General features: G+C 39.6%; 5 protein-coding genes and 1 non-coding gene across 7 annotated transcripts in view; 4 read left to right on the forward strand and 2 right to left on the reverse strand.

Moving 5' to 3' along the window:
• Positions 1 to 12,472: 12,472 nt before the first annotated feature.
• trnaq-cug (transfer RNA glutamine (anticodon CUG)) lies at positions 12,473 to 12,544 on the reverse strand. Its single transcript has one exon. It is a non-coding gene; the product is annotated as a tRNA-Gln (tRNA).
• An 8,400-nt stretch (positions 12,545 to 20,944) lies between these two features.
• LOC137197311 (calcium and integrin-binding family member 2-like) lies at positions 20,945 to 34,292 on the reverse strand. The gene is made up of 6 exons (XM_067611040.1): positions 34,126 to 34,292; positions 33,736 to 33,770; positions 24,365 to 24,476; positions 23,545 to 23,692; positions 23,252 to 23,447; positions 20,945 to 21,764 (listed from the first exon to the last, which is right to left on the reverse strand). The coding sequence occupies exons 1-6, from the start codon at positions 34,174 to 34,176 to the stop codon at positions 21,743 to 21,745; spliced, it is 564 nt and encodes a 187-aa protein (XP_067467141.1). The 5' UTR covers positions 34,177 to 34,292; the 3' UTR covers positions 20,945 to 21,742.
• Positions 34,293 to 43,749: 9,457 nt separating this feature from the next.
• On the forward strand, positions 43,750 to 52,877 carry LOC137198099 (isocitrate dehydrogenase [NAD] subunit alpha, mitochondrial). Its single transcript, XM_067612101.1, has 11 exons — positions 43,750 to 43,867; positions 44,916 to 44,969; positions 46,415 to 46,498; positions 46,594 to 46,708; positions 46,784 to 46,971; positions 47,132 to 47,265; positions 48,499 to 48,601; positions 49,135 to 49,199; positions 49,281 to 49,365; positions 49,982 to 50,134; positions 52,122 to 52,877. The coding sequence occupies exons 1-11, from the start codon at positions 43,841 to 43,843 to the stop codon at positions 52,203 to 52,205; spliced, it is 1,092 nt and encodes a 363-aa protein (XP_067468202.1). The 5' UTR covers positions 43,750 to 43,840; the 3' UTR covers positions 52,206 to 52,877.
• Positions 52,878 to 54,940: 2,063 nt separating this feature from the next.
• LOC137199612 (NLR family CARD domain-containing protein 3-like) overlaps positions 54,941 to 67,500 on the forward strand; it is a 52,461-nt gene continuing 39,901 nt past the window's right edge. Inside the window, exons 1-5 of one of the 2 annotated variants that reach the window (XM_067615147.1) lie at positions 54,941 to 55,149; positions 55,722 to 55,848; positions 57,696 to 57,806; positions 57,935 to 58,013; positions 58,205 to 58,433. In XM_067615147.1, the coding sequence (XP_067471248.1) occupies positions 55,760 to 55,848; positions 57,696 to 57,806; positions 57,935 to 58,013; positions 58,205 to 58,433 (508 nt within the window). In that variant the 5' untranslated portion in view covers positions 54,941 to 55,149; positions 55,722 to 55,759. The remainder of the gene's footprint in view (positions 55,150 to 55,721; positions 55,849 to 57,695; positions 57,807 to 57,934; positions 58,014 to 58,204; positions 58,434 to 67,500) is intronic. The other variant, XM_067615776.1, reaches the window with a different exon arrangement.
• LOC137169585 (NLR family CARD domain-containing protein 3-like) lies at positions 58,448 to 62,469 on the forward strand. The gene is made up of 2 exons (XM_067573229.1): positions 58,448 to 60,988; positions 61,677 to 62,469. Exon 1 carries the CDS (start codon positions 58,473 to 58,475, stop codon positions 59,541 to 59,543), a length of 1,071 nt encoding a protein of 356 aa, XP_067429330.1. The 5' UTR covers positions 58,448 to 58,472; the 3' UTR covers positions 59,544 to 60,988; positions 61,677 to 62,469.
• The window catches only part of LOC137198862 (ras-related protein Rab-8B), a 19,846-nt gene continuing 18,245 nt past the window's right edge, over positions 65,900 to 67,500 (forward strand). The window contains exon 1 of the mRNA XM_067613237.1: positions 65,900 to 66,193. Within this exon, the coding sequence (XP_067469338.1) occupies positions 66,070 to 66,193 (124 nt within the window). The 5' untranslated portion in view covers positions 65,900 to 66,069. The remainder of the gene's footprint in view (positions 66,194 to 67,500) is intronic.

Below are 67,500 nucleotides of genomic sequence, written 5' to 3' on the forward strand. Positions count from 1 at the left end.
TCATTAATGTGAAGCACTTTACTTTTCTAACTTGTAGACTTCAGCCCCAACCCACGTCGACTCAAGTGACATCATGACACCAGGATAATGTGGCGGACGCCATCTGGTGGAACTGCACAAAGAAATAACAGACCATGCTTTGTCTATCAGTCCTGAATAAACCAAAGGTTTCAAACACGATGTGAACACCTGCAACCTGGAGACAGAAGCTAAAGGCTAACATGGCATCTCTGGAAGATCGCGAGTGCTGGTAAAGCCGGCTCTGAACCGGGAGGAGATGACGCCGTAGGTTTCCTTCAAAGAAGGAAAGTAGATCCCTCCCTCGGCCCTGATCCTTCAGATCGAGACGGCACGTTGAACCTATGTTGCCAGAATATGGAGTGGCCCAGGATGCTGGTCTTCAAGGTGCATCCAGGACTACGGAAAGAACCTGATGTTTCTGTCAGTGGCATCCCATCATTCCTGATCTAGCAGCAGAGGAGACCCACGTCTTCACCCAGCAGCTGATGGACGACAGCGAGGCGGGGCCAGCGGTTCAGTCCAGAGGCAGGTTCAGCTTTACAACGATGGAATCCACCGAGGAGGAGAATAATAATATAATATATATAATAATAATAGAAGGACTTTACACTTAAAAGTGAGGTTCAAGAGGTGTTTTTAACTAAACTACCTCCAAATTCATTCAGTTTGATTACTGGATGCAGACTGTTGCACAGGTTCTCCATAAAAAGTTACATTTGCACTTTATTTGTTTATGACCTGATCGGTGGGTTATTGTTAATGTTATCAGCTGGTTTAAGGTGAATGTTTCATTTGTTTTTCCAGTCGACGTTACTCTAGATTTGATATGTTTTTGGCTGGACGGGACACGCGGACCAACGATATAACGGCGGTTGTCCGTGAGTGATGACGTTACACCGTTGGTCTGCCGGCCGTATTGGAGTTTCCTGATTGGCCGTTGCTCTCGTCCGGCGTGATCGACTCTCCGGCTGGCGGCGCCGTCAGCAGCCAATCAGGAGAGACGCTCCGCACTGCGTTTGGATTTTATAACTGAACTCTGACGTTTTATGAACAGCAGCATTATAACACAAGTCCTGCAGGTAAAACACGAGACTCATGTAACTGTTACATCAGTTTAGTGCAGAGCTGCTGCTCTGCAGGTGCGCTTGATTCGACTGTAACTGCAGTAACCGGGTGGAGATATGCTGTTAAAACTTTCATTTACAGTTTCCACCACAGCCTCCATGATCATCGACCAGGTTCAAAGAGGCCTGAAGGAGTTAAAACACCCGAATAACATCACTGACAAAACACTCGGAGTGAAAAACATCTGCAGAGTGAAGCAGATGAAAGAGCAGCAGGACTCAACGGCTCATTAGAATAGTTGGAATTACAATTAATAATTAACATCTCCGTTAAAGGTCACAACTGTAATAAATACATGACAAAATACTCCTGCATTACTGTTGTCTTTATGTCTTTACTGCTTTTATTGTTACTCTGTAGTTTGTTGGTAATAAGGTCAATAAACCATATCAGATTTATTAAGTGCTGCTGGTAACTCTGAGTAATTACGTTGGGCTGTAAACTGAAGCACCACCTTATGGTTTTATTTGTTTGTATGTCTGAGCATTTCTTCCTGTGTCTATTTGTTTTTTAAAAAATGAAAATTTTCAATAAAAAGTTGTTAATAAATAAATAAATAAATAAATGTACAGAAATAACAAAAGGAAAAAAAACAAATATAAAAAAATCCTAACGAAAATAAATCTATAAAAAACAGATTAGAATTAATTATAAAAATGTGAATAATCACATTATATAGATTATACTTCCTGCAAACTCTGTCTGACAAGAGTCAGGGTTAGGAGCTCAAGAGGTCAAGAGGTCAGGAGGTCAGGAGGTCAGCGGGTCAGGAGGTCAAAGCTTCCAGAGGGAAGAGTTTCATTACTGTGAGTTAAACACACTCGAAGAACTCGAAGCAATTTTAACTAATTGGGTTTAAAGGACGAGTTCCCAGTGTTCCCAGTGTTCCCAGTGTGTTAAACCAGCAGTCAGGTGTCCATATAAACTCGCTGTAATCATTCCTCCTGTTCATACTGGATATTAAAACATCCTTCAAATGTGCTTTCAATGGGATGAAATGACATCAACAACAACAACAACAACAACAACAACAACAATAATAATAATAATAATGATAATAATAATAATAATAAAAATAATAATAGCAGGCGTTGGTGTCAAGCAGGCGTACGACCATGATGCACAGAACCAACGAGGAGAAGAAGAAGAAGAAGAACTGAAGGACTGTTGATGTCACTTTATTAAGTTTTGAAATATCAATAAATTAGGTCTCTACTGGTTTACTGTGTTGTAAAATGGCAGCAACTAATAAAAAACTGATGCTGTTTTACCACCAGTGAGCTGTGTGACGTTCTGATTGACAGCTGCTGTGTTTAGTTGTTACTCAGAGTTTGTTGTTCCTGATCTCTGTGCTGCAGAGAAACGTTGATGTTTGTCTGGATCAGGATTCTTACACACAGCGATGACTGAGATTAACGAGATCCGAGGAAACCAGACCGAGGTTTAAGATCCAGATTTGCTCACGTTTAACCTGCAGAGGAAGCAGCGTTTCATCTTAAAGCTGATACCCGACCTCTCTGCTGCTCTGGAGCTCAACCAGCAGCAGGTCCAGGATCAGGATCAGGATCAGGATCAGGTCTTCAGAGTTCATGAGAGCAGAGTTTGTGTTGGACACGGCTCCTTCCTGAGGAAACTGTGAGGAGACGTGAACATTGTTTGGGTCTAATTTTTCCTTCCTCTGGATGTGTGTGAGACCAGGCAGGAGATGATGGGATATCAGGTCTGATGAAGCAGATAAAGCTGCAGGATCAGATCGATAGAGACGTCCAAACGCTCGTTATCCACCTGGTTTATCATCTATAAGGAGCACCGATGACGTCGTTGCTCTAACTCATTATGTTACTTTTTTTCTGTGTTTGAATGAAATCTGTTCCAAGACTGCAAAAAGTTCTGGAACTACTTCCTCATAAGTTGCCCTTTATTAGGCGTTAATGGATCTATTAATAGTTAATATATAATTTATTAATACTTACTGGTCATTCATAACAGCAGTTTGGGGTTTCCAGGTGGGTAATTAATAAATGTTTAACAATTTACTAAAAGTGATAATCAGTCTATAAACAGTTAATAAAGGTTTATGACTCACTATAATGCAGCTTTAACTCCATATAGTAAAACACAGCTGTAATAATATAGAACGACACAGATGATCGACGTCTGGACGGCAGTTTGTGGTTCCGGCTGCACGCGGTGCGTTCAAGAAACGCCTGAAAACTCAGTTCTTCTTCCGTGAACACTTGAGCCCCCTTAACAGTTTAGCACTTTGTTGATTGTTGCTCTACTTTTTTTTTGTTGTTTATGGTGTTTTCTTATGTGCAACTTGTTTGTTATTTCAATAATTATATATATAAAACAGCTTCTGTCTCTTTCTCACTGCTCAGCTCTCTGAGTCTCTGTCCTCCAACGCTGGACTGTCTCAAACTAAAATACTGAACATTAATTAACACTTAAAATGTATATTATATCATTATATTATATTATTATTATTATATCTGCTTATAACTATATTATAATGTGCTATGAACAATGTATTCACTGTTTATATTCTGATTATTAATGATAAATAGGAACTTTTGATACTCTACGTACATTTAGCTGATAACACTTCTGTACTTTTACTTTTGATTTTAATTGCAGGACTTTTACTTGTAATGAAATATTAAAAAACAATTAAATTCAAATCAATTTTATTTATAAATCACCAAATCATATAGAGAAGAGAAGAGAAGTTATCTCAGGAGATTTTTCATGTAGAGCAGGTCTAGACTGAACTTTTTAATTTACCATTCATTCATATCATTTCTATTTATATGTGTATGCATGAACTGTATTGTATTTGAGCTGCACTGCACCAAATTTCAAAAAGCTTGTTATATTTTCCATTGTGTCAAATCTTCATCTGAAAAGTAACTAATTATATAATAAATAAATATAAAATGTAGCGGAGTGGAAGCATCACATGGAAATACTCAAGCGAAGTACAAGTACCTCAAAACTGAGTAACTCGAGTAAACGAGGTTTTGCACTGACGTTCCACCACAAATATGTTACCATGGGAACAGAAACAGTTTTTCATCATGTGCTTGTTTCTGGTGTTTTCAGGAATCCTTCTGGGTGAACTGGGCGTCTGTCCTCAGAGGAGGTCCAGCAGCAGGCGGGTCAGTGGGTTGAGCTGCTGGCAGCTTCCTGTGAGCTCTCCAGAGTCCACGTTTCCACTGTGATGGAACCAGCAGGACACTCCCAGAATGCACCGGGAGCGTGTGCGTGTGTGTGAGAGAGAGAGAGAGAGAGCGTTTACTCTGGCAGAGCGGCAGCTGAGGAAATCCGGCTCGTTTCCATCGGGACCGAGCGGAGACGAGTCCAAATGTCCCCCCTGGATTAAAATAAGTGGTCCGTTTGGAGGGCCAGGAGCCGGGCCTGGACCCCCCCAGCAGCCGCTCGGAGCCAAGTGATGGAAAAAACTCACATTGTTCAAAGCTCTGTGGGATACCAGCTGGCTGCGTCAGTGAGTCAACGAGTTTAATTCTCCCTCACACTCAGCAAGAAGCACACAAAATCCCCACAGAGCACTTTCATTTATAATCACCCCCCTCCACCCCAAATGATACCTACCCCCCCCCCAACACACAGCCTCTGCTCTCACCTCACTTGACCTGCTAGTGCTCCTTCAGCACTGAGCGTCCAGAAACAAATAAACTGACGACATTTAAAAGGAACAGTCTGACGTTTTTTGGTTGTTTGTGTTCAGCACATTTTACAGCCGACTGTCTGCTGAACGACACTCAGCTGCAGGATTTTCTACTGTTTCATCTTCAGTCTGTGATGAAGTTTTAAAACATGGTTTCTTTCTGTTCCTCAGCTAAAGGAACATAATATATCTGAGCTAAAGCTAAGCTAACGTTTGAAAAACAGACTTTGACTTTGTGAGGAAACTTGGACTCGATCTCACCGTCCTGAAACTTCCTGTTGAGTCTCAGCTGAGCAGCAGCAGCTTCATAGACGCTATATACTGTCTGCAGACATTACTGCAGGTAAACATGCTGCTGCTTTCATTAGGGCCTGTTCTGATTGGCTGGGGGTGAAGGTGGGGGCCGCACCTCCAGCCAATCAGAGCAGCAGCTCATTAATAATGCAGATTTGATGTAAATATCATCAGAAACAGTCTGCTGGAGGACAGAGAGGAATCTGGCTGGAAGAAAAGATGGATTTAGAGAATAATGAGTCAAAAAAGGCCAGAATACAGATCTTCAAAAAAAAAAACAGAAAAACAAAACAAAACAAAACAAAACAACTACTGTTTGTGAATGAAATGTCACAGATATGTTTAAAATAGACTCAGTTTTAATAAAAATGAGTCAAAGGCCAGAATACAGATCTTTAACTGAATTTGGTTTGGAATTGGGATTTCCATATTCAAGCTGATACACTCATTTTATAAACAAACGAAAAGGAAAGGTCAGGGCCATGGCGTGACTTTTCCACTAGGTGGGGCTTCAGCCCTAAGTAGCTCTGTGTATTTTGGCCGTTAGCATCATCAAGTCAAGTCAGTTTTATTTATACAGCACCAAATCACAACCGAAGTTATCTCAGGTCTCTTTCCACATAGAGCATCTAGACCGAACTCTTTAATCTACAGAGACCCAACATTCCTCCATGAGCAGCAGCAGGAAAAACTCCCCTTTTAGAACCGGACTCTAGGTGGCGCCATCTGCCTCGACCGGTTGGGTTGAGAGAGAAAGAAAGAGAGACACAGAGAAGCATAATAACAACGATAGTAATAATAGAAATATGACTAATAATAATAATGACAGACGTGGGCATCAAGCAGTATCACGTCAGCTCGGCATCCCTGCAGCCACAGTCCACAGAAGCCCACTGTCCTTAACTAGGGGGTCCGCGACCCTGATCCAAAGCAACCTGTGAGATGAGAAAGCACAAAAACTCAGAGGAAGAAGCAAAGTTAGTGACATGCATTGAGGTTACATGAAACCATACAGATGGAGAGGAGGAGAGAGGAGCTCAGTGCATCATGGGAAGTCCCCCAGCAGTCTAGGCCTATAGCAGCATAACTAAGGGCTGATCCAAGGCGAGCCTGGTCGGCCCTAACTATAAGCTTTATCAAAAAGGAAAGTTTTAAGCCTACTCTTAAACATAGAGAGGGTGTCTGCACCCTGGACCCAATCTGGTAGATGGTTCCACAGGAGAGGAGCCTGATAGCTGAAGACTCTGCCTCCCATTCTACTTTTAAAGACTGTAGGGACCACCAGTAAGCTGCATACTGGGAGCGCAGTGTTCTAGTGGGATAATACGGTACTATGATCTCTTCAAGATATGATGGTGTCTGACCATTAAGGGCTTTGTAAGTTAGGAGAAGGATTTTAAATTCTATTCTAGATTTTACAGGAAGCCAATGTAGTGAAGCTAAAATGGGAGAAATGTGATCTCTTTTTCTAGTTTTAGTCAGAACACGTGCAGCTGCGTTCTGGACCAGCTGGAGAGTCTTTAGAGACTTGTTAGAGCAGCCTGATAATAAGGAATTGCAATAATCCAGCCTAGAAGTAACAAATGCGTGAACTAGTTTTTCTGCATCTTTTAGGGACAGGATGTGCCTGATTTTTGTGATATTACATAAGTGAAAAAAGGCAGTCCTTGAGATTTGATTTATGTGGGAGTTAAAGGACATATCCTGATCAAAGATAACTCCCAGATTCCTTATGGTGGTGCTGGAGGCCAGGGTAATGCCATCCAGAGTAGCTATATCATTAGATAATGTGTTTTGTAAGGTGTTTAGGGCCAAACACAATAACTTCAGATTTATCTGAGTTTAGTAGCAGAAAATTGCAGGTCATCCAGGTCTTTATGTCGTTAAGGCATGTTTGGAGTTTGTTTAACTGATTGGGTTCATCAGGCTTCATTGATAAACATAATTGGGTATCATCTGCTTAGCAATGAAAATTAGTGGAGTGTTTCCTAATAATATTACCTAAAGGAAGCATATACAAGGTGAATAGAATTGGTCCAAGTACAGAACCTTGTGGAACTCCGTGTCTAACTTTTGCCTTCACGGAGGATTCATCATTCACATGTACAAACTGAAATCGGTCTGATAAATAGGACTTAAACCAGCTTAATGCAGTTCCTTTAATGCCAATTAAATGTTCCAGTCTCTGCAAAAGGATTTGATGGTCAATTGTGTCGAATGCAGCACTAAGATCTAACAGGACAAGTATAGAGACAAATCCTTTGTCCGATGCAGTTAGGAGGTCATTAGTGACTTTCACCAGTGCTGTCTCTGTGCTATGATGCCTCTAAATCCTGACTGAAAATCCTCAAATAAACTCTCAAGGATCTTGGATAGAAATGGAAGGTTAGATATAGGTCTATAATTGGCTAAAACACCTGAATCAAGAGTAGGCTTCTTAAGAAGAGGTTTAATTACAGCTACTTTAAAGGACTGTGGTACATAGCCTGTTACTAAAGACAGATTGATCATATCTAGTAAAGAAGTGCTCACTAAGGGTAAGGCTTCCTTAAGCAGCCTAGTTGGGATGGGGTCTAGAGACAGGTTGATGGTTTAGCTGAACAAATCATTGAAGTTAGTTCAGACAAGTCTACTGGAGAAAAACAGTCCAAATATATGTCAGGATTTACTGCTGTTACTAAGGTTCCTGTGTTTGGGGAGAGAACGGTGCCTGTTGAGGGCAGGAGGTGGTTAATTTTGTATCTAATCATTAGAATTTTATCATTGAAGAAGCTCATGAAGTCATTTCTACTGAGAGCCATTGGAATACATGGATCAATAGAGTTATGACTCTTTGTCAGCCAAAGTGCTGGAAAGGAACCTAGGGCAGTTTTTATTCTCTTCTGTTAATGCTGAGTAATAGGCGGCTCTGGCATTACAGAGGGCCTTCCTATATGTTTTAACACTATCTTGCCAGACTAAGTGAGATTCTTCTAGTTTGGTGGAACACCAAATCCTTTCCAATTTTCATGATGTTTGCTTTAATTTGTGGGTTTGGGAGTTAAACCATGGAGCTAACCTCTTATGTTTTATTATCTTCCTTTTTAAAGGGCCGATGGAGTCGAGTGTTATTCTCAGTGAGCCTGCAGCACTATCAACAAGATTATCAGTTTGGGAGGAACTAAAGTTAACATAAGAGTCCTCTGTAGTATTGAGACATGGCATTGAGTTCAATACTGAATTAAATGTTGAAGGAAGTAGTAACTTTAACCTAAACCATGATCTCTCCCTAAACCTAACCAGACCTGAACCACAGCATCATTATTGTTGAAACAGTGATGTGTGACGGTCCTGGAAAGCACAGACAGATGTTGTCCTGCTGATTACTGCCGATAGGGGCGCCAGATTAGAAAACACTCCTATGCATAAAGTAAAATGAATCTCGCAATAAGTATAGAAGTTGTGTCTGACTGAAAGTAAAGATTTATTGAAGCATTAATGAAATGTGACAGTTTAATAAAGTCAGCAGAGCGTCTCTGTGGTTCAGTCAGTTCAGAGCCGGAGTCGCTTCATTTCCTCATGTGTTGGCAGACAGTTTGTCTCGAACACTTGGCTCAGTGTGAACACAGGACGAGGTGCTCTGAGCTCATTCCTGCTCTTATTGAACATATTACATCACCTGCTGCTTTCCTCATAAATATAGAGATGATTGTTCAGAGGATGCAGGGACATTTATGGTCACCCTGAGGCCCCAAACACATGAATACATCATGCACGGGTCATCTGAGAGGCTCTTCAGATTTACTTTATTCTTCTTATTGCTGTTGTTATTATTTAGCAGGAGTTTAAAGTTCCTGTCAGTGTACTGTTAGACTCACAGATCATGATGACTTCAGAGTCCTGCAGCGTTGTATAAAAATGTATTTTGGCCACAAAGCTCTTAAATGTAGAAGGAATGACTCACATCTGTGTCACAAACAAGCCTTCCATATCCGGATCAGATTACACTCTGCTGTCACTGTGAACACAGAGGTGGAAGAAGCACTGACCTCTTTAACTTAAGTAAAAGTAGAAATATCACAGTATAAAATACTTGTGCGCATTCAAAATGTCACTTAAGTGAAAGTACAGAAGTATTATCAGCTAAATTTTCTTAAAGAGTGGAATTAAAAGTACTTATTATGCAGAATGTCCCCACCCAGTTTGACATTTCATGTGGATTTTTGACACAGATCAACAGAAACTCTTTAATGTCAAAGTAAAAGAAACAAATATATCTCTGCAAATTATATAAATAAATGGTCAAACTTAAAGTCCTCCAATTTATCATTAATAATCAGTTTAGGGTTAGGGGTTAGGGTCAGGGTTAGGGTTAGGGGTTAGGGTTAGGGTTAGGGTCAGGGTTAGGGGTTAGGGTCAGGGTTAGGGTCAGGGTTAGGGTTAGGGTCAGGGTTAGGGTTAGGGGTTAGGGTCAGGGTTAGGGTTAGGGTCAGGGTCAGGGTTAGGGGTTAGGGTCAGGGTTAGGGTTAGGGGTTAGGGTCAGGGTTAGGGGTTAGGGTCAGGGTTAGGGTCAGGGGTTAGGACACAGTTAACAGTTAATAAATTGTTTATAACTCACTATATAAGCAGATAAAAGTTGTGGTAAACAGTGGAAGAAGTATTGAGATCTTTAGAAATACCACAGTATAAAATACACGTTTACTTTTACAAGTAAAAGTCCTGCATTAAGACAGAATGAATGAATGAATGAATGAATGAATGAATGAAATGTTATTATTGTGTCGTGTATATAACTGCATGTCCAGCTCATGTCTCCATCTTATAGCTCTGTTCTGTGTGGAGTCTGTAGTCCTGCAGTGTAGTTCACGATGGAGGAAACATCATAGAGTTTGGTTTATGTAGAAGATCATTACACACTTTCAGTTTGTTAATAACTGATCCCAAAGCTCTCGCAGCAGAGTCAGCGAGGGACCCAAGTCCAACCTCACAGGTCATAAATTCATCCAGAAAGAAACCCAAGTATTTATCTGCACTAACATATTCCAAACCAACTGAGCCTAAACTAATTCTTTGTGTACTTCTTTGCATACTTTCCTTTCTGAAATGTTTTATTTGTGTTTTGCTCTGATTTATTGCTAATCTCCACTCATAACACCAGAGATGAACCGCAGTGATTCTACGCTGTAGGTCAGTGGTGAGCAAACAGCAGGAGGGTTCTGGGTTCGAACCCGCGGGCCTGTGTGGGTTCTCTCTGGTACTCCAGCTTCTTCCCACAGGTTAGGAAGCTAATTAGTGACTGTAAATTACCTGTAAGTGTGAATGATTGTGTGTTTGCCTTTGGTGATTCTAGTTCTAATAATAGTTGATACTGAACGTATATGATCAATACAGACTGAATCCATTCTGCTCATTGACAAGATACTGTGTAAGCCAGTTGTTCAGTAGTTTGTAAGCTGATGCCTCTATTGATGGGATTATATCAAGTTCAAAACACATCTGAAAAGATAAAATAAGACATGTAAGAGATGTTAAAGCTTCATTCAGTTCCAGACGCCTTATTTACTTTGTCTGCAGCTCTTTAAACTTCTTCCACAGTGATGTCGAGGTTCAGAGATGTATGTGGGTTATTTCCTGGTGTATTCACAGCCATCACTTTATAGCACAAATATCATTTAAGAACACATCAATCTGCAGAGTCTTTCTCCTGTTTACTGAGCGCTACCTGCCACTGTTATCTAGTATCATTTCCATCAGGGTTCTCTTTGATTTCTTAGTATTTATTTATATAAAACTGTTGTGGGATGTTTCTTTGTAATCGATCCAGCTGTGATGTTGCTCCTCGTCTGAACTGCCTTTTGTGGATCCGTATACTCTTACAGAAATAAACTGCTCAGTGGTTCCTCACATTATATTTCAGTTCTGCTCATTTCCCTACACATTATATCACCAATTATCAATATTAATTTGTGTTTCTCACATCCTTATAATTGACTAATAAGACAACAGACGACTTGGGTTGTCTGTAGTTATCTGTATTTTTTCTTCCAGGTTGGTACTTTCCTGAATTTCTTTAACTGACCTCCTGAGCTCAGCGTTCAGGGATCCGTACATGTTGTCCTTCTTTGTTTACAGTGTTGTCCTTCTTTGTTTACAGTGGCTTCATCTCCTTCAGCAACACGTTTGTTTCTTTTCCTTCATCCTCCGTGTTCATTGATTTTGCCACCATGGCAGCTATTTATCACGTCGCTTTGACGTTTGTTTAGTAAATTATTTATCTCGCTTTGTAAATGTTTATCCACCAGAATTCCATTTGAAACTTTCCTTCTTTGTTGTGGTTTATGAGTTTTGACTACATTTATTCACAGACACAAGCGCACACATGGTGCTGTGGTCTTGGTCAGTATTTATTATAACTTCTCCGATGAAGACACATTTTATATTATTACAGCTGTATATGCTATATTGTCATTGATTATCTGTTTGTACAGCAGCAAACACTTTAGTTATTGATTAATACATTAATACACACTAATATCTACTGACAGCTGCATTATAGAGTTAACCATGTATTAACTGTTTATAGACTGATAATTGATACATTACAGTGTGAACCAGTTATTATCTATACTGTTATAATTTATGTATAATTTAATCTTTAACCCTTTCCACTCAGCCCTGGTTCCCAACATTACCAGTGTTCATTTCAGTCCAATGTTTCAGTTCATCTGTTCATTTATCAGTGAAGTTACACAAATATTAGAAAAGAAAAGTTTAAGTTTGTGTTTCATGATGTTGTGTTTTGTTGCTTCAGTCCTGCTGTGTTTTCAGTGTGTGATGTTGGAGCAGATCGATCAGGTGTTCAGGTGTTCTGTAGGAAAGGTAAAACTGTTCTGTAGTAAATGATCTTCCGTTAAACTTGGTGTCCTCGTGGCTGATCAGAGATAAATTGTGTTTGTCAGCAGTAACACAGAAATTCTACATTAATGTTGTTCTGTGTGTCACCTGAGCAGGTGAGGCTGATGCAGCATTTATGTCATATGGGACGGATGGGAAAGATGAAAAAGATTTCCATGTTCACAACTTGCAAGCATTGAATGGGAGTTGTTCCCATAGTAACCCCGTTAAAAAGATGTTTCAGGTGTTTGTGTACCACGGATCAGTCTCTTCTGGTTTATGTCTTTATAGTTATTGATGTTTTTATAGAGATATATAGTGTATATGTCTCTCTCTATATATATATGTTTTTATAGATCTTCTGGTTTATATTTCGCTTCCTGCCGTGTCTTTACTTTACTTAGTTACAGGTTAACGTGTCTGTGTGAGTCGTTTATTTCTCTTCAGTTCAGCTGGGAGGAAAAGAAATTCAGGTTCCACCGAGATTTGAACTCGGATCGCTGGATTCAGAGTCCAGAGTGCTAACCATTACACCATGGAACCATGTGACTGTTGGGGGCGGGATTCATTATATTTAACTGTATACACTGATATATTTAGTGATGTTTTCAGTGGATTATAATATAAAATCCAACCGACACGAGCCATTTGGAGGATTAAATCCGCTTCCGGTAAGAACCGATTCTGTATTTGAAACCGGTTTGGTCTGACGTCACATCATCCCGAAGCTACAGTTACAGAAGAAAATAAAACGTTTAGTTCAGAAGTTAAACTAACGAGCTGTTTGATTAGGAACCATCTCCGCCATCTTCGTTAACGTCACACGGTATTAACGTTACGTAACGTAACGTTAGTATCACTAAAGAAACACGATCAACGTAAAGTTAACGTTCATTTAGTTAAAGTTCAGAGATTCTGAAAGGATCATTTTTATCATATGAAGGAAATTCTTTCGGCCTTCGGATAACAGCTGTTGTATGTTGTACAGCTTCAGTCACAGAGAAGAGTTCCTTCAGTACAGACTGCTGGGATTCCTCCAGTCCAGTGAACATTGTTTTACTGTAAGTTAACTTTCAGAAACATGTCCAGTACAACATGTTGATGGTTTACACTGAATGTCAGCTGTGAGTAATCAGATCCTTTACTCAAGTAAAAGTAAAAAGACTGCAATGTAAAAATACTATGTTACAAGTATTATCAGATAAATGTAGTTAAAGTATTAAAAGTAAAATAAATTCGTCCCTTGTGACTCACATAGTAAATTATTAAATAAAGTACATTGTTGATACTGATGCAGCATTTCACTGTTACAGATGGTTGAGGTGGAGCCAGTTTGAACCTCTGCAGCTGACGGTCCCGCCTCCCGCCACCAGGTGTCAGTGTAACACAACAAACAGTCACCTGACGGCAGACAGGTGTAAAACAAAAAACAGTTACCTGACGGCAGACAGGTGTAACAACAAACAGTTACCTGACGGCAGACAGGTGTAAAACAACAAACAGTCACCTGACGGCAGACAGGTGTAACAACAAACAGTTACCTGACAGCAGACAGGTGTAACACAACAAACAGTCACCTGAAGGCAGACAGGTGTAACAACAAACAGTTACCTGACAGCAGACAGGTGTAACACAACAAACAGTCACCTGACGGCAGACAGGTGTAAAACAACAAACAGTTACCTGACGGCAGACAGGTGTAAAACAACAAACAGTCACCTGACGGCAGACAGGTGTAACAACAAACAGTCACCTGACGGCAGACAGGTGTAAAACAACAAACAGTTACCTGACGGCAGACAGGTGTAAAACAACAAACAGTTACCTGACGGCAGACAGGTGTAAAACAACAAACAGTTACCTGACGGCAGACAGGTGTAAAACAACAAACAGTTACCTGACGGCAGACAGGTGTAACACAACAAACAGTCACCTGACGGCAGACAGGTGTAACAACAAACAGTTACCTGACGGCAGACAGGTGTAACAACAAACAGTTACCTGACGGCAGACAGGTGTAACAACAAACAGTTACCTGACGGCAGACAGGTGTAAAACAACAAACAGTCACCTGACGGCAGACAGGTGTAACAACAAACAGTTACCTGACGGCAGACAGGTGTAACAACAAACAGTTACCTGATGGCAGACAGGTGTAACAACAAACAGTTACCTGACGGCAGACAGGTGTAACACAACAAACAGTCACCTGACGGCAGACAGGTGTAACAACAAACAGTTACCTGACGGCAGACAGGTGTAACAACAAACAGTCACCTGACGGCAGACAGGTGTAACAACAAACAGTTACCTGACGGCAGACAGGTGTAACACAACAAACAGTCACCTGACGGCAGACAGGTGTAACAACAAACAGTCACCTGACGGCAGACAGGTGTAACACAACAAACAGTTACCTGACAGCAGACAGGTGTAACACAACAAACAGTTACCTGACGGCAGACAGGTGTAACAACAAACAGTTACCTGACAGCAGACAGGTGTAACAACAAACAGTTAACTGACGGCAGACAGGTGTAACAACAAACAGTTACCTGACAGCAGACAGGTGTAAAACAGCAAACAGTTACCTGACGGCAGACAGGTGTAACAACAAACAGTTACCTGACAGCAGACAGGTGTAACAACAAACAGTTAACTGACGGCAGACAGGTGTAACAACAAACAGTTACCTGACGGCAGACAGGTGTAAAACAGCAAACAGTTACCTGACGGCAGACAGGTGTAACAACAAACAGTTACCTGACGGCAGACAGGTGTAAAACAACAAACAGTTACCTGACAGCAGACAGGTGTAACAACAAACAGTTAACTGACGGCAGACAGGTGTAACAACAAACAGTTACCTGACGGCAGACAGGTGTAAAACAACAAACAGTTACCTGACGGCAGACAGGTGTAAAACAACAAACAGTCACCTGACGGCAGACAGGTGTAACAACAAACAGTCACCTGACGGCAGACAGGTGTAACAACAAACAGTTACCTGACGGCAGACAGGTGGATCGACCTGTTTGAAGGAACATTTTTATTACTGAAACATCGTCAAAAGGACAAACTAATCAGAAATGGAAGAGACGTTAAGACATAACAATTTTATGTTTTTAATTTTATTATGAAGCATTTATTTATTTATAACACAAATATGAATGTTAATATTAATAACAATGATTAAATTAGATAAAACAGCTTTATTAATCACCAATGGAGAAACTTATTTGCCATCAAATCAACATACAAACAACAAACAACACAGACTCTGTATCACACAACACAACTAATAAATAACAGGTTTGATAATCAGCTGAAAGCTGCTGTGGATCTGGACCACATCTAAAAGTCTTCATGAAAAAATCATAATAATGTTATTATGTGTTTTCTTTATATCTTATTTACTAAAAAATATATTTATGTATATATGTAATATTTATTATTTATTTATTCTAACATTTATTTTAATACTAGTATTGATATAATTGAACTACACATTTCTCATGTTGCTTCATCAGAGCGAATGTGATGAATCTGATGAAGCAACATGAGAAACACTAAGTTAAATCCTTTTGTTTTAATGAAATAATGTCAGTATGACGCACTGCTTCAGTTATTATTATTTATTTAATCTAACATTTATTTAAATACAAATATTTATATTACTATGTTTTTTCTTTTAATCTATTTAGCTAGAATATATGTATTTATTTATTTGCAGTTATTCTTATTTGTGTTCATTCACCACACGTTCTGTTTATGTTTCCTTTATGTTGAAACTTTCTGCTAATTCTATTTTTAATCTTAAATCTGCTGCTGCCGTTCTGTTTTCAAAGCATTCTTTCTGTGAATTGTTAAATATTACACACATTTCTGTCTTCTTTACCGTCTTCTGAATGTACTTTACATTAATGTATCTGAATCTTTTTCAATTTCAATTTGACATTTGGGGCACAAGAATTATTTAGAAGGCCGAAGAAAAGAAAAAGAAACTAAATCTAGTGAACTATCATCGTCTCCCTCATATTTTATGTCATTCTTTCCGATATTTAATGTGATGAATATAAAATCTTGCTCATTTTCCACAAAGGTGGGAAATAAAAGAAACCAACAACCAAAACCGCCACAACACTTGTGTGTGTCAGAGCTGAGATTAAAACCTGCAGCAGAAGAAACTCGCAGACTTCCGCCATGTTTTATATAAACACAGACGGCAGAAGAAAGTGGCTGATATTAGATTCATGTGTAACTGAAGCTGAGGATCCATGCAGGAAGCTTCCAGGTGACGATCCAGCAGACAGTAACGACATCGATCTGCCTGAAGTGACGGAAACATGAGAGGCAGAAGCACTTTAACAGGCGTCAGCTCTGCAGCTCAGACATCCATCAACAGTCAGTCAGAAAGACTTCTGTTTGTCTCTGAGACAACAGGTTTTATCTGAATCTTAATTTGAGCTTGATGTAGTTAAAGTATTGCAGTAAAAGTACATAAGTATTATGAGCTTGATGTAGTTAAAGTATTGCAGTAAAAGTACATAAGTATTATGAGCTTGATGTAGTTAAAGTATTGCAGTAAAAGTACATAAGTATTATGAGCTTGATGTAGTTAAAGTATTGCAGTAAAAGTAGTGGTTTGGTCCCTCTGACTGATATATTATTATATATGACATCATTAGATTATTAATAGTGAAGCATCAGTGTTAGAGCAGCATGTTACTGTTGTAGCTGCTGGAGGTGGAGCTAGTTTACACTACTTTATATACAGTTAGCTAGTTTAGTCCAGTGGTTCCCAACCTAGGGGTCGGGCCCCTCCAAAGGGTCAGCAGATAAATCTGAGGGGTGGTGAGATGATTAATGGGAGAGGAAAGAAGAAAAAACAAAGTTCTGATACACAAATCTGTTTTCAGTTTTTGGACTTTTTCTCTAATCTTTGATTTTTGCTGAAATATTGGATCATTTGAACATTTATTGAAATGAAAGCATGTGAGAAGTTTAGAGGGAAAAATCACTATTTGGTGGAGCTGTTAACAACTCATAGACATGTGAAATGTGACCCCGACTACACACTGCTTTTTGTAAGACGTCAAAAGCCAAAAAGGTTGGAAACCACTGGTTTCATCTTTAACAATGTGTTGTATTTTAAAAGCTTGTTATATTATCCATTGTGTCAAATCTTCATCTGAAAAGTAACTAAAGCTGTCAAATAAATGTAGTGGAGTAGAAAGTACAATATTTCCCTCTGAAATGTAGTGGAGTGAAAGTATAAAGTAAGGAGTTTTTAGTAAAATGTACCTTTATTATTATTAGAGAAGTGAAGTGATTTTTAGGACAGAAAATGTGGAATATGAGATAAATAATTTGGTTCATGATGTCCAGTTTATATAAAGATTTATGTTCTTTTGTGACACTGCAACTGTATATTTATTGTTTTATAATCCCAAAGCTGGATTGATCTCGTATTGGGCCCAAGCGGCAACCTCCAGGGCTGAAAAGTGAAGCCAATGCGGAAGCGCCAAAAACCTGCATTCCATCTAACGGCCAGCAGGGGGCGACTCCGCTGGCTGCAAAAAGAAGTCAGATTGTATTGAAGTCTATGAGAAAATGAGCCTACTTCTCTCTTGATTTATTACCTTAGTAAACTGTTTCCTAATGAGTTTATGATCTCAGTTGGTAGCTTCAAGTCTTCCTCAATACAGCATGATGTTCATTTTGTAAATTATGGTCCCATTTAATTTAAATTTGACAATAAAGCAGCGTATGCTTTAGGGCGTGGCTACATTGTAATTGAAGAGGCGCTACCACGGCGACAACATCGCTTATGTAACATAACCATAGGTCTAGCTGCTGCTATTCCACAGTGTGTTTTCAGTTCACTAAAGTTAATTGAACATTGTGAATTGCCTACAAAAAAGTCTTGTTCAGTGTTTGGTTTTAATAAAAGACCCATTAATGAGTCGGATGATCAGTTTTTCCAGTGAGTGCAAATTGTTTTAACGGTTTTAGGCCTGCATTAGCATTAGCATGCTCACTGTTAACCATAGATTGTAAATGCACTGTGCTAATAGAACTAGCAGCTAGCGCTACAGTCAGCGCAACCCTCCCGTCCAAATATGGTCACTTCTGGCTCCAAAAATCAAACATGGCGACAGCCAAATCCAAGATGGCGATCGTCAAATAGCTATACTCGAGGCTTCAAATCGACAGTTCGCAAACCATTGGGTGACGTCACGGTGACCACGTCCATATTTTTTACAGTCTATGATATTGACCCCCTACTATACACAGTAATACTCTATTACATGATTAATCAATTGACAAAAAATTACACAGCAACACTTTTCTCTTTGTTCCTTCAGTTGGATGTTGTTCTCTGTGCAGAGTTTGTTTTCACATTCATCTGCTGAAGGAGGAGATGATGATTTGGGGATTTTTAAGTCGTAATTATGCTTTTTTTACTGTATAAAACATATCAGGCACACTGTATCTAGTGCAGTAGGGGCAGCTCTTGTTAAGGTAAATAATGACCTTCTGCTGACTGCTGACAGGTAACTGCTCGATTTTAGTTCTTTTAGATTTAAGTGCCGTATTTGAGACAGTCGACCACGGGATCCTCTTACATCGCTTGGAAACTTGGGTAGGACTCAAGGGCTCAGCTCTCAGCTTATTACATTCATACCTCTCCAACAGAACTTTTTCCGTTGCTCTGGGTAACTCTACTTCCTCGATGGCCCGGTCGAGTTGTGGTGTCCCCCAGGGTTCTGGTCTTGGCCCCCTCTGTTCTCTACATACATGTTGCCTCTCAGCCATGTTATTCAGAGGCATGACGTGCTTTACGCTCAGTTATATTCGACATCGAAACCCACAGATCCCAGCAGCCAAACAAATCTTACAACTTGCCTTTCTGGTATTAAATCTTGGACGTCCCAACGCTTCCTTAAATTTAAGGATGATAAGTCTGATGTCATTCTGTTCAGTCTCCCAAACTTCATCAGCTCTTTTGGTGCTAATCTGGGTGATCTGATGAGTAATATTAAGCAGGCTGTGAGGAATCTAGCGGTAATATTTGATGCTGATCTCTGTTTGACTATCAAGACAAAAATGTTGGCAATTCCTGTTTCTTCCAGCTCGAGATAATCTCTAAAAGTTGCTCATTTTTAGCAGTTGTTGATTTACAAAAAGTTGTACATGCTCTCATCTGTTCTCAGCTTGATTATTGCCTCAAACTTTACTCAGGTGTCAGCCAACCATCTCTAACTGGTACAAAACGCAGCTGCTTCACTTATTACTGGGAAGAAGCATGATCACATGACCTCCCTGCTCGCCTCCCTCCACTGGCTCCCTGTTAAATTACGCATTGAGTTTAAAATCTTATTGCTCACTTTTAAGGCCTTAAATGGCCTTGCATACATTTCTGATTATTGACCTGGTATGAGTCCTCTCAGCCATTGAGATCCTCGGATGGTGACTCCCAGCTCACGGTTGGTGAATGATGGTGATCAGACTTTTGCTATCAAAGCTCCCACACTACGGAGCTCTCTGCCTCCTGAACTCACACACACTAAGTCTTTAGCTTCTTTTAAATCTCTTCTTGAAACTTTTCTCTCTGTAAAAGCTTTTGGAAATGTTTGATATTATATTTATATGTATTTTTGTATGTCGTCATACTTGTGTGGAGACGATCTTTAAAAAAAACCAACAGCTGGTTGCAGCCTTACAGTCCTATGATGGAATAATATAAGATGCCCCTCGGTTTGATAAATCACAACTTAACAACTCATGAGCTCAATAGAAACTATTAAATAGTAGAAACTATTAAAGGTATAATATGTAATTATTCCACATTAAAATGTCTAAAAACAACTAGACCTATGTTATATATGTTGTTGAGTTGTGTACTTACATTATCCCAAATGTTTCCAACGATTTTCAAACCCAGAGAAATCTGTAATTTAATCAAAGTAACGGACCGTTTCATTTGGTCGCCTGTCGATGGCGTCATACCTCCTCTACCAAAGAGTAAACACGCACCAGATGCATACGGCGGCGCTGTGTTTGTCCGCTACAATGGCGTCTACCAAAGAGTAACTTACACACATACAAGATAATACATCGGCGTTGTGGTTGTTCCGCACAAACTGTTATAAATGGACTTTTATTCAGTTTTAAGTCACATTTTCATGATAAATTTAGGTGGTTTTTAACTATATCTTTTAGCCGGAAGAAGGATTTTAGTCATCGGACGTCTGGATCTTAAGTTATCAGAGAAATAAACCGAACAAGTGTTAGCAGCAGCTCGGCTAACAGCTCGTACCGGACGTCCGGTGGTCGCCGTACATCGTCGGAGAAACACTGATTTTTTAAGTGAAACAGCTTTATTCAGTGTTTTTACCTGTAATCTCCGGGTCCGTTTGTTCTGGAGAGGAGGAGACCTCTGCGGGTAAAAACATCCTGAATGATGAACACTGGAGTAATCCTATCCCGGCGATGCTGGTTATTTAACAACGAAGACAACAACTCCCATGATCCCTTGCTACTTCACACGGTCATCACACTCCGTCTGTTGTTATTGTTTTGATTGAGACGCCTAGCGGCTGAAATTACATGTTGTGTGTATAAAGTCTTCAAACAGAGTCCCTCTTCAGGACCAGGACCAGCAGATGGAGGATGGAGGACCTGTCAGACTGGACTTCACTGCTGCTAATTCAGAACTAATTAGTGATTGATCAGATGATGTGGAGTTGATCTTTGTCTTGTGTTTGACACACAAATAAATAAAAGAAGGCTGTTTTTATAGTGAATCTCATGATCATCTGAAGACATTTGAAAGAAAAGCTCAGAACGGAAGCTGAAGCGTCCTGTTCCTCAGAGTCGGCCTAATGTTCTGGATCTGATGGCTTTTCTTTTGTAAGAAGCTTCACGGAGCAGCAAAGCAACAGAGAAAAATCTTTTATTTCATTCTGGCCCGAAAACATTTTCTGTTGAACGAGTGACAGCTGTTATATCAAGTTTATCAGAGACAAAGTTTACAGGTGAGATGACAGAGAGCCCTTCCATCAACTGAACTACAGTTTACTATGATTGTCATTATGCACCAGTACACTTCACTAAACCACATGTACAAATAAACAACAGCTAGAAGCAATTTACAACATGCGCTCCATGAAGAAAGATTGCATAGCTCTTGACTGTTTTGCCCTTTAAAACTGTGCTTTTTTTTTAAAAAATCCTGTCAGTGATCTGGCCTTTCTGCAAAGCACTGAAGTCAGAAAAGCCCTGATCTGTTTCCTCTGCAGCGTCGTCCTCGTTCGTGCAGGACAGACCGAAATCAGCCCCGGTGCAGAAACACTCTCTTGATATAAAATCAGCCTCGTCTTGGTTTATCGCTCCTGAACATCCACCTCCAAACAGCTCAGGTTTAACTGAGGAGAAAGGTATCATGCAGTCTCTCTCTCTGAAATGTCCCCGCTGTCACTTTTGTAAGACGCAAATTTGGCCCAAAAAAAAAACAGCCTGTGCTTCTGAGTCCAGAGGAGACTCTGTCAGGTCTCAGGTTCTGCCGGAGAGGAAGACTCTCCACCGGCGATAGAAAGGACAGGCACTGTGTCGAGGTGGGACTGAGGTTCAGGTGGAGGTGGAGTCTGGAGGATGAACACCGTCGGATCAGGAAGCGGGTCAAAGTGAGACATCTTTCCTCGGCAGGATCTCAGCTGCTGCTGTGACGGTGGCGTCTCATATTCGTATGTGGAAGTTACTGCAGACAAGACAAACAACACAGAAAGAAGAGATTTATTTATTATAATACTGTAAAATCTCAGGCTGGTCCCCTCAAAAGTAACTGCTGAGGGAAATAAAGAATCAATAATCTGGCCGATGAAGGGTGGATCCATATCTGTGATTGGTTGTTGCTTCATGTGATCAGTTGACAGTTTTTACTTGTCGTTTTTTACAAGTTTAATAAATTTGACTTTCATCTGAGAGCTTTTCCTGATTTTAATTGAGTTTCTTATTTTCTTTTATTTCAGTTTAATTTCTGTTTCTTTGATCTGACGTTACTGGAACTGGTTTCATCTGTTTTATCATAAAATGTAATGACTTTATAATTTGTCGATTTCTACAGAAAGTCCCTCGAACAAACACAGGTGCTTCCCTCTTCTTACCCTCCACAGACTGTAAAAAACATCTATTTATCTATTTAAAGTGCACAGTTCCTGAATAAATACAATAAAAGTACTTTTAAACAAGAAAATAAATGACATGACTCTCTTTTAGCTGTTTTTACTCTCTACCAACTCCTGGGGGAAATATCTGGCTCTTTAGCTGCTAAATGCTCCACTATGTTCACCAGCTAGTCTACAGCTAACTGTGAGCAGGTAGTGTTCAGCGGCTTTTTACAGCTTTTTCTCTCTGAAAACGACGCTATGAGACGCTGAGAGTGAACCAGAACAGTAAAGTTGCAGCCGGACAGTAAACAACGAGCTGAAACTCACTATAAAGCTCCGTAAAGCCGAGAGGAGCTGCAGAGTCTCTGGAGGTTCATCACTACACGCGGCTCATAGTGATGAACCTGAACAAAATGGTTCAGGATGTGAATGAAGATCTTGATGCCAAAGCTGCAGCGAACGATTATTTTCATTATTGACTCATCTGCGGATAATTTTTCTCAATTCATAATTTGTCTATAAAATGTCAGAAAATAGTGAAAATATCTGTCATGATACCATAAAGCACAAGGTTTCACAAAAAAAAGATTTTCAGTTTAAAAGCTGCAAAAACTCACAATCCAGATGCTGGACGTAAGAAAAATTAGATTTTTTCTTGCTTGGAAAATAACTTAAATAATGAATCAAGTATCGTTGCAGCTCTACTTGATGACATCAACATGTATTACAGCCTGCGCCTTAAATAAGCTGAATTAAAAGGTTTGTCTGTCAGTTTTATCTTTCTCGTGTCTCTCAGGTTCTGTTGTGTTAGATGTGACTGTTTATTACTTTGTTCTGTTGTACGCTGCTGTTTTGGCCAATTCTGAAGAGACTTCCTGGTTAAATAAATGAATTCACATCATAAAAATCTAATAAAACAATCGTTATGAAGCAAGCGTTCAGATGACGGATTCAAAAAGAAGGTTTGGATTTAGGATAAAATAAGATTTGAAATGCAGGCGAGGAATAAAGGATGAAAGAAAGTTTGTGTAAAAGTTAAAATAACAATCTGAATAGTTCAGTGAAGGAGAGAAAATACCTCAGGAAGTCCGGAGCCTTGGAGATCATGTTCTCGAAGTCGGAGAAGGAGAGCTTGTTGTCTCCGTCGAGGTCGGCCTCCTCGATGGCTTTATCACACACCAGCGTCACCTCCTCCGCCGTCAGCTCGCCTTTGGTCAGCTTGTTCAGGGTCTTCTGCAGGTCCTCCTTACAGATGAAGCTGTCCCTGTTGAAGTCTGGAGCAGAACCAGCAGAACCAGCAGAACGTTTCATTGTACTGTCATGTTACAGACGCTTCACACACAAACAGAATCCACACGACAAACTCGTTACCGTAAATCTTGAAGGCGTGAATGGTCTTCAGCTCTCTGGGGGAAGTTTCACAGAGTGCAGAAAACATGTCGACAAAGTCGTTGAAGCTCAGGTTCCCCTGACCGTCCTCCGAGAACGTCTCCACGATCCTGTCTCGGAACGGGTTCTCCTGTCAGGGAACCGTTACTTTAGTTTAGTTATTTACACTAATTAGACACAGACTCCTGCTCTGGTATCAGCTGATTAGAGGCAGTTCTCTTAGTTAACGAATCAGCTGCTCCTCTTCCCATCATCCAGATCCCAGTATTCCCATATTCATCACCAGCACCAGTGTCTTGACTCCATCAGGTATCCTGCTCGCCTTCACTTCCCCCTTATAAGTATGACATCATGATGGGGTCTAATCGCCAAAGACTTCTCACTTTTCCATCCTATTATGTATGTTCAGTAAAATAATTGTCACTTATAAAGTTTACATAACAGATCATGTGATATGACGTAATGCTTCAAACAGCATCAGGACCTGACAGCGAGCTTATTTCACAAGTTTAGTTTATTTAACTTTAGTTTAGTTTAGTTTAATTATTTTAGTTTAGTTTGTGTAACCATGGTGACTGGACACACTAACCTGTAACCATGGTAAGTGCACACAACACTAAACTGTAACCATGGCAACTGAACAAAGATGGAGACAGCTGGAGCCTCAAAGTATTTAGAAGACATCAAAAAGAAAAACGAGACTGAAATGTGTTCTTGTGACTAAAACTGACAGAAATCTCAAACATTCCCCTCAAACACCGACACCACGTCCACCTGTACGCAGGTGCAGGTGAGGACTGACCTTCAGCTCAGGCATGGTGACGATCAGCGTCAGAGGAACTTTGATGTCCGGATTGTTGGTGTAATCCAGCGGCACTAAATGTGGAGCCAGCTCACGATATCTGCCATGTAACCTGCAACACAGCACAGGACACCAGACACAATATCATTGATATTTACTGAGTTGCAATTATCTATCGTCCTCACAGATCTACATCAGATTTTATCAGCCATAGTTATTACTGATGCCCACCGCCCCAACCATGCTGTTTTATAAAGTTTTAAAGTCCGTCTCTCTAAATGAACCTATAATCACCGTGTTACACCTCAAACACTCCACAAGTCCTGCAGATATAATGATCCCTAAATTCCTCTGTGATGTTCTGGATGTGACTGCCCCTTGGCTGGTCTCAATAATTAACAGTTCTTTATCCCCTGGCTGCATCCCAGAATATTTGAAGACGGCTTGTGTGCAACCACTCATTAAAAATCCAGCCTCGATCCATCAGAAAGCAGCAATTTACAGACCAATTTCAAAATTACCTTTTATTGCAAAACTCCTTGAGAAGACGGTGTCCCTACAACTCCTCGAAGCATTGAGACAAAACAGCATTTTTGAAAATTTTCATTCAGGCTTTAAACAGCATCACAGCACTGAGACCGTGCTTATTAGAGTCACAAATGATCTTTTAAGAACGGATGATTCTGGTGAATGTTCCACTCATGTCTTAAGTGCAGCTTTTCATACAGTTGACCCACAGTTGAGAGGCTTCATCACTGTGTTGATAAATCTGAGACGGCTTTGAGGTGGTTTTGTTCTCACACCATGTCCTAACAGTAAGCAAGCGTCCGACTATTGCATCACATCGCATAACATCAAACACTTTCTGTCCACGCTGAATCTATTAAATATGCACTTCTGTTATGTCATGTAAACAAACCACATATCTATCAGCCGTGTGCTCAACATCAGACTAACCACCCAAGTAAAAGATGGGTGAGCACTCGATATCCTACGTTTGTACTTTTTAAACAGTAAACACATTTTATTTTGTGATATTTACTGGAAATTAAACAATATAGCCAACAGCAACTTAACCAGAAACTTCCAGCTCCCTGGTGATCTCCCTGCAGCCAGCTGCTACCATTCCAATACAAAACATAGTAATCAAACTGATTTTGTCGCTGACACTCACTCGTATATCATTCAGTTAAGACAGTGTTATTTAACAAATTGGAAAGTTTTGGTTTGGTCCCTCAGGGGTCGATACTGGGACCGATATTATTTTTGCTGAATATGCTCCCACTTGGCCAGATTACACATAGACATGAAATTTGATTCAACCGCTACGCTGATGACACACTGTTGTATCTCCCAGTAAAGCCTACCGAGATTTCAAACCTCTCCAATCTTACAAATTGTCTAGCAAATATTAAAAACAGATGTCAGCAACGACCTGCCTGATGAACTCTGGCTCGCTACATCAGTGTCTTCTTTGAAATCACTTTTCAAGACTTATTTTTATCGAGACGCTTTCTTATCAATTTTCTCTTCTTTTATGTTTATTTTCACTCTCAACTATTGTGTTATACTGTGCTTTATTCTTGACATTGTACTTAAGTCTTGCACTGCTCTGTTTTAAGTTTTAATTCACCCGTTGTCTTTACATTTTATCCTTGGTGTTTTATGTTTTTTCATCCATTGTTTTTAAGTTTTCTTCCTCTTGTATTTCTTACACCTGCCTCTTTATTCATACATGACTTTGTATTTTATTGCTGTGTTTTATGGTTGTAAAGCACTTTGAAATGCCGGTTTTGATAAGTGCTATACAAATAAACTTTATTATTATATTATTATTTCACAGATCCCTTGCAATTACACCAGGGACCACTATGGGTCTGCAGACCCCCCAGTTGAGAAACAATGCAGTATAGCCTCAGAATATAAAAATACACCTGAAATGCAAAATATGTGTCCTTTAAATACCACTGTTGGTATGAAGCACTGGATGGTTTGAAATATATTTCTGATCTGCTGCTCCGTTATGAACCATCCAGACCTCTCAGGTGGTCTGAGGCAGATCTGCTTTCTGTCCCCAGAGTCCAAACTAAACCTGGAGAAGAAGAAACTCTGAGAAAACTGCAGGTCTGCTGCTACTCTCAGTTCTTAACTGCACTATAAACTATATTGTCCTGTTTTATCTGTCTTATTCTATTTTAGCTTACTTTTATTTTCTATTAAACTCCTTTTAAATCATATTTAGTGTGTCTTTTTATGTTTTATGTAAAACACTTTGAATTGAGATGTGTTTTGAACATCAGAAAATGTCCTGCAGTGAATGGCAGGCTCCTACCTCTCTGTATTGATTAGTTCATCTATAACCGAGTGTGAACCTGAAGGCAGCCCAGAGGAGGAATCAGAAGTGTGATAAATGTGGAGAGAATCACCTGAAGCAGCAGCTCTCACAGCCAGCGTTCATTATATAACCATGAGTGTTAATAGCTGCCATAAATCTGCTGCAGTCACAGCAGAGCAGCTGAAATAACTGCGACCCGCCAAACGCTGCAGCTGCACTAATGAGCGCAGCCAGAAACATCAGCAGACACAGTTTTAATTGTTGGCGGAGAGATTTCAGACTGTAAGTCATCTGCTGCAGCTCAGTGCCGTCACACAGACGGAGACACTGACAGCAGATTTACAGCAAGAGGATCTGATGAAACTACAAACACAGTGCTGGAAAGTCACTGAGTACATTTACTCAAGTACAACTTTGAGGTACTTGAACTTTACTTGAGTATTGCAAAGTATAGAACCAAATAGGTATATGAAATAAGACTTTTACTGCTCTCATTTATCTGACAGCTGTTGTTACTTTTCAGTTTCAAAATTTAAATAAACTAACATGATCCAGCCGGTACAAACAGTGAACATTTACCTGCACTAATGCAATCACAAACACATACAAATACACAATAGTAATCAAAAATGGGGTCTATGGAGGAATGTATACTGCTGTGCTTACTACTGATTCACTCGCAGAGGACAGACAGACATTTCCTGTCTGAATGACGAGATGACAAAGTTTAACTGGAACTTCGTTGAACTGGTCAGCATGATTGTTTTGAGTAGAAGAGAAGCTTTCTCTTGTTGTTTAATGCTTTAGCGACCTCTGTCTGCAACGCTTAGACTGCAGCTTGCACTTGCATGTGTTAAGAATTTTCAGGTGACACAATCCAGAACACAGCAACCTGTGTGGACCATGTTTGAGGCCTTACACTGCATTATTTGTCACAATAACTGCCACATCAGTGACATTACTGAAGACGAAACCAGATGTTTCAGTCTGGTGAGTCCTTGTTAACAAAAAGCAGTGTGTAGTCGGGGTCACATTTCACATGTCTATGAGTTGTTAACAGCTCCACCAAATAGTGATTTTTCCCTCTAAACTTCTCACATGCTTTCATTTCAATAAATGTTCAAATGATCCAATATTAGGCCTATGGTTACGTTACATAAGCAATGTTGTCACCGTGAACAAGACTTTTTTTTAGGCAATCACAATGTTCAATTAACTTTAGTGAACTGAAAACACACTGTGGAATAGCAGCAGCTAGGCCTATGGTTACGTTACATAAGCAATATTGTCGCCGTGGTAGCGCCTCTTCAATCACAATGTAACCACGCCCTAAAGCATACGCTGCTTTATTGTCAAATTTAAATTAAATGGGACCATAATTTACAAAATGAACATCATGCTGTATTGAAGAAGACTTGAAGTCACCAACTGAGGTCATAAACTCATTAGGAAACAGTTTACTAAGGTAATAAATCAAGAGAGAAGTCGGCTCATTTTCTCATAGACTTCAATACAATCTGACTTCTTTTTGCAGCCAGTGGAGTCGCCCCCTGCTGGCCATTAGATGGAATACAGGTTTTCCGCATTGGCTTCACTTTTCAGCCCTGGAGGTTGCTGCTTGGGCCCAATACGAGATCAATCCAGCTTTGGGATTATAAAACAATAAATATACAGTTGCAGTGTCACAAAAGAACATAAATCTTTATATAAACTGGACATCATGAACCAAATTATTTATCTCATATTCCACATTTTCTGTCCTAAAAATCACTTCACTTCTCTAATAATAATAAAGGTACATTTTACTAAAAACTCCTTACTTTATACTTTCACTCCACTACATTTCAGAGGGAAATATTGTACTTTCTACTCCACTACATTTATTTGACAGCTTTAGTTACTTTTCAGATGAAGATTTGACACAATGGATAATATAACAAGCTTTTAAAATACAACACATTGTTAAAGATGAAACCAGTGGTTTCCAACCTTTTTGGCTTTTGATGTCTTACAAAAAGCAGTGTGTAGTCGGGGTCACATTTCACATGTCTATGAGTTGTTAACAGCTCCACCAAATAGTGATTTTTCCCTCTAAACTTCTCACATGCTTTCATTTCAATAAATGTTCAAATGATCCAATATTTCAGCAAAAATCAAAGATTAGAGAAAAAGTCCAAAAACTGAAAACAGATTTGTGTATCAGAACTTTGTTTTTTCTTCTTTCCTCTCCCATTAATCATCTCACCACCCCTCAGATTTATCTGCTGACCCTTTGGAGGGGCCCGACCCCTAGGTTGGGAACCACTGGACTAAACTAGCTAACTGTATATAAAGTAGTGTAAACTAGCTCCACCTCCAGCAGCTACAACAGTAACATGCTGCTCTAACACTGATGCTTCACTATTAATAATCTAATGATGTCATATATAATAATATATCAGTCAGAGGGACCAAACCACTACTTTTACTGCAATACTTTAACTACATCAAGCTCATAATACTTATGTACTTGTACTGCAATACTTTAACTACATCAAGCTCATAATACTTGTGTACTTTTACTGCAATACTTTAACTACATCAAGCTCATAATACTTGTGTATATGGAGTATTTTTACATTGCTGTATTGGTACTTTTTCCTCATCTCTTCACTCTTCTTCTTGACTTTGTTTTCATTTCATCTGCTGAAGGAGGAAAGAATCTCTGAGTTCACCTTAAATCTCAGTTTAACACCTGGACGTACCTGCAGGATTTATGACATCACAACTAGTGTGGAACCAATTGTTATAATAATTCCACTCTTATCTGTGTTCCCTCACTTCTATAGTTAGAGTTCAAACCACTAAGGGGTAGAACCTTGAAAAATTCCTTGAAAAAATTGTGAACTCGTCCTCGTCCTTGCAGCTGCTGTCTGCTCTCAAACAAAGATTGTTTGTGAGTAAAGATGCATCACTCTGTAACATTCTGTGTTTCTGTAGTTTCCTCTCCAGAGAAATGATCAGCTTAACACCTCATGCCAGTTAAACATCTCCTCCAGACATGCATATAAAATACTTTACTTTGAATAATTATTTGTGTCTGATATGTTTTTTCCACAAAAAAGTTAAATTATCTTGTTTAAATCCTTAAATCATTGTCTCCTCCTTTTCCTTTATTAAAACTCCAGAACCTGTGAATCTGTAAATATTGTTGGTTTCTAAAGTTTCCTGCTGGACACCAGATGTTCCTCCTTCACTGTAAAGTTCATCTCAGTGTTTGTTTCCACATAACACCTGTTTCAGTTGCATAGTGGACCGTGATTGGCTCAAAACTAGTTGTGATTGTCATAAATCCTGCTCATAAACCCAGAGTTCAGTGAGCTCAGAGAAACTTTCCTCCTTCAGCAAAACAAACTCTGTACAATAATCATCGCCACTCAAACATTCAACAAGAAGAAGAACACATTTTTGAGTGGAGAAGGACTTTAAAGATCAGATCAATATGTGAATCTGATCAGCTTCAGTATTTGGAGTCAATAGCTGCAGCTGTCAGAAACATTTATCTACAGTTCATAAACAATAAACACTGCTGAGTTTCTGCTTCTCAGACAATACATTTCTGATCAGACATCTGTCAAGTTATTTTAACTTTAGTTCCTGCAGATGTAGAAAAGTAACCTGAAAAGATTCAATGAGTGGATTCAGATTTGATCAAATTACTGTAGACTACTGTAGACTACTATATTACTGTAGGCTACTGTAGACTACTATATTACTGTAGACTACTGTAAATTACTGTAAACTACTGTAGACTACTGTAGACTACTGTAGATGACTGTAGACTACTGTAAAGTACTGTAGATTACTGTAGACTCCTGTAAATTACTGTAAACTACTGTAGATTACTGTAGGCTACTGTAGACTACTGTAAATCACTGTCGACTACTGTAGACTACTGTAGATTACTGTAGACTACTGTAAATTACTGTAGATTACTGTAGACTCCTGTAAATTACTGTAAACTACTGTAGATTACTGTAGGCTACTGTAGACTACTGTAAATCACTGTCGACTACTGTAGACTACTGTAAATTACCGTAAACTACTGTAGACTACTGTAGATTACTGTAGACTACTGTAGACTACTGTAAATTACTGTAAACTACTGTAGATTACTGTAGAATACTATAGATTATTGTAGACTACTGTAGATTACTGTAGACTACTATAGATTACTGTAGGCTACTGTCAACTACTGTAAATTACTGTAAACTACTGTAGATTACTGCAGGCTACTATAGATTACTGTAGGCTACTGTAGACTACTGTAAATTACTGTAAACTGCTATAGATTACTGTAGACTACTGTAGATTACTGTAGGCTACTGTCAACTACTGTAAATTACTGTAAACTACTGTAGATTACTGCAGGCTACTGTAGACTACTGTAGATTACTGTAGACTACTATAGATTACTGTAGGCTACTGTAGACTACTGTAAATGACTGTAAACTACTGTAGATTACTGTAGACTACTGTAGATTACTGTAGACTACTATAGATTACTGTAGGCTACTGTAGACTACTGTAAATGACTGTAAACTACTGTAGATTACTGTAGACTACTGTAGATTGCTGTAGACTACTATAGATTACTGTAGGCTACTGTAGACTACTGTAAAGTACTGTAAATTACTGTCGACTACTGTAGGCTACTGTAGATTACTGTAGACTACTGTAGACTACTATAAATTGCTGTAGGCTACTGTAGACTACTGTAAATTACTGTAAACTACTGTAGATTACTGTAGACTACTGTAGACTACCGTAAACTACTGTAAATTACTGTCGACTACTGTAGGCTACTGTAGATTACTGTAGACTACTGTAGACTACTATAAATTGCTGTAGGCTACTGTAGACTACTGTAAATTACTGTAAACTACTGTAGATTACTGTAGACTACTGTAGATTACTGCAGACTACTATAGATTACTGTAGGCTACTGTAGACTACTATAGATTACTGTAGACTACTGTAGACTACTGTAGACTCCTGTAGGCTACTGTAGATTACTGTAAACTACTGTAGATTACTGTAGACTACTATAGATTACTGTAGACTACTGTAGATTATTGTAGACTACTGTAGACTACTGTAAATTACTGTAAACTACTGTAGATTACTGTAGACTACTGTAGATTACTGTAGACTACTATAGATTTCTGTAGGCTACTGTAGACTACTATAGATTACTGTAAACTACTTTAGATTACTGTAGACTACTATAGATTACTGTAGGCTACTGTAGACTACTGTAAATTACTGTAAACTACTGTAGATTACTGTAGACTACTGTAGATTACTGTAGACTACTATAGAGTGCTGTAGGCTACTGTAGACTACTGTAGATTAGTGTAAACTACTGTAGATTACTGTAGGCTACTGCAGATTACTGTGAACTACTGTAGACTACTATAGATTACTGTAGGCTACTGTAGATTACTGTAGACTACTGTAGATTACTGTAGATTATTGTAGATGACTGTAGACTACTGTAGACTACTGTAAATCACTATAGACTACTGTAGACTATTGTAGACTACTATAGATTACTGTAGGCTACTGTAGATTACTGTAGATTACTGTATGCTACTATAGATTACTGTAGACTACTGTAAATCACTGTAGACTATTGTAGACTACTATAGATTACTGTAGGCTACTGTAGATTATTGTAGATGACTGTAGACTACTGTAGACAACTGTAGATTACTGTAGACTACTGTAGATTACTGTAGATTATTGTAGATGACTGTAGACTACTGTAGATTACTGTAGATTACTGTAGATTATTGTAGATGACTGTAGACTACTGTAGATTACTGTAGGCTACTGTAGATTACTGTAGATTATTGTAGATGACTGTAGACTACTGTATATTACTGTAGATTACTGTAGGCTACTGTAGATTATTGTAGATGACTGTAGACTACTGTAGACAACTGTAGATTACTGTAGATTATTGTAGATGACTGTAGGCTACTGTAGATTACTGTAGACTACTGTAGATTACTGTAGATTATTGTAGATGACTGTAGACTACTGTAGACTACTGTAGATTACTGTAGACTACTGTAGATTATTGTAGATGACTGTAGGCTACTGTAGATTACTGTAGACTACTGTAGATTACTGTAGATTATTGTAGATGACTGTAGACTACTGTAGACAACTGTAGATTACTGTAGACTACTGTAGATTACTGTAGATTATTGTAGATGACTGTAGGCTACTGTAGATTACTGTAGACTACTGTAGATTACTGTAGATTATTGTAGATGACTGTAGACTACTGTAGATTACTGTAGACTACTGTAGATTACTGTAGATTATTGTAGATGACTGTAGACTACTGTAGACTACTGTAGATTACTGTAGACGACTGTAGATTATTGTAGATGACTGTAGGCTACTGTAGATTACTGTAGACTACTGTAGATTACTGTAGATTATTGTAGATGACTGTAGACTACTGTAGATTACTGTAGATTACTGTAGATTACTGTAGATTATTGTAGATGACTGTAGACTACTGTAGACAACTGTAGATTACTGTAGACTACTGTAGATTACTGTAGATTATTGTAGATGACTGTAGGCTACTGTAGATTACTGTAGACTACTGTAGATTACTGTAGATTATTGTAGATGACTGTAGACTACTGTAGACTACTGTAGATTACTGTAGATTATTGTAGATGACTGTAGACTACTATAGATTATTGTAGATTACTGTAGATTACTGTAGACTACTGTAGATTACTGTAGATTATTGTAGATGACTGTAGACTACTATAGATTATTGTAGATTACTGTAGACTACTGAAGGATTTAACTAATTAAAATGCTGCAGTTGACAGTAATCTGAGGACGTCATGAATGTGCAGCAGCCTCGTGAAGCCTCTGAGGCCTCCAGATCGACTCCTGCTCATGAAGCAGTTAGTGGATTTTGAAACAATCCAACCAGCAGATGTGGAAGACGTCTGTAACTCACCGCAGGATCTCTTTGCGGGTGAAGAAGGTGCAGTCCTGTGGAGGGACAGACAGTCAGTGAGTCACAGGGAGGATCTGCTTTCACACCATCAGTCAGCCAGACAGCAGCAGGATGCAGAGGCTGGAGGCTGGAGCTCAGCCAATCAGCAGCAGGAGAGTCATCCTGACATCTGCTCTATTCTATCTGTATCTATTCTACTCTATTCTGTTTCATTCTGCTTTATTCTGCTGGTCACAGGCGGTAAAGCACCGTCTCTTCACCTTCATTAACATAATTAAGGTTTAGTTCCTCTAAAGCACCTGCATGTTCCTGCTGCTGTCCTCTGAGTCTGATCTGATTCCTGATGTTCTGTTTGCGGTAAAAACCCGCGTCAGCGCGGTGCGGAATCACCTGGTACGCCTCCAGCTGCTCCTCGGTGAAGGTTGTCTGCTTGTTGCCCATCCTGCTCGGCTGCTTCTCCCATCACACAGCGGCATCACACTCTGTTTACATCCATCCAGCAGCAGCTGACCCGGTGTACAGCTGCTCCTCCCGGACACAGCTCCGCTGCCAGCGGCCGCTTCAGCGCAGAGGAGGTGGAGGAGGAGGAGGAGGAGGAGGAGGAGAGGCGGTGCGGGACCAGCGTGCTGCCTTCAGGTGCTGCTCGTTATGTTCAGTATATACAGCCTGTTCAACTACAGTGATGAATGAAATGTATACATGTTATCGCACATTTTGTATTTCAAACTATATTAATATACAATTTGTAGGTGCAGCTGGTTTTATAGTGTTCCAGAGTTATTGATCAGTGAGTTAACTGTTCATCAGGGTGACAGAGAGGAAGAAGTTGTTGTCTGCTGGTTCTGGTGTTCAGGGCTCCGTAGCGCCTCCCAGAGGAGAGAAGGTGGAGCAGGCGATGTCCAGGTGTGAGGGCTCGTTTCCTGACTCTGCAGGTGTGGAGGATATATTCATAACCTAACCCGAACCAATCTCACTCCTCATGACTAAACCTAACCAACGAAGGTAACGACTACTAGCCAATCAGCTGCAAATGACGTCACACAAGCAAGATGGCCGCTCCGGAAACAAGATATGTTGGCATCACTTTAACAAAAGTTGTGTAACGGATAAAAAATATAATTATTATAAATTCACAGATCCAGGCACACAAAATAAAGTAAATGCTGACGGGTAGCAGGTGAGAACATCTTAATCAGCTGATATTATCAATATTATCAATTCTAGTCAGACGCCAGGTTGGTTTTTATTGTGAAGTCAGATTAAGAAACTTCAGAGTATGTTGCAGAGTGTTATAAGGCGACAAGCGAGCAGTTATTATTACATGAATATCGCAGCGGGGCGGGTCAGGTCGGGGCGGGTCTTACAGGTTAACAGGTAACAGGTCGGTTTCGGTGCTGAACTTTTCCAGTTCAGGTTTGCAAAACTGGACCTGCGCAGGAGTCTGGCAGCAGGAAGTGGAGACGCATCATCCATCTTTATATACGTCAAAAAGGTCTCTAGCTTCCGGCTTTACTTCCTGGGGTGAGTTCCCGCTCTTTTTCTCAAAACTTTCTTTATTAAAAACAAAGATGTGTAGAAACAACAGTCATATAAAAAGCAACAAGGAGTGGACAGTTATTGTCCTTTAAGAGTTCAAATAAAATGTCTTTAAAATATCGAAAGTCTTTGTAGCTTTTTTGATTAAACTGTTTGAGTTCAACAACAAACATGAAAACAGGTTTGGAGTCAGAACATTTCGATCTGTGGATTCTTATATATATATATTTATTATTTTATTATTGCTGTCCAACCATAAATGAATCTGTACATTCATATCTAGTTTCCTGTTCATAAAGTTTTGAATATCTGTCCAAAATATATTTGAATGATCACAGTGAAATATTAAAAACCAGGTAAAGTTTATATTTAGCTGAAATCTTTCCAACACTTCTTTAACAGGATCAATTCAATGTAAAATCTTGAAGGATTCTTTCACTTTATTATTAATATAATATTTATTTATCATACAAGTCTATAAACCAGCCGTGATAGAAGAGCAGAAGCATTTTACTGCAGTCCAGTCATCTCTGATGTCTGTTACTGTTTATTCTGAATATCAATATCTGCAATAAAAGTGTGTTTAGAGCTGATGATGTTTGTTTCTGTGAAGCTGAAGGAACAACATGTTCTTCTGGTTTGACTGGTACAGTGTTGAAGTTCTCAATAAGACAATAAAACTGTTTTTATTTACCAACTAATAAAACTCTGCCGTCGAACCATCAGCGATAAAACAGATTTATTCTTATTATTCCAGATAAAGTCTCTGTGAGGACTGAAACACTAACGTTAAAGCTAGAAGAGCTCGTCTGTGAGTCAGTCTGAGTCAGTTTGCATTTTAATAAAAAATCAACACCACCAGTAGAATTAAATAAGGAAGGAATATAATAACAATGAGTAGTATGTGTGGAAAGCAGTCCAGCTACTGTTGGGATTCTATAATCCACTTAATCTTAAAGAATTATTCAACATATGAAATCCCAGACCTCCGTCCACCCTGTTCTCTACGACCTCTAGTCATATATAAAAAAACATAATTTTAATAGTCATTAATTTACTAACATTATTTGATAGTATTTAAAAGCAACTATTAAATATATCAACATACATTTCCCCATTAATGCATGAGGTTAACTTTATATAAACATTTTAACAGTAATTAAAATCAAGTCTCCAATATATTTACAGACATTTCACATTAATATATGGAGTTCTGAATGTACAAAAACCAGAAGGTCTATGTAAAAGTACCTTTATATCAACTTTGACACTTAATAAATATGTACATTTTTCTACTGACATTTTACAATATTGTGCAATCCGTTCAATACAGATCCCCATTTGAGATGTATGAGATTTCAAGATGTTTAATAACCAGAATATATCATAAATCACCTTTTACTGCTCGCATTACAAAGTAATTCTGTAGACATTGCCCAAGCCTGGTATACAGGTACATTTTATGTTTCAGATATGAAAGTTTACTATAGAATAAAGCTTATTAAAAAATTACTACAAAATTACTTTCACATTCATTGTATATGAAGCAGCTCCAGACTACATTTGAGTCTTACGTCTCTGGTTTGTGGCTTAAAGGCTCAAGCAAGTCTTAAGTAAGCTGAGTCAAGTCACTGCTAAACGTCAAGAAAAGTCAATTAAGTCACAAGTCAGTCACCATGAAAGAAGCACTGAAAACACGAGAGAAAAGGTACAATGGTGAGCCATGTCATGCATGTTAGTTAGTCTCTACAACTAGGGATGACTGTGGTTAGGATTCATAAATACAACTATTTATGGTTCAGTTCATACCTTGTTTTTTGTTGTTGTTGTTGTTTTTTGGGGGGGGGGGTTGGGGGGGTAAATCAACTACAATTTTGAATGTCAACATAAAACTAAAGAACATCATGCAGGTTGATTAACTTTATAAATTAACTTCACATTAATTAGCTATTTGAACCAAAACAAATAATCTGATCTAACATGTTTTCCAGGATCGAGGGTTCATGATTTTGTATTTTATGCAGTATTAATGTGTGTGGATGTGTTGTATGACTTCTGCTGTTCTGCCACCAGGTTGTGCCTTTGAGTAAGGTGAGAGTTTTGAAGCAGAAATAGTAGAAGAAGAGGAACTTCCTCCAGTTGCAGTGGTTAGCACAAAGCTAGTGGGTTTTAACAACAGCAAAAATATGCTGCTGGACTGTAAGCTACACAGTCTGCTTTGTAGTGGTTGTAAAGTGCACAGATAAAAAAAACTGCAAGTTATACTACAGCCTGAGTCTCTGTCTGCAACACATGACTACTTTGGTATATTTATTCACCAAATGGAAAATCTACCTGCATTTGGCGCTTGCACAACGAAACATAGTATTCTATCTGATGATTACTATTTTCTGCTGTGGATTGTGTCGACTAATACATCCATTAATTTAGAACACTGAAATCGTTCAAACATCAAACATCATCAAGGGAAAATACCATCTTGTTTGCATGATCTTGAAGGATTGCATTTGTCACACAGTTGATTAAAGAGAAAGAGACCATTCTGCTGTGGTTGAGCTACATTGACTTTGAACTAGTGAGGGACTGCAAACAGAACAGTGAAACTCTGTCATGAAAAGCTGTCAATTCATAAGCTGTCTTGTCTGAATCAGAAACGGTCTGATAATATTAAGCTTGAGAGAAAATCAGCGCAGGTATGGGAAAATGCTTTCAACAAGCTTTGAGCTCAATCCTGTCTTGCATTGTTTTCTAGGTCTTGCTAGACACTGTCTTCAAAGCCTGGGTTGCACACACTTCACCAGAAGCCACCCTTTCATGCCTCAAAACGTTAACTGTTCATGCTCAACATCTACTATAATGCAAACAGGTGATTCAGCTAAATAAAAACTGTCAAGTCTTTTCGAGTCATCTGCCTCAAGTCAGGTCTTATAAGTGTTAGTCAACCAAGTCGTGAGTCCTCAAATTTGCGACTCGCACCAAGTCATGCAACTTGAGTCCCCAACCTCTGACAAATATTTATTGAACTGTCCTTGGCCATGGAAATAGGTGAATCTGCATGCTAAAAAAAAGCTTCAGGTTCATAGGACAGATTGAAAGTCACCCACTTCCTTTCAGAATTCAAACGATGGCTGTGATCCTCTGCAATGAGCCTCAGCAAGCCTTGTCCGGAGAATACACAAGCAGAAAATATGTATCATGCTCTTAAAAGTACCTGCACACCAACAGGTGTCAACGTTGTTGTCTGTACTTTTTTTCAATGTACACACAATGGCAACTTTGCCTCCGACCCTCACAGCAGCGGCAGAGGAGAGCCATGAGGCTGCCACTCTTAAGGAGTGCAGTTTGCCACTTGAACAGAAATTGAGCATGATCAAACTTTGCCTCTTTTAGTGCAGGGACATTAAGGGTTTAAGACTGTCTGAAATTAAGGTTGGGGCCAGAACAAGCTGTCCTTTAAATGTGATCAACAAAATCTTAAAACCATATGTAAAACTGACTGGTATCCTGTGTTGGGATGTTTAATTTGGAGTGATGTAGTAGTCTCTACATTTGGATCCAGTTAAAACTCTGGTGCAGTATTTTGCACAAGCTTCAGGCAAGAGAGTGATTTTTAGTTTTAGACTTACAATATAATGATTGAATTATGCAGAATATACAGTTTAAAATAAAAAAACAAACAACAAATATACACATTATATATAAAGTAACTTGATGAAATCCCTATCATTAATACAAAACTACTGATCATCTAGCCTATCAGTAGAAACTGAAATCTTGGTGCAGATGGCCAAAATTAGTTTAACATAATTATGTATGGATTTCTTTATTGTGAATATATAATTTATTTACAAAGCAGTCAAAGTATGTATATCTATGCTTCACTGACGCCCAGGGTTGCGAAAAAATAGACTTGAAGCTTAAACGAACAGAGCAGCAGAAAAGCAGGTTCATCTCCCGCGCAGCATACGCGCTACAGCTGTCACTTTGAATGAATTCACAGTGTTATGGAATTCATTCAAATTATATAGAACATTAGCATTTTGTAATTTATAGGCAAAAAATAGGAAGTTACACACACACACACACACACACACACACACACACACACACACACACACAGCTGGCTTAAGTAAACTAACAGGTCTCCAGTTTTCTATGTGTCATCTGTCTTTGTTTGGTCTGAGAATCAATGTAATCAATGTAATCAATGTAATCAATGTAATTAATGTAATCAATGTAATTACTGTAATTAATATAATTAATGTAATTAATGTAATTGGCTCTACTGTAGTAGGAGCTCAGCCTTCTGAACAGATCCTGTGAACATGTCTGTATGAAAGGTGAAGTTAATAAGTAAAGACCTTCATTACCTGGAGATTAATTTTCTTTAAGACATTTCAGGTAAATATTTCTAAATTCATCATTTACTTTATTTGTATTCATCCATGTTGTCTAAGAACGACTCAGTATGAGACGTTTCAACAGATGAAGTATTGTCACGTGGAGCAGCAGGAATGGACCCGAACACAGAGACCGACATGCGGAGAGCGCAGAGATGATGAACATCTTCTTTAATGTTGAAACAATCAAGAACAGACAGAACAAATGATCCAACAAAGACTGAACAGAAAACCAGGACTCAAAAAGTAACTGAACTAACGAGGAGAAGAGCTGCAGGTGGGAGATGAGTGGAGAACTCAGGAGTGAACAGACAGGGAGCTGATTGGCTGATGAGGCTAAAACAGGGAGCTGATTGGCTGACGAGGCTAAAGCAGGGAGCTGATTGGCTGACGAGGCTAACGCAGGAAGCTGGTTGGCTGACGAGGCTAACGCAGGGAGCTGATTGGCTGACGAGGCTAACGCAGGGAGCTGATTGGCTGATGAGGCTAACACAGGACAGAAAACCAAAACCCAGAAAACACAATACTGCAAATCACCACCCAGCATGAATCAAACCATCCCATAATTGCACAACACAACACTATAAACCAGTAATGCTGTCCTCTAAACCCACCACCATCATAACAAGCAAAACCACATGACCAGAAGGACGGACAGCAGTCAAACACAGGAAACACAAAACGTCCAGGCAGGATGTAACCAGAATATACGTTTTGATCAAACTGAGCTACATGTTGAGAAATAATTTGCCTTTAACCACCAACTTCATTATTGTTGCAGCATTTCATCAGCTTTTCTCTTTTCGATCCATGTATTGATCGAATGAAGGCAGCTGCTTTTCTCCTCATCAATATTCTCTAACTGTCTTTGTAGTAAATTCACCTTCAGCTCCTCTTCATCACTTAAACATCCAGTTTTTCATTTGCAGATCTAAAATTGCTTTGATGATTTTAATTTCTTTATCTCTTTTTAAGTTTGCTAATAATTTCTTTTTTAATAGCAGCCCTTCAGATTTCACATTTCATTCATTCCCAGAATTATCAATAGCACAGGTCTGATTCCAATACTTATCAATAATATTGTTTATTCCCAATTTAAGTTCTTCATCTTTCAATAAAGAGTTATTAAGTTTCCAATAGTCTGTATCATATTTCTGTGTATAAGTTTAATGAAGATCCTTTATGATCTGTTAAAATAATAATAATAATTCTTATTACAACATGAAAACATATTTTACTGAAGGTTTTTCTTCCTCCAGATGTTTGTTTGAGTTCAGTCAGTTTTATTCTCTGTATAAACTGTATTAGAATCACTTCATATGACATAAATGCTAAATGACTAAACTGACTGTTGGTGGCATAAATATGAATCAGAATAAACTGGCTGTGATTTATATCAACAAACTAAAAGGATCCAGACGTCTTTTTCACTGTGAAATATCTGAGCTCTAAGTTTCTCCTTTAAGGTGGTGCCACCTGCTGGTCGACTCCTGCTAGTAGAAAACAAACATCTAACCAGAGCAAAGATTCATCTGCTTCCTGAATAAAAACAAATCAGCATATATATCTGGTTATACCAGTTATACGACCTACATCAGACCTGATTTATAGGTCAGACCTAAGACAGACAAAAGGCATAAAGAGACGTCAGAAAGCAAAAACATGACTTGTACAGACTGAACTTAACCTGTTTCTATAAGCTTCAGGATTCTCACTGAAAGGAAGGATGTGTGATGATGTATCGTTCAAAGGAAGAGCTGACGAAGTTCTTATTTTGTAGACGTTTATTAGACGATGGCCATCGGGTCCATTCCATGTACAAAGATGGTCTGGGCACCGTACCCCTGTCGGTGCATAGCTTATATGGAGTTACACATCTGTATCTTATCACATGAATAACATAGGCTTTCCATGGGCACTAGGTCAGTTGGGAGCCCTCCATCATGTAACTGACAGCTGCCTCACAACATATTATGTGTCACAACATACCACATCTGGAACAGTTCCAAACTTGACCATGGATCCATTGTTTGTATCTCTAAGGTCCCCCCGAAAGGCCATACCATATTACCTAAGGTGACATGCAGACTCTGAAATGTTTATGTCACATGTCCAACACCCAAAATCAGTAAAGTACATAGGGTCAGATAAAAGTCATACTAACACTCACATATTGAACATGTTGAATCAACAACTGCTCAACGTGCTCAAAATGATCAAACTCACTGCTGTAACTTCTGAGTTTTCAACCGTTTTTAAAGAGAAATGAACTAAATCTGAGCTTCACTATCAAACCTTATCCTTCATAACCTTGATGGTGTTTACATTTATCAACCTAAACAGCACTGAGGTCATGTGAGTTTTTCTCTGTTCCAGTAGGAAGTAGACAGTCCTGCCCTCCGTCCTTCACACTGAGTCCTTGCTGCTGGTTGGAAATCCTCCTTCAGAAGCTTCCATGTAAGATCTGTGTTTCCCCATCGGCCCAGTTGGCCAGTAGATCAGAGTTTTATTGGCTCCTTGTATATTTTCACCAGCCCCGCAGCCAAAAGATGAAAATAAGTCTTTCTTTTCCATAAATGTGGTGATTTATTATCATACATAATATTTACAACCATGAAGTTCCCTTTAGATGTGGTTGTTTTCCTTCAGTTATTGATATGTAATGTTGATATATTACTATATTAGATTTCTCCATAGTTTGTGTAAAGCCAGAGAGTTTGGAACAGAATTTATGATAATATTTCAGCGAGTATGGATGACCTTGATAATAAACTCAATTAAATAAATGAACATTAACAACATCAACATTAACAATTAAATAAATACTGAGAGATCTGCAGAAATGTATTAACAGTGAACAGTGAGAGAAAGAACATGATGGCATCTGTTTGTTCAGTCTGAGTTAAACTTCATGTTAGTTACTATATAAACCTTTATTAACCACAGTTAAACAAACAGAGATGGAGCAACAGCTGTAACATCTGTACTTCACAACATGTGGACATCTGAGCTTACTGTATGCAGGCAGTATGTTAGTGTATGTTAGTGTATGTTAGTGGTGACAAATAGTCATCCAGGTATCATGGAGATGAATTCATTAGGAGGAACATAAACCAGTCTCTTGATGTGCAAATTGTTGTTTAAAATGCAGAATTTTGCGGGAACTGCCCTCACTAAACTTCCGCTGCAGAAAACACATCTCGTCACAACATCATCTTGAAAAAAGTTCCCGCTCAGCCCACAGACTTTACAATGTGATGACGTCACAGATTTTTAAATCATTTTTCTCGGCTTGAGGAAAGTCTTACAAATATAAAAACCTCTGTGGATAAAAAATTCCTAGTAGAAAGAGTCGTAATTGACCTTGTTAGCAGTTGGAAGTGTCCTGTCAACAGTTTAACAGACGTCTCTTTTATAATGGTGGTTTGTGGGGAAAATGGTTTTTGGGCCGCAGGGGAATTTTTCACTGTAATACTGCAAGTGGCAACTGGGAAAAATTGGCTGCAAGGCTGAGCAGCGCCATATCCAGCTCTTATTATACATCCATTCACATGAAGCCAAAAAAGCTACTTCCTGCCTAAGAAATTACCCAATGAAAACATACTCCACATGCTCTATGGGCCCAATTAATAATTGGCATGGAGCGTGCTCACTAGAGCTGGCTAGCTTTCAGTTTAGCCCTCTGGCTAACTTGAATGGGGATAAAACGATTCAACATGGTGGCTTTTCTAGACTTTCAAAATGAGATCGGACTAAATGGATCAAATACTGAGAGTGAAATGAGTCATTTTGCAAGTTGTGACGTTCAAAAAAATGTATTCACTGATTTACAGTCGCTTCTTTTCCCATGATTGTGTGCTGGGAAAAAGCTTTTTACGGCCCTTGTTTGACCTGGAAGTTGTAATTCCACGATTTGGCCGATATGTCAAATTGGCTTCAAAGCTTCACATCTATCTATCTATCTATCTATCTATCTATCTATCTATCTATCTATCTATCTATCTATCTATCTATCTATCTATCTATCCGTCCGTACGTCCGTCCTCGGCAGCGGAGCAGAGTGATCCCTCTCCTACAGAGTGGATCTTTGTCCCGGCTCGTCCCCGGCAGCGGAGCAGAGTGAACCCTCTTCTCTCAGAGTGGATCTTTGAACCCTCTTCCTCAGCAGAATGGCGGGCAGCGCGTGGAGGTCAATGGTGAGTAAAATATGAATTAAAAACGGATAAAACGCAGTGACGGTGTTTCTAACTCTGTGAAACTGTGTTCACTGTGTGAGGAGAAGATTTGGCGCCGCTGCGATGTTCTGTAGTTTAACAGAAAAAGGTTTTTATGACGCTTCATTTAGCCGGTTAGCATGCTAGCTGCTGCCGGTGTGTGTGTGCGTGTCCTTCAGCATGATGACAGTTACGGAGCTAACGGAGCTAACTCACCGGGACACTCACGACTTTATCCCCGTTTAAATCACCGTGAAACCTGCTAACGTTACCGTGACAGTACATCTACTATCATATATTCATTATGTCTGTTTGTTAAAGCAGGTTCTGGAGTCTGTCAGTTCTGTCTTATAAGCTGAAAACACCAAACTCTGTTTAAAAACCTGCTAATTTAAGGTTATTTTGCATTCTGGGTTAAAAACTTTGACCAGAGGACACAATTAAAACGTCATAAACCAGCTGAACAGCCGCTGGTGTTTCCTGCTGCTCAGTAATTACTGTACGTTCATATTTACATGTCCAGATACTAAATCAGGAAAAACTAAACATAGATTCAGTCCAGCAGGTCATACAAGGACTAAAAATACACTAAACATGTGACATTAAAAGGTTTTTATGCATCAAACTGAAGCTTTTTATCGGGATTAAAACACAAAACTGAGATGAACAAAATGCGTTTAGGAGGCTTGTTGAGATTAAAATAAAGAACCAATTTCAAATAAATAAATTGTGATTAAACAGGCAAAGGATCAATTTCCTGAAATCACCGACAAATAAAATAAACTTGTATTATTTTGCAGTTTAGTTTTCATTTCTGACACCTAAGCTGTGATGTTTTTGTCCAGAAATAGTATCTCAGTTTCTCTTTACTTATTGAAGATAACACTAATATTAATATCTACTAACTGACAGATTAAACAGTATTAAAGCTGCAGTGCGGTTGTGTTTAAATACTTGCAGTCGATGATTCTGGTGGTTGTTTGAACAGTCTCGAGTGTTTGTGTTAATGTGACCTTCATGTTGTCTCCAGCTGTCCCAGGCGGTCCGGAGACCTGCTCTGTCTGCAGCTTCCTTCTCCAGAGGGGTGAGTCTTCCTCACACACCCACGTTTCTCTCTACCGTCGTTCTCATTATCGATCGATCGATCGATTAGCTGTTTGGATCAGTGTTTCTCAAAGACGACGTCATCGAATGTCTTGTTTTGTCCACAATCAAAGATCTTCAGTTCACCGTCACAGACGAAAGACACAAGAAAATATTCACATTTAACGAGCTGAAATCAGAGAATTTGGACTTTTTCTTATTTAAAGAAACGACTCAACAATCAGGTGAATCTGTTAGACGTCACTCAGCTGTCAGCCAATCAGTGTGCAGGGATTTATAAACATTTATGTTTCCACTTTTACAAACATTTTGAGTTGAAGATGAAAACTGATGAAAACGTCTGAAGATTCATTATTACATCAGATTGAATCGTTTCAGTCAGCAGAATAAATAAGAAGAAGAAGAACTTTGATCTTTATAAAAGTTTTAATTTCTGATGTTTTATTTGCAGATTTCAATCAATTAAATTGAAAAAGAATCAGCAGATTAATTGATTAATTGAAACAATAATTAGTTGCAGCTCTAGAAGCAGAACGAGCCTTTAAAGATCAACTAATCAATATTCTCATTATTGATTATTATTATTGATTATTTTCTGGATTCATTGTTTTGTCTGAAAAGTGTTTCGATCACCGTTTGTCCAACAAGCTTCTCAGATTGTGAATAAAAATCTTTAAAAAGGTAAATAAATAAAATAAATGTGTCGCAGCAGCTGATCGATGATTTAAAGTCTGCAGATGATCGTCGTCGTTAGTCGACAGAAGAATCAGAGCAGACAGACGTGATGCTTTAATGAAACATCAAACACATGACGACTGATTGATGAAGACCTGCCGCGTCGTTACGGTTACAGTTATGACTAAACAATCACCATGACGACTGTATCCTATCAGGCTTTTATTGAATCAGTTTCATCTTGTTCATGATTCAGAAACATCTTTAAAAACAGAAACTCTGAATTAAATAAAAAGGTCGATTAAGCCGATCGATGAGTCGTTACAGCAGATAATCAGCTGATTTAAAGAACGACTTCGACTCTTTTCAGCTTCTCCTGGACGGACGTTTACAGCCATCGCTCAGACGAACCAGACGAAGCAACAGAAACTATAGAAGCAACGTTTCTTTATTTTTACCTTTTTTAATTCTAGCAGTTATTTATTTTCTTGTTTTTAAGTCCTGATTATTGGAGTCTTGAGTATCATGTTTGTAGAACGTGTCAAATACAGAAACCTGAACCTGAACCTGATTGACAGTAAATCTGTGACAACAGTTTTGGTGATGAAGGAGGATGATGATGAGGATGATGTTAAACATGATGAAGGAGCCGCACACTGACTCCAAACAGCAGCGTTCAGGTTTGACTGTTTCCTGTAGTTTGACAGACAGGAAGTGATGATCAGGTTGACGGACGGTTTGTTTCTACAGATGCAGACCGTCACTCTGATTCCTGGCGACGGCATCGGTCCAGAGATCTCCTCTGCTGTCATGAAGATCTTTGAAGCTGCTAAAGTGAGTGTTGAGATCACAGAGACGAACAGGAAAGACTCTCCAGGCGGCGGCGGCGGCGGCGGCAGCTGTTGTAATGTTTCTATTTGAACCTGCAGGCTCCCATCAGGTGGGAGGAGAGGAACGTGACGGCCATAAAGGGACCAGGCGGCCGGTGGATGATCCCTCCTGACGCTAAAGAGTCCATGGACCGGAGCAAGATCGGACTGAAGGGTGAGTCGTAACCTGGACGACGCCACTTTAAAAAAAGCAGCTGTGGTTGTTTTCTAAACGTCGTTCCTCCCGCAGGACCTCTGAAGACGCCCATCGCCGCGGGTCACCCCTCCATGAACCTGCTGCTGAGGAAGACCTTCGACCTTTACGCCAACGTGCGACCCTGCGTCTCCATCGAGGGCTACAAGACGCCGTACACCGACGTGGACCTGGTCACCATCAGAGAGAACACGGAGGGCGAGTACAGCGGCATCGAACACGTGGTGAGTGACTAAATGAACTCATTCAAACATTAAAAGGCAGATTGATCAATAACGATCTGCATCTGGATCTACCAGTTCTGGTCTCAGTCTTGGTGTGTCGAGTGGATTCATGTCGTTCTTTCTCTCTGCTGTCAATCTGTCCGTCGTCTCGTTGTCGCAGATCGTCGACGGCGTCGTTCAGAGCATCAAACTGATCACCGAGAACGCCAGCAGACGCATCGCTGAGTACGCCTTCGAATACGCCAGAAACAACCAGAGAAACAGCGTGACGGCCGTCCACAAAGCCAACATCATGTGAGTACGACACGACGATTAATGATCAATAATCTATATCTGGAATGATCTATATACATGAAACATGATGCAGGAGTTTCTTTAACAGAACGAGAAGTCGATTCATAAATTAGTTGATCAAAAGACAATTAATTAGCAACAATTCTAATAATTAATCAATAGTTTTTAAGCAGTAACAGACGGGTCGTATTAATGATACTCTTGATGTGATGATGTCACCTTTCGCTCCGGACGCAGCGGCGGTCGACCAGCGTTCATCACGACGCAGCTTCGCGTCTTTAACCGACAGCAGAGCTGCAGCCTGAAAGTCTCGGGCAGCGTGTTTGTCGGTTGAATCGCCGCCAGCGAGACAACATGGCGGTAAACGTTTCCAGCTTCTAAATAATAATAACAGATTTAAACTCTCAGCTGCAGAGTTCAATGCAGTGACGTCGGTTAAAGTGTTTTAAAGTGACGCAGCGCCTCCCTGCGGCTGAACGCTGCACCGCCTGATGCCGTCTGGATTCGGCCTTACCGTTCACCTTTTCCTCTGCTCACATTCACCGTCACTTTTCTGACGCTCGCTCACTCGCTACCTGCAGTTTCCATGGCGACGACACAGACGTTGACTCGCATTTCGAGACAGCGCTGATCAGAGGCTCCGAAACGCTGCTGATTTGTGAATGAACGGATATTTGGCGTTTTAAAAAAACGCGGGTTCTTTTACTATTAAAGGGGAAACACTGATATAATAAAATATAAATGATTAGATGTAACAGATGCAGTCAGAGTGACTCACTTAATAACGTGTTTAGATCGTTAAATCAATCAACGGTTGTAAGTTTGATGTGAACACTGAACTAACGTCTCTTCAGTCTGTTCTGTCGTTTTTATTGATCTGTTATTGAGTCTTGTGTGTTTATCTGCTGGTTTCACAGACGAACATTTAAACACAGAAACATCCTGAACAACATCGTTAAAATCTGATCAAACACAGATTTGAATTCTTTTGGTAACAAAAGCTGCAGAAAGTATTTTGGCTTCTTCTGGTTTTGTTCCAACAAGTGAATTTCCTCTGTTGCTGTTCAAACCGATATTCTAATCCATTAAGTTGATTATAGGTGATTAATTAAGGAAGTAGTGAGCAGATAAATCAATAATAAAGCTTCTGTCTTTGACTCCTTCACATGAACTAACTGACAGTTATTTTCTTGATTGATTGATAAAATGTCTAATAATCATCCGTCCGTCCAGGCGAATGTCAGACGGTTTGTTTCTGAGAAAATGTCGTGAGGTGGCCGAGAACTACAAAGACATCAAGTTCACTGAGATGTACCTCGACACCGTCTGTCTCAACGTAAGTTCACTGTTACTCACATGGTTAGTTTCAACAAATCATCATCTATCTATCTCTCTCTCTCTCTCTCTCTCTATATATATATATATATATATATATATATATATATATATATATATATATATATATATATATATATATATATATATATATATATATATATATATATAATAACACACATACAGGTGACAAATTAAAGGACAAACGTGAATAAACGAGCAGAGAAACAACTACTAATGCAGATGTTTCCACACAGCTGCACTTCATGGTTCAACTAAACAACAACGTCTCTGCTGCTGTGACGTTATTATTAGTTCTTCAGGCTCTGAGCTTAAAGATAAAACCCTTTAAACACACAGTGTTAGTTTCACCACAGCAAAAACACTTCAAAAAACATATTTACACTTTAACTGATTCACTAGACGATGAACTGACATCATGTAGTGTTCTGACTGTTACTGTTCATTTAAAGCTTGTTTATGTCGGATGAATCAGTTCATATGTTATTAAACGTTTGATGTTTCTAACTTCAGATGGTTCAGGATCCGACTCAGTTTGATGTTCTGGTGATGCCCAACCTGTACGGAGACATCCTCAGGTCAGTTCCTACAGATTCATCGTGTTTACAGACAAACATCAGCTGATCGTTTGTTGACTTTGAATCATGTGTCTGTCGCAGTGATCTGTGCGCCGGTCTGATCGGAGGACTCGGCGTCACTCCCAGCGGGAACATCGGAGCCAACGGAGTCGCCATCTTTGAATCGGTTTGTTTTTCTCTTATTAACATTTAAAAGATGTTTGATGATGATGATGATAAACAAGTTATTTAGTTGATGAAACCGAAGGTCACGTTGAGTTTAATGACGTCAGCAGGACTGTGGTGATGAAGACGTTTGGTTTTAGACGATGAAGATGAAAATGAGAATTATGAGTTTTCTGTTAATTGATTAATATTTACATCTCTACATCAGCAAGCTTTTAATAACTTCTGACACATAAAGAACAAAATGCACCACAGAAGAAGAACAAACAGCAGCTGCTGGTTCCTGAAGGGTTTTTTCTTCGATCCTACTGGTTCACTACAATACCCATGAGTCTCAGCTGCTGTTGCTATGGAGAAGAAGTCAGAGGTGAATCGGAGCGTAATGAATTCAAAATACTTGAAGTTGTAAAACAAAACGTGTCGCCATGGTTACCGAATTCACTCAGAGTGACCAGAATGTAATTACTTTGAACCGCTGAGAATAACCAGTACGTCTGACTGGTTTCCATAAAGCAGAAGAACTTTCACACGTTAAATAAAGTTTTAACGGAAACAGATCCGACCGCAGCTGATTGTGACTGTGTTTGTTTATTTGTTTGTGTTTGTTTGTGCCGCAGGTTCACGGCACCGCCCCCGACATCGCCGGCATGGACATGGCGAACCCCACCGCCCTGCTGCTGAGCGCCGTCATGATGCTGCGTCACATGGGTCTCCATGACTGCGGCCAGAAGATCCAGACGGCCTGTTTCGACACCATCAGAGAAAAGAAGGTCAGACTGGAAACAACGAGTTTAATGTTGTTCTGCTGGAGTCTGTGAGGAGGATCCAAACAGTCCAGAACTGTTTATTTCTCTGATCTAAATCCATCAACTGGAGGGAATCTGAGGTTTATACAGAGCTGCAGCCTGAAGGTGTCAGCTGACGTCCTGAGATGTTCAAACCAGCAGAGTTCAAGCTTTGCATTTTCACCTTTTCTCAGTAAACATCAGGTCTGAATGTTTCTGCAGCGTTTAGTGTTTGAAATCCAGTTATTACAGCGTGAACAATAACTGTATTAACGTAGCGTTAGCTGCTATATTAGCCGCCTCGAGTCACAGCAGGTTCAGTCTTTAATTATTCTGTTAACACATGTTGGCTTAAAAATATAGACGGCATGTTGGTCCAGGTATCATCGGATAACTCGTAATTCGTTTGTAATTCAAAAACCAAAAAACGTTAAATCTGTTACTTGTTTCAAAACAAAACAGCGACATATTAACATATAGTCAGAATAACATTATGTTGTACTGCAGATTATTGGTTATGATCGGGATCAACGAGCTTTACTGAACACTGAACTGTAAAGAAAATAATGTGTGCTATGGACAAAGAAACAAAGTATGAAATATATGAAGGTGACGAGAGAATAAATTAAACATAAATAATTAATAATTACATCATGTAACAGTGGAGGTTGAATAAAATGCACAATCTAAAGTCCAGTTTGATGAGTGTAGGGCTGAAATGAGGGATGTGAAATGTAAAGTTCAGTTTTATAACCCCGTCTTCATCCCGTTTACACACACGCGCGGCTGCCGCTGGCGTCTTCACCATAGCAACGGTCGCTGAGGATCATGGGTAGGTTAATGTAGCCGCTATTGTACAGAACTGACAAAAGTACTTGATTTCTAAACCAAAATTTGCACAGTCTTTTAAATTTGGTTTTATGGATTTTTGTTTGGAAACAAAAAAGGAAGAGATCACATGACTTCATTTTTGGTTTCAAACTCAAAAACGAATCAGCTGAATGTCGGCAGACCTGCTGGATATTCAATCCAAAAAGGAATAATGATAAAATGAATCAGCAAAAACCAACAACGGGCCGAGTTTGATTGGTTTTTTGTTATTTGATTCTGACACCAAAAACGTTTTTTTGTTTTTTGTTTTGAAACAAATAACAGATTTACCGTTATTTGGTTTTTGAATTACAAATGACTTACAAATTATCCGATGATTGGTTCATATAAATATATATATATATATATATATATATATATATATAGCTCTATAGTTGTAGTTTTTATTTCTGTGTCCCACATGACATCAGTATTTAAAACAACATGCATCTTCCAGCAGTAACACAGAAGAACGTTGGAAGAGAAAAGAAAGACCTGCATCACTGATGAAACATGTCAAACCAGGAACCAGAGAAACATAAAGGAGCTAACAGGAACCAGTTCCTGGGATTGATGCCAAAGAACCTTTTAGAGTAGAGATCTTTAAAGAACCTCAAAGGTTCCTCAGAGAACCATAAAAACAGGTTCTTTAAGGAACTATTTTCCACAAAGTTCTTGTTTTAATGAACCTGCAGCGTTTAGCAGCTGGTTCTGTTCTCTGGGCCTCACAGGACCCGTTACAGAGGAAATATTGATTATTGATACTTAATAATAATCCCTGAAAGCCGACTGACAGCATCTCTCTCTCTCTCTCTCTCTCTCTCTCTCTCTCTCTCTCTCTCTCTCTCTCTCTCTCTCTCTCTCTCTCTCTCTCTCTCTCTCTCTCTCTCTCTCTCTCTCTCTCTCTCTCTCTCTCTCTCTCTCTCTCTCTCTCTCTGTCTCTCTCTCTCTCTCTCTCTCTCTCTCTCTCTCTCTCTCTCTGTTTCTCTGTCTCTCTCTCTCTCTCTCTCTCTCTCTGTTTCTCTGTGTCTCTCTCTCTCTCTCTCTCTCTCTGTTTCTCTGTGTCTCTCTCTCTCTCTCTCTCTCTCTCTCTCTCTCTCAGGTACTGACGAAGGACCTGGGAGGAAACTCCAAGTGTTCAGAGTTTACAGCTGAGATCTGCCGTCGTATTCAGGATCTGGACTGAAGCTGCGGAGACGCAGCAGCTGCCGCAGGAGCCCGAGTCTCCGCCCACTAAGCCCCGCCCCGTCCCCCACCGCCACAGAGCCACACCCCCTCCACTGCCTGCTTTGATCTCTCTGAGCTTCACTTCCTGCTTCTCTCTCAGCTGTATTTATGTTTTTAGAAAACATGACCCTGTGATGACATCATCGTCATGGTGACGGGAGGGGGCGGGGCTTCTGCAGCAGCTATGTGTGTAATAAACATAACGAAACATTCACAGCAAACATACGCACAAATGTCACATGACCAAGTTGTAATGAAATCATTTCATTTTCTTACTGAAAGTATCATATTACCGTAATATTGATAATATCAGCACTCCGCCTGTGTTGTCTGAACTTTGGATATTTGCTTTTTTTAACGGTAAACCAGTGTCACCGTTTGAAATGTCCTCTTATTTATTGTTTCTACTTCCTGCTGCTCACTTGAGTTTCTGAGATCCACAAACAGAAATCTATAAATGTCTGTAAAGGGAGATGGACCACGTCTGTTCCTACATTTACATCTTAACTGCTTCAAAACATTCACATCCAGTAAAAAAGGGCTTTCTGAAGAGATTAAAGTGGAGTTTTTAAAGCTCGTCATGTGATGAATATGATGTTTCCTTCTGTGAAAATAAATCTATTAATTATCATGTTGGGAGAGTTTTCATGAAACACAAAGTTCATTAGTGACACTTTAAAGATGCAACATGTTCACACTTCAAACCAGCAGGTGGCAGCGTATCATCAGCTGGGTGTCTGTTAGCTACGTTAGCGCTGAATCAACACTTTATTATCAGCTGTTAGCTAGTAAACAAGGTAACTAGGTCTTTGTTCAGAGTCACATACTAATGTACTCTGTTTATGTACTGCATACTGTGTAGTATGAATGATTAAGTATTCTGTTACCAGCAGCCTAGTATCCCAGAATGCATTTCACACCAGCCGGCAGCGATAGCGGGGACTTTAAAGCAGCTAAAGACTGTTGTTAGTTTGGCTCTAGGATTGTTAGTGTGTCACTTTATTAAGTTTTAATATTAATTGGCTCAGTTCAAGGTTAATTTATTGTTAATTGCAGCTGCTTACACATGAAACGGACTTTGTACTCAGGTCCAGCAGCGTACAATACAATAAGTCTAAAATAATCTATTATAATTAGTCCTCTACTAAGAATAAATAACAATAGTAAGTATGTCTAATAATACCGTAGTGCAGGATTGAGAAACTGAGCAGCATGTTAAGTTAAGACACTATGGCAGCAGCACAGAGGCAGAAACAATGAAAGTTCATTCACTGAGGGATGGAGTTCACCAGTCTAACCGCCTCTGGGTAGAAGCTGCGTTTGAGCCTAGTTGTTCTGGTCTTAATGCTCCGCAGCCTCTAGCCTGAGGGGAGCGGGTCAAACGGTCCTTGGGTCGGGTGGGTAGGGTTCCTCATGATGCGGGCCGCACTACTCCTACACCTGCTGATGTAGATGTCCTCAATGGAAGGAAGACTGCTGCGGGAGATCTTCTGGGCCGTTTCCACCACTGCTCTGCAGCGCCTTCCTGTCAGCAGCAGAGCAGTGCCCATACCAGGTGGTGGTGGAGAAGGTGAGTGTACTCTCCACCACACACCTGTAGAAAGCTGCCAGCACTGAGGTATTGAGGCCGGTCTGCCTCAGCCTCCTGAGAAAATAAAGGCGTTGGTGGGCCTTCTTTAAGATGTTGGAGGTGTTTATGGTCCACTTCAAGTCCCTGGAAATGTGGACTCCACGGTACTTGAAGCTGTGAACCATTTCCACAGCTGCTCCAGTGATGAACGGGGGGGAGGGGATGTGGCTTCTCCTTCCAAATAACACTTGTTTGTAAATCTGCTGCAGCGTTTACAGAGATTTGAAGGCGCATCTGGCTGAGTTAATTTACTCCGTTTTACCTCAACATTCTGGGTCCAGAGTTGCTGCTTCATGTTCACTCACCATAATATTATCAATATTATATTATATACATGTCAACATCTTATCCAACCATGCCGCTGACGGAGGCGATCAACTCGTCAGCGTTACATGATTCAGATGGATTTCCTCCAGATGTATTAACACATTATCTAGTTCCAGTCCGCTCCCAGTATATTAATGTGAGAAAGTGAAAATCTTCTTAACCATCAGATACTTCTTATATTCTGACTGATAATCTCTAGAACAAATTTCTGAACCACAAATCTATTTTTCATTCATAAATACGTCAACAGTCATTAATAGACGGGAGATTAATCCTAAATGAAGCTTTCAGAGAACAGAAAGAGTTTATTATGTCGGTGTTACACTATTAGTTTAAGGAGGAAAACATTCACAACCTGCTGTATTATTATTACAGTTCACTGTTACCTAAAACAGCCACAACGATTTCACTTAATGTGAAGAAAGCAAAAACATTTTTGAATTGTACTTCTTGAATCATTACTGGTCAAATTTAATCCAGAACACCCTCCCGACGTACAAAACAGTGAATCAGCTGCACAAAAATATATAAAAGTTTAAATATTTTCATCTCTGTGTATTCTGGGTCGCCAGAAGAACACAAAGCTCAGGATGTTTTTACTGCTCTCAGATGTAAAAATGAGACAAATTTGACTTGAACAGCTTGTAAAAAATATTAAATTACAATCGCTGACACCTCAGAGAGAGGGGGCGCAGTATCTTAGCTGTTCCTAGAACTGCACTCTTCAGAGACCTCAGATGTTGAACCTGGAATCTGCTGGAGCCACTCTCCCAGTTTGTGGCTCACAGCCCCCAGTGCTCCCATTACCACTGGCACCACTGTTGCCTTCACTCCCCACATCGTTTCTAGACTGACGAGGAGAATGAGCAGCTTCTTCTCTGCCAATGTTTCCTCGACACATGAAGGTGGAAAGTGTCTATAAGTTGACCTGAAGTGACTTCAGCAGGTGAGAATCCTACCAGAGAAATCTGTAAATGTCTGATGAATGATCACTTTGATCACATTGTGTTGAATCACTGTTTGACTGAACAGTAGAAATGTTTCTGGATGATGATGTTTCACAATATTTATTTAATCCTTCAGGTTTTACAGGAGATTTTGATTGTTGATGGTTTGTTTCTTTATGCGTTAAAGGGGGGCAGTTTGAGAATGATTTCCTTGTATTACTGTTAGTGATTCTCAGGTTGAACCAACAGCACTTTGATTATAATCTAAGATCACATCATTAGTGAAAAATGCAGGAAGTGTCAGAACTGGTTGGACAGCTTGGATCAACTTGGCTGTGGTGCATTTTAATCCAAAACACAACCATCTTCCAACACTGAGACAGACTTGGTTTGACTGAAAGCTCTTTGCAGTCCATGTTGTGAATTGTCCCAGAGGCTGCAGAGTCCTCAGATGGACCTGGTCAGTGTGTCTGATGGGAAGAGCTGCTGCTTCACTGTTTTCTACAGTATTTGTGACATATTAGAGAGCTGAATGAGAGCTAATGTGTCCTGTGATGAAACCTTGTTGTAGTGACTGAGTGCAGCTCTCCCAGCAGCTGTTTCTCTGCTATGGATCAGTTTGAGGACAGAGAGGAGGGAGTCCCTCCCTCTAAAAGCTCTCTGTGTGGGGAACATGACAGCCAGACCAAAGCTCAGAGGTGAGATGAGGATCTCTAACTGTCCATCACTGTTCTCCACTCACATCACTTCACCATTATTATTCACACTCACTGTCACATCTGACACTCAACTACTGAATAATAACTCATAATAACTCATAATGAACTACTAACTTTCAGAGTTAACAAAGACCTCAATGAATGATTAGTCAACTAATCAGATTTATAATTGATAGAAAGGATTGTTGGACACAAGAATGTTTTTCATTTATGGAAGATGAGAAAAAATCTAAAATGTCTCATTAAAGACAAATCAAAGAAAGAAAGACAAAAAAAACTGCAAACAGTCTCACAAATGGAACTAAACATACAGTCAGTAGTTCTGTCCCTCAGCCCACAGGAAACTGTTTTATTGTGAAAGGCTGTCTGTCATGTTTGACTTCACCTCTGCTGGTGTTGATAAGCTCCGCCCATGGCGCTGCCTCCAAGCTGTGATTGGACGGCTGATTATTTTTCAGTTTGACAGGAACATCTTCATCTCAGAAAGACTCAGCTCCCTCTCTCACAGAGCTTCTTATTCAGTGTTGGCAGGTGTTTGCTGCCCTCTGCAGGACAACACTGACATGTAACACACCTCCTCACTTTGTTTCTGTGCTCTGATTTATTGTTTTCTTTTTCACGTCATTTATTTCATCTTATTCAATTTAACAGACAAAATATTAATATAATTACAATATTAATCCACCTGATCCCTGAAACCTCATGTACCGGCTGGCATCAGGCACAGCTTATACCAGTTTAGTTTCAATTCAGTGTCATTCGTAAAGTTCAAAATCACAACAAAAGTCATCTCAGGGCACTTTCCACATAGAGCAGGTTTAGACCAAACTCTTTAATCTACAGAGACCCAACATTCCTCCATGAGCAGCAGCAGGAAAAACTCCCCTTTAATGAGGAGAAACCTCAAGTAGGACCGGACTCTAGGTGGACGCCATCTGCCTCAACCTTTTGGGTTGAGAGAGAAAGAAAGAGGGAGAGAGATACAGAGAACAACAATTATAAAAATGACAACGATAATCATAATAGAAATATGAATAATAACAATAATAATAGCAGGCAGGGCGTTAAGCAGGATCACGTCACCACGGCATCCCCGCAGCCACATTCCATGGCTTTCATACCTTTTTTTTTCTTTTTCCTCTTCTTCCCTCCTCTCTTCTAAACAAACAAACAACAACACAAAACAAGAAGGGAAAATAAAGAAAAAGGATCTTTTCCTTTTTTTCTCTCACAGATCAAGAGGGTAATATGATAAATGACCCCATTCAAATCAGAAATGTTTTGAAAATTATTATCAGGATCTGTATGGATCAGATGGGAAATGGACAGGAGATTATTCTCATAATTTACAGGAAATCTTATTCTGCCAAAATTAAAAGATGATACTGAACAATGGATGGATGAAGATGTTACACAAAAAGATGTAGCGGATGTCATAACATCTCTGAAAACACATAAAGCACCAGGGACAGTTTTTAAAACAATGTCTGGATCACCTTGTACCTCCTCTAACAGAGTCTGTACAGAGTAAAAGCTGCGTGATGTTGTGTTCATCCATCTGAAGGATGAACTGGGATGTTTATAGTTCCATCTTTAGTTATTGAGGTTGGTACAGATTGTTACTGAGCCATAGAACTCCTGTAGAACATCCTCACTTCCTTCTTCTTCTGTTGACTCATCACCAAGTCGCCTGCCATCCTCTTTTCATCACTGGAGGAATTTAAACACATCAGATTTCTATTTAATTCTGGGATTTAAACTGATGATTAATCCTTCATTTTTTTGGTTTTAGCTTCATGCTTTTGTCACTGTTTTATTTGTATCAGGATGCAGCAGCAGAGAGCAGACTCTCCTGAACCCAGCTGTGTGTCCATGAAGAGTGACGACTCTATCGAGCGTCCTATTAACTTTAAAGTCGTGCAACCTGCTGATGGAAGGTAAGAACTTTAAATCCAGTATCCAGCATTTACAGGAGTTCATTTTGTCATCATGACAGAACATCTTTCATAAGCTGTGTGCAGATTTGTGTCATTAAATGTCCTTAAATGTGATGTTTTCTCTACAGAGTTCAGCAGCAGAGCTCAGAGGTTCCCAGTGATCAGTCTGCACAGCAGCATCAAACACACCTGGACTCCATATTTATGGTGTGTACATGTACAAACACACCTTTAATATCAACTCCATCAGCCACAGATGAAATACTAAAGTACCATTCAGGTCCTAACAGTGTCCATGCTGCTCTGTTTAGACCAGCAGGCCTTCAGACTGACAGATGAATCACATGTTGTGTTTCTACCAGTTAAAATTTTCAGTTCAGTTTATCTTTCTGTTCCAGCTGCTGGAGGAGAACATCGTCACTTTTGTGAAGAACGAACTGAAGAAAGTCCAGAGGGATCTGAGTCCAGATTACCCAGAATGCTTAGAGAGTCAGAGTGAGGATGAGGAGGTGTTGGACAGTGAGGATGAAGAGCACAAGAGGAGCATCAGAGAAGCATTTCTGAAGATCACACTGCACTTCCTGAGGAGAATGAAGCAGGAGGAGCTGGCTGACCGTCTGCAGAGCAGTAAGATGATTTAAACAGATTTAACATGATGGAGGCAACATGGGAGAGGTTTATATTTCAAACTCCACTCTAAATAAGACATCAAGACGAAGCCTCCACATCATGTGCCACATCCCAGTCTTCTGCTGGATCACTGCTACAGTTCTGGAGGATGTGTTAAAAAGCAGAGAGGGAGGAGAGCTGCCAAAGACCCTGACTGAGATGTACATCCACTTCCTGGTGGTTCAGTCCAAAATGAAGAATGTCAAGTATGACGAGGGAGCTGAGACAGATCCACACTGGAGTCCAGAGAGCAGGAAGATGATTGAGTCTCTGGGAAAACTGGCTTTTGAGCAGCTGCAGAAAGGCAACCTGATCTTCTATGAATCAGACCTGACAGAGTGTGGCATCGATATCAGAGAAGCCTCAGTGTACTCAGGAGTGTTCACACAGATCTTTAAAGAGGAGAGTGGGCTATACCAGGACAAGGTGTTCTGCTTTGTCCATCTGAGCGTTCAGGAGTTTCTGGCTGCTCTTCATGTCCATCTGACATTCATCAACTCTGGAGTCAATCTGCTGGCAGGAAAACAAACAACATCCTGGTGGTCTGAATTGTTCAGAGGCAAATCAACACTTTTCTACCAGAGTGCTGTGGACGCAGCCTTAAAGAGTCCAAATGGACACCTGGACTTGTTCCTCCGCTTCCTTCTGGGTCTTTCACTGCAGACCAATCAGACTGTCCTACAAGGTCTGCTGAAAAAGACAAGAAGTAGGACAGAGACCAATCAGAAAACAGTTGAGTACATCAAGAAGAAGATCAGTGAGAATCTGTCTGCAGAGAGAAGCATCAGTCTGTTCCACTGTCTGAATGAACTGAATGATCATTCTCCAGTGGAGGAGATCCAACAGTACCTGAGATCAGGAAGTCTCTCCAGAAATAAACTGTCTCCTGCTCAGTGGTCAGCTCTGGTCTTCATCTTACTGTCATCAGAAAAAGATCTGGATGTGTTTGACTTGAAGAAATACTCTGCGGCTGCTGCCAGTGGTCAAAGCCTCCAACAAAGCTCTGTATGTGCACACAGAACTATCCAGATTAATGTAGTTTATTCTTTGCTCAAGGGAGATAATTAATATTTGCAACTGTTTTCTTTTGTTCTGCTGATTCTTCTTCAGGCTGAGTGGCTGTAACCACTCAGAGAGAAGCTGTGCAGCTCTGTCCTCAGTTCTCAGCTCCCAGTCCTCTAGTCTGAGAGAGCTTGATCTAAGTGACAACAACCTGCTGGATAAAGGAGTGAAGCTGCTGTCCGTTGGGCTGGAGAGTCCACACTGCAGCCTGGAAACTCTCGTGTAATTTTTATTACTGTACTTATAAAGTAATATTTTGGCTTCTCCCCAGTTTACAGTTTACACAAAGATTTTTGATACTAAAAAGATTGTGTGTACTGTCTGAGCTGAAGTGTTGTAATATCAAATATACAGTAGTTAAAAGTGCTTTCACGCCAACATGTGAGTCAGGATATAAATTTCTGTCATTTCATCTTCAACGAAGACTCAATGTGCATACAGTCATGAAAATCTATTATAATTGAAAAAATAACAAAATATACAACATAGAATTACTGTCATGTCCTCTACATGCAGGTGAACATACAAAGTAGATCTGCTGCTCGGGAAATATTGCACATGATTTTCTTTACATTTAACTTTTAAACACTGAATGAAATGAAATCAGAAATATTGTGGAAAACAACAAGTTAGTTAATTAAATTACTGCAATCACATAGTAAACACCATTGAAATGAAAAATATGAACTGACAAAACATCGGTAAATTTCTGTTAAATCTTCTTACTATCTTTATATATGCTGTCGAACAATATTTAACTTTAAAGGCATTTCTTCTTCCAAAGTAAAAACAAAATGGCATCAGATTAATTAATTAATTAATTGCTTCAGCAATTGCAGTCTCCAGTCTCCAGTCTCCTTTGGTCGTGCCACTTCCTCCTGTAGACTTTTACATACACGTGGTCCCCTGGCACCACCTCCAGATTGGGTCCTCATAAAGGACCCAATCTGGAACAGCTGCAAAATCCTGTTCATGACGCTACTTTAGTGGGGTTTCAAATCATGCTATATTAAAGATGTTCACATCAAACGCTGAGACCAGAGAGATAAGCAGACAGGTGGACACTCTCAGGTGAGGACAGACAAGTGGACACTCTCAGGTATGGACAGACAGGTGGATACTCTCAGGTATAGACAGACAGATGGACACTCAGGTATGGGCAGACAGGTGGACATTCTCAGGTATAGACGGACAGATGGTCACTCCCAGATATGGACAGACAGGTGGACACTCTCAGGTATAGACAGACAGATGGACACTCCCAGGTATGAACAGACAGGTAGACACTCTCAGGTATGGACAGACAGATGGACACTGTGACTGACTGAGGGACTCTGGTTCATGTTTAATGGTGGATATGAGTGAAGGTGTATGAAGTTGATTGTGACTTGTCTCTTCCTCCAGGATGAACCATGGTGGACCGCAGAGACTGAGACCTGGTCTGAGGAAGTGTGAATGTGTTTTCAGTTTGATTCATGAAAACTTTCAGAAAAACTGGATGAAATATGTAAAAGAAGTGAAAAAAGTTCAAAATGATGGAAAATCTGTTTTGGCCTAAACTGACATTTATCTTGAACCAATGAATCCATGAAATAGAAAGTTTCTTCTGTTGGTCACAGTTCAGGAATTAAAAGAGAAATGTTTTATAAATGGCCACATGGTGGTGCTACCTGCTCCAAAATGTCACTCATGTCTCTCCTGCAGATAAAGTTCATTCATTCATACTGACTTCAGCTGTTTGGACGACAGTGAAAATAACAGACTTGATGTGCAAAGACCTTCACTTTACACCAAACTTTGTTGAAAAAACATGAATATTACTGACATCTTCACTGTCATGTTTACTGTTAATGTTCTAACTGAACTGTTGAATTTACATTTAGACAAACATCAGACGCAGCTGGAATGAAGTTTAAGTTTGAATTTGGTAAAAAAAAAACTTCATCAAAACGTCCACTTACTCTGTATCTCCATAGCTTTCAGTCACATCTCATGGCCTTCCTCAGTAATTGAGTGTCTCAGTCTTAGTTGGAGATGGTTTAAGTTTGAATGGTTTAATTTCAGTGATTGTCAGTAAAGTTGTTAATAAATCAACAGATGATAAACTGCAGCTGTATTGTGTCTTGTTCTCTCCATCAGATGCCTGTGAACTGGAACTGAACACAAACACAACAAACACAAAACTCAAACTGTCTGACAACAACAGGAAGGTGACACATGTGGAGGAGAATCGGTCTTATCCTGATCATCCAGACAGATTTGATGTCTGGCCTCAGCTGCTGTGTAGAAATGATCTGACTGGTCGCTGTTACTGGGAGGTCGAGTGGAGAGGAGGAGTTGATATATCAGTGACTTACAGAGGAATCAGAACGAGAGAACACAATGATGCCTGTTTGTTTGGAAGGAATGATCAGTCCTGGAGTCTGATCTGCTCTGATTACAGTAGTTACTCTGTCTGGCACAATAACAGAAAAACATCCATCTCCTCCTCCTCCTCCTCCTCCTCCGTCTCTAACAGAGTAGGAGTGTATGTGGACTGTCAGTCAGTGTGTCAGTGTGTCAGTGTGTCAGAGTCTCCTCTGACACACTGATCCACCTCCACACCTTCAACACCACATTCACTCAGCCTCTGTATGCTGGGTTTGGGTTTGGGCTCTGGTCACCTGGTTCGTCAGTGTCTCTGTGTTCTCTGTAGGAGGAAGAGTCTCTCCTGTGTACAGAAACTCTGCTGACTGCAGATCAGCTGCTGAAATCAAACATCACACACACTCTGCACTGTGAAGCAGATCTGTCTCAGACTCAAACACTCAATTATTTTTCCTTCTACATGATTCATTGATTTGTCTCAGTTGACTCTGCTGTTGTTACTGTCAGGATCCAATGAGCAGCTTTCAGCTCTATTCATGTTTTAATAAAATAACATCTGTCCAGCTGTGGAAGCCCAGAGTGTTTTTGTTGTTCTCACATGTATTTTATCACATCATCATCAATAAAAACTATTCATAGCATTATTATTGACACAATGGATAATATAACAAGCTTTTAAAATACAACACATTGTTAAAGATGAAACCAGTGGTTTCCAACCTTTTTGTCTTTTGACGTCTTACAAAAAGCAGTGTGTAGTCGGGGTCACATTTCACATGTCTATGAGTTGTTAACAGCTCCACCAAATAGTGATTTTTCCCTCTAAACTTCTCACATGCTTTCATTTCAATAAATGTTCAAATGATCCAATATTTCAGCAAAAATCAAAGATTAGAGAAAAAGTCCAAAAACTGAAAACAGATTTGTGTATCAGAACTTTGTTTTTTCTTCTTTCCTCTCCCATTAATCATCTCACCACCCCTCAGATTTATCTGCTGACCCTTTGGAGGGGCCCGACCCCTAGGTTGGGAACCACTGGACTAAACTAGCTAACTGTATATAAAGTAGTGTAAACTAGCTCCACCTCCAGCAGCTACAACAGTAACATGCTGCTCTAACACTGATGCTTCACTATTAATAATCTAATGATGTCATATATAATAATATATCAGTCAGAGGGACCAAACCACTACTTTTACTGCAATACTTTAACTACATCAAGCTCATAATACTTATGTACTTTTACTGCAATACTTTAACTACATCAAGCTCATAATACTTATGTACTTTTACTGCAATACTTTAACTACATCAAGCTCATAATACTTATGTACTTTTACTGCAATACTTTAACTACATCAAGCTCATAATACTTATGTACTTTTACTGCAGTAAAGTATCTGAGTACGTCTTCAACCTCTGGATTTACAGAGATGTCGGAATGTTTCTTTACTGATGAATATTTACTTTTTTATTGATGATTAATACATTTTTAACATGAACTGGTCACGTGAGTTTCACGCTAACATTAACTTCCCGTCCCTCCTTGAGGATGACGTCACAGACCCACGCCCCCTGTTTCCTGGCTTCATCAAGCTGTCAGAGACACACAAGAAACCACAGCGGATCAACCTTCAAAATGAAAGCTCATAACGTAGTCAGTGGAACAGGCTGATCATCAAAGAACAGACGCATCATTTCAGCACAGAAATATTTAGTTTCAAACATTGTTTACGTCTCTGCTGGTGTTGTGTGCAGTGATTTGTTGGTTTAGGCAATTCACTCAACCTTTATTTAAACAGCGTGGTCCAATGACAGCAGTTCACTGTGTTTTGCTTGTGTACACAAGACAATAAAAGCAAAACTACAACACAAACATTAAAACTTAGAAAACTGCAAGTAAAGTAAAGTAAATCTGAACAATTTGGGATAATTGTAAACATAATAAACATTTCAAATCTGCTGATCCAACTTTAATTCCTGCTGCAGTTTTTTCCACCTGAGTGAAACTAAACATGCTTTTTATTTCCAGCTCTGGTTTGGATCTGGGAACCTCCAGATGAGACACCTGAGATCTAATAACACAGAGAGTTCAACTGTGGAGGAGATGGAAGATATACACAGATTTTAAGATAATAACATTTTGACATTTTTTGACATTTACATGTTTACAATTAAAAACCTTTCAGTGTTTAAGCCTGAAGTGATTAACAGAGATTAGTAAAAAGAAATGTGGTCAGTTAACAGTTCACCTAATAAATGACACATTTCTCTGCTTTACATGAGAATACTGCATATTTATATAATGATCAATAAAAAGTATCAGTATCAACATTTATGTCCTGATATTCCTTCATATTAGAAACTTAGTTTGTGCAGTTTCATGTAAAGTACTTTGAGCTGCATCTCATGTATGAAAGGTGCTTAATAAAAGTATTATTAGTAGTATCACAGTCATTACTTGTTATGTTATTTGTTAATGTTGATTTTTATTATTAGATGTGACAATTTAATTGAATATATATAGTTAGTTTTAGGTTACTTCATTCAGTGTACAAATAACAACAAACAAACAAAAAATGTAATTCATTAAAGGAGTAAAAAAGGATTGCTTAAAAAAACAACATCCAAAATTGAAGTTTATAAAAACAATACAAAACACATAAAGAACATACAGAAGAAAATAGAAAAAAAGACAAGAATGAAAGATAATTAGAATAATTAATGACTCTGTGATACAAATTAATAAACACACATGCTAATATCACTAATAACAAGAATAACATGATATGTAACTGTTCAAAATATAATAGAAGAAATAAATAAAAGGCAGGAATATAAAAGTTGTTACAGTGATGATGTTAAAGGACAAGTTCACACTTTATCATGTGTGTCTTAAACCAGCAGTCAGTGTGTTTCTTGCTGTAATCATTCCTCCTGTTCATACTGACCATTAGAAGATCCCTTCATAATGACCTTACAATGGAAGTGATGGAGGACAAAATCCACAGTCCTCCTTCTGTGTAAAAATATATTTAACCCCTTAACATCCACCCTTTTTATAGAATTTTCGCCTATTTGGCATACCCGAATGGAAAAGCTTATAACAGAAGAACTGTAAGGCTGTGATACATGTATTAGGCTTCATCTGACAAATGACATCTTCTAGTTTCTGGAAATGTGTTTGTTTAGCATGTGGCTAAAACACAAACAAAACTACATCAGTTCAAATAAGGCTCAAAAAAGTGTTTTTGGTCCTCGTCTATAATGAGTCATATATGAATAACTATAGTTAGGACACGCTTTATGCCACAACTATGCAGACATATCACCACATACCTTATAAAATTGCAGACCTCTAGGCCTCTAACCTTATGGGAGTTTTTAGTTTCTGGTGTCCCTGAACCTCTCCAATCATCTCCAATTGGCCAAATTGTGCCAATTGCTTTGACTCATTACTGTGTGATGCTGCCGCTTACAACTGGTGTAAGCTGGTCGCCGGCGATCCGGTGGATGTTAAAGGGTTAAAAGTTTATCTGAAGCTAATATGAAGCTTCAGCGTCCAAACGAGTCAAATCAAGTAGATATCTTTCAACGTTACAGTCTTTTTAGTGCCAAAGTCCCTCTTTTTGTTACTATACTTCCACCTGCAGCTCAACAGGGAAACACTGTCCGAGGAAACACAAAGAGGGAATTTGATGCTAAAAAGACTGTAAATGTGTCAGATATCCACTTGATATGACTAACTCAGACTGCTGAAGCTGAATAGAAGCTTCACACAGACTTTTAAATGACTGTGTGGACACACTGTGGATTTTATCCTCCATCACTTCCATTGAAAGCACATTTGAAGGATCTTTTAATATCCAGTATGAACAGGAGGAATGATTACAGACACCTGACTGCTGGTTTAATATACTGGAAACACTGGGAACCTCCTGTAAAACCCCATCTAATCTTTTATTCTGAAATTCCGGCAGCGGAAGCGTGTGGCGATGTGTTTCCGGTAACTTGACGCCGAGGTGCTTCCTGCTCCTCTCGGTGCTGTGTCGGTAGGATCCGATACAGACGCAGTAAACCCGGTAAACCCTGCGGACTCTGCGGGGTGTTGGCGGGTTGTGGAGGCCGGAGGTTCCGTTACATCACCGGGACAGACGGCGGGAAAATGGCGAAGACGTACGACTATCTGTTCAAGCTGCTGCTGATCGGTGACAGCGGCGTCGGTAAAACCTGCCTGCTGTTCCGGTTCAGCGAGGACGCGTTCAACACCACGTTCATCTCTACTATAGGTGAGTTTACCGGGGGGGCAGGGGGTCTACCGGGGGCTTCAGCCGGTAAACTACCGGCCGGAGGCGGCCAGCTGTCAGCGGGACACCGCGGCGTGTTAGCCGCAGAGCTAACGACAGCTGACCGGGAAAGTGAAAGCGTTAAGGTGTGTGTCACAGCTGGATGACCTTTGACCCCACTGATCACCTACAGCAACACACACCTGCTGCAAAGTGATCAGCTGATCAGTGAGTGATCGATCATCAGTTGAACATTTGACTCATGAGCATCAGTTTACTGATCATAATCAAACTGTTCAATAATGTCTCTGTGTGAGGGAACTCTGAGAAATAATATTAATACCAATAATAATAATAATAAACTTTATTTATAGTGCACCTTTCTAAACAAAGCGTATAAAGTTCTATAAGTTAAGTTTATTGATTATGTCACAAAGTGCTTCACAAGAGGAAAACTGTTAAAATTAAGATCATAAAAACAGTAAAAAAAAGAAACAAACAATAATAAATAAGCAACAACAGACGTGCCTGACCATGCAGGGCTCTATATGTGAAACCAGGAGCCTTAATATGAAGCCAGAGTAAAGATGATAACGTGTGTGTGATGTGAGTCGTCGGACTTTCTGAGGCAGCTGAAAAGGAAACCGCAGGATTCCAGCTGAGATGATGTAAAAGCTTGAATAATCATCTCTAGTTCAGGTTGTGATACAACAGATCTGAGTTTCTTAAGTGGAAGAAACATGGACGGGTTGATCAAAGTGCAGCCTGATCAAATAAAACACAGAGGTTTGTAAGATTAGACTGTAGAGCTGAAGAAAGGGACCAAACACACTGAGCAACACTGGAAGCTTTGCTGTCTGAAACAATGATAAGAACCTCAGTTTTATCAGTGTTTAGCTGTAAAATGTCGTCAGCTGTCTAGTCCGTAGTGGCAGTTAGACAACTGTCCAAAACAGACAGTTTATCAGCCTCATACAAGACCCGAGACAGAACCCTGAGGAACACCACAGCAGAGAGCTGCAGTTTCAGACATAAAGGGACCGAGCGACACAGAAAAACTCCCATCAGAGAGATACGAGGAGAACCAGTCCAGGACCAGGACCACACACACACACACACACACACACGCCCAACACATACTGACAGTGTGTAGACAGAAGACGACAGTTCCCACTTCCTGTTTCCACCAGGAAGACAGAAGAGCGACACACGCTCAGCTCGCTGTGACGCACCGGAAACACTGTGTGTGTGTGTGTGTGTGTGTGTGTGTGTGTGTGTGTGTGTGTGTGTGTGTGTGTGTGTGTGTGTGT

Source organism: Thunnus thynnus, chromosome 1 (genome assembly GCF_963924715.1).
Source record: "Thunnus thynnus chromosome 1, fThuThy2.1, whole genome shotgun sequence".
Classification (NCBI taxonomy): Eukaryota; Metazoa; Chordata; class Actinopteri; order Scombriformes; family Scombridae; genus Thunnus; species Thunnus thynnus.

Excerpts from the sequence above, each read along its gene's own strand:
- LOC137198099 (XM_067612101.1), top strand. The coding sequence starts at position 43,841 with ATGGCGGGCAGCGCGTGGAGGTCAATG. Across the intron at positions 43,868-44,915 it reads GCAGCGCGTGGAGGTCAATG|CTGTCCCAGGCGGTCCGGAG; the intron begins GTGAGTAAAATA and ends TGTTGTCTCCAG. Across the intron at positions 48,602-49,134 it reads TCGACACCGTCTGTCTCAAC|ATGGTTCAGGATCCGACTCA; the intron begins GTAAGTTCACTG and ends TTCTAACTTCAG.
- LOC137197311 (XM_067611040.1), bottom strand. The coding sequence starts at position 34,176 with ATGGGCAACAAGCAGACAACCTTCACCGAGGAGCAGCTGGAGGCGTAC. Across the intron at positions 24,477-33,735 it reads ACCCGCAAAGAGATCCTGCG|GTTACATGGCAGATATCGTG; the intron begins GTGAGTTACAGA and ends GCTGTGTTGCAG. Across the intron at positions 23,693-24,364 it reads TCACCATGCCTGAGCTGAAG|GAGAACCCGTTCCGAGACAG; the intron begins GTCAGTCCTCAC and ends GTTCCCTGACAG.
- LOC137169585 (XM_067573229.1), top strand. The coding sequence starts at position 58,473 with ATGGGAGAGGTTTATATTTCAAACTCCACTCTAAATAAGACATCAAGA.